Source organism: Dermacentor variabilis, chromosome 6 (genome assembly GCF_050947875.1).
Source record: "Dermacentor variabilis isolate Ectoservices chromosome 6, ASM5094787v1, whole genome shotgun sequence".
Taxonomy (NCBI): Eukaryota; Metazoa; Arthropoda; class Arachnida; order Ixodida; family Ixodidae; genus Dermacentor; species Dermacentor variabilis.
Genome location: NC_134573.1, coordinates 105,066,834 through 105,130,265, shown reverse-complemented (window position 1 = coordinate 105,130,265; position 63,432 = coordinate 105,066,834). Strand labels below are relative to the sequence as shown.

The 63,432-nt window shown below is 45.9% G+C and overlaps 1 protein-coding gene across 1 annotated transcript; it reads left to right on the top strand.

Annotated features, from left to right (window-relative positions):
- The first annotated feature begins 22,680 nt into the window (after positions 1 to 22,680).
- On the top strand, positions 22,681 to 62,834 carry LOC142584996 (cytochrome P450 2F3-like). Its single transcript, XM_075695411.1, has 9 exons — positions 22,681 to 22,804; positions 36,657 to 36,873; positions 39,917 to 40,041; positions 42,170 to 42,276; positions 46,411 to 46,715; positions 49,825 to 49,940; positions 51,406 to 51,664; positions 52,767 to 52,957; positions 62,495 to 62,834. The coding sequence occupies exons 2-9, from the start codon at positions 36,659 to 36,661 to the stop codon at positions 62,674 to 62,676; spliced, it is 1,500 nt and encodes a 499-aa protein (XP_075551526.1). The 5' UTR covers positions 22,681 to 22,804; positions 36,657 to 36,658; the 3' UTR covers positions 62,677 to 62,834.
- The last annotated feature ends 598 nt before the right edge of the window (positions 62,835 to 63,432 follow it).

Genomic DNA, 63,432 nt, shown 5'->3' with positions numbered 1-63,432 from the left:
CATGACGACAATGGTTTGCAGCTACGAGTGTAAGACGACAATGGCGTGACCAAGATGGCGTAGCGAGAGCCGGACGACGAAGGGGAGATATGATGTAATGAGCAATTTAAAAAGTCACGAGCCATACCGCTCTGTGAAGGCGGATGACCAGCGAAGCTGGTTAGCGCACGACACAGAGGTGACGTAGAATTTTGAACAAATGTACGGGCATGTTTATTGTTCTGGTCTGTGGTAATCGTGACATATATAGGCACGCACACACATTTGCGCATCACATCTGTTACTAAATGTACCTGTCACGTAAGGCAATGAAAGGTTAAGCAATGGCTCATGCACCCGTAAATGCGGCCTCCCCATTAGTCGGATCGATGAGCGCTTTCAGGATATGCCACGTCCTAACTCATCGATCCGACTAAAACCAAGGCAGAGAATAACAAAGAAATACACCGGCTAATCCACCAATTCGAGGGAATCGACGAGGAGCTCTTGGACAAAGTGCGTGTCAAATGCTTCGGGGACATGAACCCGGCGGCATATTGGCGGCGAGGAGTTACGGAGTCGCCATCTATCGGAAGCGCCTCGCTGGCGTAGTATGAGGGATCATGTGGCGCGCTCCTCATAGGTTTTGCTGTCAGCGCTCACTGAAAACACCACGCGCGAGCTCTTCCGGACATTTCTATAAGTACTTTCGAAACGAGAGAAGTTTCTTACTCTCTAAATAATAATCTTGGGCAAACTGAAAGCACACAATCGTTTACAGACGCTATCTCCTTACCGAATACGTACAGTGAACGCCACTGCGCACGGTCGCCGCGATGGAGTCTCCCGAACCGGCTTCTTGCGTGAAAGGTAGCCAAACGCTGAGAGCAAACTATGTGAAATATGTTCTTATAGTGTTTGTCTAACTAAATGTAGCGTAATAGAACGAAGCCTCAATGCAGCGATCGTGCAGATTCGCAGCGACCGACTGCGCGTCTGCATGCTTGTCCGCGCACTGTTTCGCTATCTCCGCGCGCGCGTTCTCGCACCGTGCCATGAGCTTTAGGCGGCAGAAAATGAGCATTTCACAGTATACAAACAACCACTGTTGCGTGGGCGCTATCAGAGCTGTTCAAAAATAATTTCATTGTAGAGACTTCGACGCCTACGTGGACTGTGATGTCCCGTCGCGACGATTCAATCTTTTTTTTTCTTCTAAATTCTTTGACCTTTCAATATTGTTTCTCGAGTTGCGTCGCACTGTATGTTTATCGGTGTTCTCAGAGTGCAATTTCCCGCTGCTCCTTTTTTGCAATCCAGTGCAATAATTCATAACACAAACATGACCATATGCCATGCTTTTTTTAAATGTGCTTCTTACCGCTGCCTTTCCACTCCACTGAACTTGCGAGTATCTATAGCATCGACAAGTTCATAGACCAAACCGTCATGAAATTAGTCGGGCAGCGGACTCGGGCGAGGCGTCTCAGTGCGCGTTTTCAGAACATCGCAGACCGGGCGACGTAGCAGAAATCTTCCTCGCGTCTGTGCTTCCTGCATACCCGAGTAGTAGCCGATGACTGTTTTCCGGTTTTATGTTTCGCGAGCCAAGCTTCACGCAGCTTTTTGTCCTGCGGCTTCGTGTGAATAAGGCTGACACCGGCCTCCGTTACGTGCGTCCGGCCCTGCGGAACCGAGCAGTAGCCTACCATGTTGCGCGCCTTCAAAGGCAGCCACTACCTATTGTAGTGCTTTGAAGCGTTGTAAAGGAAACACTCGAAGCGGGAAAATTTCGCCACTAACTGAGGACCGCAGCGTACGAGGAAATTTAAACTCGTTTTCAGCTCGCTTCGGCGCGCCCGAAGCAGCCGACGCGGCCGCTTTGTCCACGTGATCCCTCCTAGCACGTCACGCCGACGGTGGCGCCAGCTTTTCCAGTGGTGGAGCTCGAGGCCAATACAGGCGATTACCGGGGAAGAGAAAATCCAAGCTCAGACAGACCCATCACTCGTGAAGAGGTCTATGCAGCAATCAGAAGCACAATTAGAAACACGGCAACGGGTGCGGACAAAATTAACAACGCACTCATCCGCAATCACAGTGACGAGCTAGCCGCAGAACTAACCGACTTCCTCAATAAGCACTGGGCAGCGGAGACCGTCCCCGAGGATTGGAAACACGCAGAGGTAGTTATGATACCAAAACGGGGCAAAAATCTACAAATCGAAAACCTAACACCCGTCTCCCTCACATCATGCCTTGCAAGTTGTACGAGAGAGTGGTCACGATAAGGCTACAACAATACATAGAGGATCACGAACAATACCCCCACAGTATGTTCGGATTCAGGGCAAAGCTGTAGACCCAAGACGTACTATTGCAGATCAAGGAAGAAGTCTTAAGCAACGTTCTCAGGAACGGAGGGAACTTGATACTGGCATTGGACCATAAAGGAGCCTTTGACAATGTGAGCCACGAAGCCATCCTAGCGGGCCTGGACGACCTAAACTTCGGCAGGAGGGTTTTCGGCTACGTCAAAGCTTTCCTCTCCAACAGAACAGCTACGATAGGGCTAGGAGAACTCCGCTGGGAGAAGTTCTCTACCCCCAACAAAGGAACCCCCCAGGGATTGGTCATTTCACCAACGCTATTTAAAATAGCAATGATCGGCCTAGCGAAACAACTCAAAGAGATCGAGGGCATACACCATGCCATGTACGCCGACAACATAACCATTTGGACCAATACGGTATCCCGTAAAGAAACAGAAGAAGGACTACAAGAGGCTTCGACCAGCGTAGAGAACTACGTGAAGGCAAGAGGGCTAGCCTGCTCCACCGAGAAATCTGAGCTGCTCAGAGTCCGGAGAAGGAAACAGAATCGCATGGCCCCGACTAGCGACGAGCTCAAGCTTGGCGTCTACCTAGAGGGAAAACCAATACCGGAGAAAACGCTCATAAGAATTTTGGACATGTAGATACAGTCGAATCAACGCTGCTCACACATTCTCGCTCTACTCAAGACATCAACTCTACAAATCGCTCGCATGATAACGCGCATCTCCCACAGACGCTCAGGCATGCGAGAGGAAGACATGCTAAAGCTGGTTAGGAGTCTGGTGATCAGCCGGGTTACCTGCAGTCTCCCGTACTACAACCCAATCAAGAGCGAGGTTCAGCAGATAGACGCGATCATACGCAAGGTATACAAAACCGCGCTCCACCTACCACAATGCACATCCACGGAGAAGCTCTTGGCACTAGGACTTCATAACACTTTCGAAGAACTCAGAGAGGCACAGCATGTTGCTCATCTGCGCAGACAACAGACTCCGTCTGGCAGGGAGCTTCTGCAGAAGTTGGGATGCAGCGAACAGATGCAAGAAATCCAAATAACCGTGACTATCCCGGACAAAATACGAAACACAATCAAGGTGGCTCCCATTCCCAAGAACATGAACCCCAACCTACACGAAGAACGCAGGAAGGCGAGAGCCGAATACATCCAAAAGTCACTAGCTTCCCCGGCAACAACGGTATACGTGGACGCAGCCACATACACCAGAAGGGCGAGACAGACCAACCCCAACGCAGTAGCGACGGTGATAAACTCGGATGTGCGAGAAATCGTCAGCGCATCTCTACGGGACTGCACGGTAGTCGAGGCTGAAGAAGCGGCCGTCGCTCTAGCGGCAGCGGAGGGCTATCGGACTAGGCGGTCCGTAACAATAGTAACCGACTCCCAAACAGCATGCCGAAACTACGTGTTAGGTAGGATAGGTCACAGAGCGCTCCGCATACTCCGCTCTGAAGATCACCACACACAAAACCCAGAAAAAGAACAACCAATTCGACACACGATAATGTCGACGCCGGGTCACACGGACGTGGAAGGCAACCGTGAGGTCGACAGGGTAGCTCGATGATAGACTGCATACCGAGCACCCTCTGCCAATGACCTCGAGGAAACTGAGCCGTTCCACAGAGAATACTCGGCTATCCTAAACCACTATAAGGGCAGCAGGAAGCGGTACCCCCCGCCGCATAGCTCTCTCACTAGAGAGGACTCCGTAGCTTGGAGGCTGCTACAGACGGGTGCATATCCGAACTTAAGCACCCAAAGTAAAATACAACCCGCACAGTACACTGACAAATGCCCATCGTGCCAGGAAACACTCACGCTCTGCCATATAACGTGGGCCTGCCAGAAAACAAATGCGGCACCAATAATACCAAACCCGAGTGCGGAGCAATGGGAAGGAATGCTCTGCAGCGACCGTCAGGACGTTCAACTAGGGCTGATCCGATGGGCCCAGCTGGCAGCGGCATCCAGCGGAGCCCTGGACTAGGGGCAGACGGCCATTGCTAAGAAGATGGAAGACACCATCTGACTCCGCGAAATTCATTAAATTTTCTAGAGCTCAATAAACGTTTTTCCTCCTCCTCCTCCTCCTCTTCATTACGACAACAGAAGAGAAGGGAAATTCCAGGCTGGAATGGGGGCGCTATTTGCGCTTATCGCGACGAAAATACCCGGGCCCGACCAAGGGATTAGATAAGTCAGAAGAATGTCATTTATGAAGATTGCAAACCATGTCGTTTAAAAACCCAGTCAAGCTACATGCTATTGAACCACAATCCTTTTCGGCCGAGTGTAAATTCTGCGGGCAGAAAGCGGATTTGTACCATATGGTATGGGCCTGCCAGGCTAATAGTGCCTTAGAAACTATACAACAGCCGACGTGGGAAGCATGGGAGGCCGCCCTGTCAAGCTGAACCCTCGAGGACCAGCGAGACCTTGTCGAAAGAGCAAAGGCGGCGGCCTCAGCGTTTTCATCATCATCATCCAGGCTGGAATGATGCGCGGCAACTGAGCCAGCTGTGCAAGAAGACGACGACGGCGAACGCGCGAGCAGTGGCACGAGCGCGTTCGCGCGGTTGGCACTGCGATTAGCAGTCGAGCAAAGTGGCTATACATACCGTATTGCTCAAGTGACGTTTATATACAAAAAAAAACTCGCCATTCCAGCCCTGCGAAAGTGGATGTCCAGCGAAGCTGTTGAAAACCAGCACTACTAGCTACTGCTGAGAGGGTTTTAAAGGCTTTAGAGTAATGATAGTGGTCCTGTTTTAGAGTAATGGTAAAAATGGTAATTTTGACAGCACGCCACCGCCCATAGCGTGGGTGAAGCAACCTCGAAATCTGTTGCTGGGCTGGTAATTTCATATGCGTAAGGTTAGGGACCTCACACCCCATGTCGCAAGCTGGCGTCACCACGGCAGCTTGCGCAATAATAATGTTTACCGGGAAACGTATGCAGGAAGCGCTACGTGCTTCGCATTGCTATCACGAGCACCTTATCATCAATTATGTGGTTCGGATGCTTGTTTTGAGCTTGTTCTTTATTGAAACGTATGCTGTTCCGTGTGTTGTATGCGTGATGCCAAAGAATGTATGCACCGTTCGTTTCGCTTTGCTGAGTGCTTCTAGCCTCAGGCTTACGGGTCTATCAGCAATCGCAATTTTTTTGCTTGCTTACAGTGATATGGTTGCTTAGTGTTTACTGGGGTATGCGCCATTGATGATGACAGTTTTCTGTCGATAGAAACAAAGACTCGCGGCATCCTAGCCATATGCAGCTTCGCTGTAATATGTATTGGTCAGTCTGAGAATTCCCTTACTTCAGCTATATGCGACACACACTCTCCCGCGTATCGGCCCACTTTGGAATGACATTCACTTGAGAAGGTCTCCCTTGGGCACGATAACACGACAACGACTGTATGATGACGACGCATTGCCGACGATGGAATGATAAATGAATAACTTCAATGGAACCACAAGGGCGGTATGGCGAAGACGGAATGCTGACAACGAAATAAAACGTTGCAGTTTCGCCCGAAAGGCGCAGCATCGATTGTGATAGCAAATTAGTAGACAGCTATAAGAAGTAAGGATAGCAGTTTTATTGGCCGTGTAAGCTTACTAAATTAACAAGAGCATGGTGTCAGCGCCCAAAGGCAACATAAACACATCATGCTCGACGACCGCGGACATAAGCTGGCAGCAAGAGCGAGCGAAGTGACCTTCGTGCTGTTAATCGCTTCAAAGCAAACTGACAGGTGAGAACTCAGTAGACGCAAAGCTACGGGCCGTATGCCCATTAAGACTCTGCCCCCCAAAGCAGACCGCCTTCAAGATAAAGCCCACGCGTTGCTGCCGAAGTACAACGTACCCGCAAAACCCCAATCCCCCCTCTTGTTCCGAACACGCGACGGAAGACGGCGCGCTTCCTGTCCGCTTTCCTCCCACCATTGAGCGCGCGAGATTTAGCCGCGATCGTCGGTTGCCCTTGCGCGCGGTCACGAAATACGTGGTTGTTGCCGGAGAACATCGCCGCCCCCTTCCCTGCAATGACGATGCAATGACGGCGATGGCATGACAGCGACGGCATAATGAGGATTGAATGACGACAGCATGATTACGCCAGAATGGCGGAGAAGAACTGACGTTGATGAAACGATGAAGGCAGTAGACAAAGATGGCTTGATGCTATTGGGATGAGGTTTCTGTTGCGATGACGATGTTAAATGCACAGGGTGACAGCGACGGCATGAAAAAAATAATGTGATGACGACGGTGTGAGTACGATGGCTTGACGACGACAGCTTTGGCAAGTGTGGGGTGAAGAATTTATATTGACACGCAGGGAATGCCAACGATGGCATCATGAGGACGGAATGACAACGGATGCATGACAACGGCGCGATGGCGACGATGACATCCCAAGCCTATGAATACAGGGACACGCCGGTAAGTGCATGTCAACGACAGCGATACGAGCGCTGTATCACGAAAGCTAGGACAGCGATGGTGTGACGACGACCGCGTTACGAAAGTCGGATCGCGACGATGACGTCCACAAAATGAAAAGCACGGCATCCCCACGATGGTGTGACAATAAACGCCCGATGACTCCATGACGACAATAGCTACGATGATGGCGTCACGACGACGGTCTTACAACGAATGCGTGAGCGCGACTATCTGATGGCGACGATGGCATTACAACAGCGGCATCATTGAACGATAACAGCATGAATGCACAAGAATAACGCAGAAGAGATGACGTCGATGGAACGACTAAGGTAGTATGATGACGACAGCATGAGGTGCATGAGAGGATGTTTATGAACTGAGGACGCTGGCATAATAATAAGGGTATAACAGGGACTGCGTGACGACGATAGCGCGACGACGATGGCATGACGAGAGTGGGATGACGAAGGTAAAACGATGACCATGGAACTACTACGACAGTATCACGACGACTGTATGATAGCTAGTGTATGACTACAATCGCGTGACAACTACTGTATCACGAAGAGTGTATGACGACTACGGCTTGATGACGACAGCGTGAGAAGAGCCAGATTACAAAGACATAATTACGATGATGCAACGAACATGATGGCATCACAACCACAAGCACATACACAGTGACCCAAGCTGTTAGACTACTTGGGCCACTGGTTCTGCGTAGATGGCGCAACGAAGAAGTCATGATGAGAATCAGATAACGAAGTTGGACCGACGACAATCAAACTACCATGACGACATTACGGCTGAGAGCATATACGTAGTGGCTCAAACTGGAGAAGGGTCCACTGTAGAAGGGACCAACTCGCCCAAGAACTCGCTTGCCACCGCACAACGCGGGCAGCGTGCGTCGGCGGTAGCAGCTGCAATAGACATGAGTCAGGACGGCGTCATCGACAGCGTCGACATGACTCCGGAAGAGATCCTCGATTGGCGCGAGAAGTTTATTTACTCCAACACCAAGAAGCTTTCGCCCATCTCGCCCAGCACCCTCAAAACTACACCGCAAGTAAGCCACATCCTGCCTCGTCCTCCTCCACTTCCAGCCGCAGAATACAAAATAATTCTTCGTGTACACGGTGGAGTCAACTGCGCCAACATACATCCAGTATCTCTCCGCGATATCGTCATCAAGGCCACTGGTCTCTCCACGGCTGCAGCATTGCTAGATCGACTCTGGGCCAACGAGATTAACAACACAATCGTCATAAGCACTCCCTGCATGGACAGGTCGGATCGCTATTTGAAGATCGCCACCCTCATAATCATGGGCAAGCTCTACGAAGTCTCCACACACGTGGCAGACCCTAAAAATTTGTGTAGGGGTATCACCAAGCTGCCGGCCTCCCTGGTAGAAGGGAACGTGTTGGCTAACCTTCGAGAGTCCAATCCAGCAATCAACATCCTAGCTGCTCGTAAAACGGGCTCTACAGATTCCATCCTGGTCAGTTTCCAAGCCTCAAAGGTCCCCTTATACATTGACTACCTCCGCACACACCTCCGCTGCCGACCATGTCCACAAAAACTGGAGTCGTGTACTATAGGCCGGCTGCTTGGCCATCGCCAAGATATCTGCCCCAATGTGACCATATGTCTCTGCCCAAAATGCGGCACGCCAGATCCTCCTCAGGACCACAGCTGTACTCTCACTTGTATTATCTGCAACGAAAAACACGGGACTGGCTCCTCAGAGTGCAAACTTCGTTAAAAACCACGGACACCGGCCCCGGGACCTCCAAAGTCACTGTACAGGCCCCCAATCAACGCACCGGACAAGAGTAGCCACAAAGCAGCTTTGGCCGCAAGAACACTGCAGCAGTGGCGCAGCTTCCATCATCGAAGCAAGCTTGGCCTTCGCTGACTCCACGGAACGAGGAGAGACCGCCCATCAACCATACAAAGGTGAGTGGGCAGGAATAGTCTCCCACAATAGCAGTTCCTCACTAGCTCTGTCATCAGACACTTCCTAAATCAGAACGAAATGCTTAAAAACGAAATCAAGCAGCTCAACTCAATGACCCCCCGCCCCGTTAGAAATCACTGACGCTCCACCTGCTACTACCAAACCACTGCCACAAACTCTTGCGCCCAAACTCACACATCCTCCGACAGATCAAATGGACACTCTTGCATCTACTGCTACAGCGAAAGCCGCAACTCCAACGCCGCCTTCATCACACACGCAGCCCCCACCCGCAAAAAGGAAGAATGCCGAAATAACAGATACCGCGAACAACGTTGAAAACGCCATATTTGTCCTCACTGACCGCATGGACATCCTGGAAAACAAACTTGATGCGCTTGAAAATTGACTACAGAGCAAGCATGATGCATTTATTGGTGAGGCATATGCACAGTTTTGCCGCTTCCAAGAGCTAATCGACAGCTAGGGAAGACGCTCCGCGACGCCACAAGTTCCCATCCTTCAAAACGACAATACTGATGAAGCCAGCCCGGAACCCCCTGCAGTGGAACTGCAGGGGGTTCCGCAACGAGCGCGCATGTCTAACACTATTTCTACAGAGTCTTAACGAGCTCCCTGACATTATAGCCTTGCAGAAAACACACGCGTAAGTCACGCTACCTGGATACAACACGTTTCAAGACCCTCACATACACAAGCCCAACATTGCCATGCTTGCAATGCGACATCTTTCTCTTAAATGCGTCCATTCAGCAGTACTGAAATCCTTCTTGAATTCATCAAAATTCTACCTTAAAGCTACAAAAAACCCACCCTATGCGTCATCATCATCATCATCAGCCTGGTTACGCCCACTGCAGGGCAAAGGCCTATCCCTTACTTCTCCAACAGCCCCGATCATGTACTAATTGTGGCCATGTCGTCCCTGCAAACTTCTTAATCTCATCCCCCCACCTAATTTTCTGCCGCCCCCTACTACGCTTCCCTTCCCTTGGAATCCAGCCCTTAACCCTTAATGACCATCGGTTATCTTTCATCCTCATTACATGTCCTGCCTATGCCCATTTCTTTTTCTTGATTTCAACTAAGATGTCATTAACTCCCGTTTGTTCCCTCGCACAATCTGCTCTTTTCTTATCCCTTAACGGTAAGAGGAAGCTTTAGCTCAAGTGCTCTTATCTAAATACATGTAAAAGGAGAATTCGTTTTTCTCGGCAACCACTGCACCAAATTTGACGAGGTTTGTTGCATTTAAAAGACAAACTTAAAATCTAGTGACTGTTGGTTTCGAATTTTTGACTTAGATTGTCAATCTTTTGTTAAAAATTGGCAAAAATTGAAAATTTTCAAAAAACGAAACTATCAAGTTTACAACTCTGTAACTTAACCACTAGAAATGATAATACAATTCTGTGAATTGCATCTAATAGTACATCTAAAGCGGACAAAATTGATATGTTACACATGAATATAAAAAAATTTAATAATAGAGAAATACAACTTTTGCAAAACCGTTGTAACCAACGTAACAAATTCACGTAAGATGTAAAATGACATATTCAATTTGTCCGCTTTGAATGATCTAATGGATGCCGTTTACAGAACCGCGATATCGATTCTTTATGCAGAGCTATGAATTTATAAACTTCGTGCTTCTATTTTTTTCAAACGGTCAAATATTTGAAAATCGTTTTAAGAAAATTCAAGCCCTAAATCGAAATTCCGCTTCCAACAGTCACTAGAATTTAACTTTCTCTTTCAAATGCGACAAATTTCATCAAAATCGGTCCAGAGGTTATCTCATAAAAACGTTTTTGCGTTTTACATGTATTTGAATAGGCCGCGTCGGAGGTGGGCCGGAGCTAAAGCTTCCTCTTAACCCCATCATTCTTCTTTCCATAGCTCGTTGCGTCGTCCTCAATTTAAGTACAACCCTTTTCGTAAGCCTCCATGTTTCTGCCCCGTAGATGAGTACTGGTAAGGCACAGCTATTATACACTTTTCTCTTGAGGGGTAATGGCAACCTGCTGTTCATGATCTGAGAATCCCTGCCAAACGCACCCCAGCCCATTCTTATTCTTCTGATTATTTCCGTCTCATGATCCGGATCCGCTATGACTACCTGCCCTAAGTAGATGTACTCCCTTACCAATTCCAGTGCCTCACTGGCTATTGTAAATTGCTGTTCTCTTCCGAGACTGTTAAACATTATTTTTCTGCAGATTCATTTTTAGACTCATTCTCGCGCTTTGCCTCTCCAGGTCAGTGAGCATAGATTGCAATTGTTTCCCTGAGTTACTAAGCAAGGCGATATCATCAGCGAATCACAAGTTACTAAAGTATTCTCCATTACCTTTTACCCCCACCAATTCTTCCCAATCCAAGTCTCTGAATACCTCCTGTAAACACGCTGTGAATAGCATTGGAGAGATCGTACCTCCCTGCCTGACGCCTTTGTTTATTGGTATTTTGTTGCTTTCTTTATGGATGACTACGGTGGCTGTGGAGCGGCTATATATATCTTTCAGTATTCTTACACACGGCTCGTCTACACCCTGATCCCGTTATGCCTCCATGACTGCTGAGCTTTTCTCATAATCAATGAAAGCTATATATAAGGGTTGGTTATATTCCGTACATTTCTCTATCAGCTGATTCAGAGTGTGAATATGGTCTATTGTTGACTAGCCTTTACGGAAACATGCCTGGTCCTTTGCTTAACAGAAGTCTGAGGTGTTCCTAATTCTATTTGCGATTACCTCAGTGAATAGTTTGTAGGCAACTGACAGCAAGCTGATCGGTCTATAATTTTTCAAGTCTTTGGCGTCCGCTTTCTTATGGATTATGATTATGTTAGCGTTCTTCCAAGATTCCGGTACGCTCGAGGTCATGAGGCATTGCGTATACAGGGTGGCCAGTTTCACTAGAACAATCTGCCCACCATCCTTCAACAAATCTTCCGTTACCTGATCCACCCCAGCTGGCTTCCCCCTTTGCATAGCTCCCAATACTTTCTTTACTTCTTCCGGCGTTACCTGTGGGATTTCGAATTCCTCTGGACGAATTTCTCTTCCATTATCGTCGAGGGTGCCACAGGTACTGTATAAGTCTCTACAGAGCTCCTCAGCCACTTGAACTATCTCATCCATATTAGTATTGATATTGCCGGCTTTGTCTCTTAAAGCATACATCTGATTCTTGCCAATTCCTAGTTTCTTCTTCACTGCTTTTAGGCTTCCTCCGTTCCTGAGAGCATGTTCAATTCTGTCCATATTATACTTCCTTATGTCAGCTGTCTTACGCTTGTTGATTAACTTCGAAAGTTCTGCCAGCTCTGTTGTAGCTGTAGGGTTAGAGGCTTTCATACATTGGTGTTTCTTGATCAGATCTTTCGTCTCCTGCGATAGCTTACTGGTATCCTGTCTAACGGAGTTACCAGCGACTTCTATTGCACACACCTTAATGATGCCCACAAGATTGTCGTTCATTGCTTCAACACTAAGGGTCCTCTTCCTGAGTTAAAGCCGCATACCTGTTCTGTAGCTTGATCTGGAAGTCCTCTATTTTCGCTCTTACCGCTAACTCATTGATCGGCTTCTTATGTACCTGTTTCTTCCGTTCCCTCCTCAGGTCTAGGCTAATTCGCGTTCTTACCATCCTATGGTCACTGCAGCGCACCTTGCTGAGCACGTCCACATCTTGTATGATGCCAGGGTTAGCGTAGAGTATGAGGTCTATTTCATTTCTAGCCTCGCCGTTCGGGCTCCTCCACATCCACTTTCGGCTATCCCGCTTGCAGAAGAAGGTATTCATTATCCGCATATTATCTGTTCGACAAACTCTACTAATAACTTTCCCCTGCTATTCCTAGTGCCTATGCCATATTCCCCCACTGCCTTGTCTCCAGCCTGTTCTTGCCTACCTTGGCATTGAAGTCGCCCATCAGTATAGCGTATTTTGTTTTCACTCTACCCATCGCCGATTCCACGTCTTCATAGAAGCTTTCTACTTCGTGGTCATCATGACTGGATGTAGGGGCATAGACTTGTACCACCTTCAATTTGTACCTCTTATTAAGTTTCACAACAAGACCTGGCACCCTCTCGTTAATGCTATAGAATTCCTGTATCTTACCAGCTATATTCTTATTAATCAGGAATCCGACTCCTAGTACTCGTCTCTCTGCTAAGCCCCGGTAGCACAGGACGTGCCCGCTTTTTTGCACTGTATATGCTTATTTTGGCCTCCTAGCTTTACTGAGCCCTATGGTATCCCATTTCCTGAGCTCTAATTCCTCCAATAGTACTGCTAGACTCGCCTCACTAAATAACGTTCTAGCGTTAAACGTTGCCAGGTTCATATACCAATGGCGGCCTGTGCGGAGCCAGGGATTCTTAGCACCCTCTGCTGCATCGCAGGTCTGACCGTCGCCGTGGTCAGTTGCTTCGCAGATGCTGGGGACTGAGGGCCGGGGTTTGATTGTGGTGTTCATATAGGAGGTTGTGGCCTAGTACTGCACCAAGGTGGCCAATCCTGCTCTGGTGAGGGAGTGCGTTACCAGTTCTGGTCGCCGGGATCAGGCCACACTCCAGGCCTGTTTATGCAATTTTATCAACACGCGGATTTTCCTTCTTTAATCCGGTGGGAAATTGCGCCGCACCGGGATTCAAACCATGGACCTCTTGCACGCGAGGCCGGTGTTCTGCCTCTACGCCACCGCTCACCCTATGCGTGTTGAGTGCTTATAGCCCTCCCATTGCTCGACAACACCACTTTGAGCACATCCTTGCTCAGACCAAAGGTAACGCCAAAAAACAACCGCTAGTCGGAACGGGGGACTTTAATGCCCCCCCCCCCCATCAAATTTGCGGCCACTCCACATCCACTCCTAAGGGAAGAGCTCCATGGCAGCACATACAAAGTCAAGGTTTCACCATCTACAATGACTTTACTCTTCCTACCCGGCTAGGAAATAGCGTCAGTAGGGATTCATCCCCCGACATTACCCTAACTCACCGCATCACTCAGGCGACGTAGCGAAACCTCCAAAACAACTTAGGAAGCGACCATTACATCCTAGAACTCCGTGTAGATTTTAAACACAGACAGCTAGCCACGGAAACACTAAGGCTTACCAACTGGACGGAATTCATGAAATCTCGCTGCAACACTAACGAAGAAACCATTACCGACATTGAGCAATGGGCGAACGCCTTGCAGGCAGACGTAGAGGCCCATACCACTACTCTCCCGCTAGACATACCCTTGGCCACAATCGATTCTAAGCTCCTTCACATGTGGGAAGGGAAGCAAGCTCTACTCAGGAAATGGCTAACAGCCCGTTACAATCACAAACTCCGAATCAGAATCGCCAAATTAGACTCTCAGATCCCACAATACGCTATTAAATTGGCGGCACAGCAATGGACTCAGGTTTGCGAAGGAGAGAATGGTAACCTCAGCACTAAAAGACCTGGAAATTGCTCCGGCACCTGCTCGACCCCACCATTTCTAGGACGCACAGTAACCACTTGATGAATAAACTGCTGCATGAACATGCAGCCGACCTGCCGAACATGTTCAGCAACCTGGCCTCCAAATATATGCCCCCTCCTACGCAAATATCCACGCCCGACTATACTGGTGAACCCAATGAGAAGCTTTGCAGTCCCATCACAGAAGCGGAGGTTCGACATGCCCTCAACCAAGTGCGAACCACCACGGCACCAGGCCCAGACTCTGTGACCAATAAAACGCTTCGAAACCTCGATGAGCAATCCATACGCAAACTCACCAAACATTACAACCGGTTTCTTGAAAAGGGGGAGATACCCCAACAATGGAAAGCAGCCAAAGTGATCTTCATTCCAAAGCCGAATAAGCCAATTCGCATTGATAACTTCCGTCCACTTTTTCTCACTTCGGACATAGGGGAGATCTTGGAGCACGTGATCCACCTACGCCTCTCCAAATACATCGAACATAATCACTTGCTCCCTTCGGAAATGACTGGCTTTAGCAAATTTTTTTCTTGTCAGGATTTCATGCTAAGGATTTCATGCTTGTCGAACAACAGTTACGTTAATAGAGATGGGAAGCCCATACTATGAGTCAAAGACTCCGGCAATTCAGCAATGACACTTTATCATTTATGTTTCGGCTACAGCATTGTTTTCGACAGAAACACCGGTCTTCAATCTTGACGACCACACGTGCCGAGTACGAAAGCCATGCGTCATCCAGCTGGTGTTTATTGTTTCCGTTCCGTTCAACTGTTCTCAATAACGAGCTTCTTTCCATAGGCGTCATTCGGGGCCGGGGGGGGGGGGAGTGCACTTGCCACCTCCCCTGATGCCGGAAGCAGAGGGAAACGTCGGCCACTTAGCCCCTCATTTTATTTAGAGCAGCACTGTCAGCTCCCCACTGCCAAATCGAACAGAACAAGAGCCGAGGCCAAGTTTCCTTTCATAGCACCGTGAATGGAATCGACTAACAGCGCCGTGAATATAGCCATCGTGAATCAATACTTCGCAGCACCTTTCAGGTAGATCAAGGAGAGAACCGCAGTGTTTGAATCGCATACGTCGAGTGAACATCGAGAACCGGGAAAATGTGTGTGGGTGCGCTTTCACCCTTTCACACCCTCACAGGTAGTACGCAAAGCTAATTTCCAGAAAAAAAATTCAAGGGGTAACACCGTTCAAGTGGCCAAAAACATTGTATATACGGTCGCCATTCCTCGAATTAGAAAGGAAAGGAGAGTATGTGTGGATGGTGCAGAGTAGAAATCGATTACTTTCAAGTTGTCCTCCTTGCAACATTTAGTAATCTTGCACGAATACAGTAAATATACAAAACGAGCTCTTTGAATGCATTGTATCAGCCATTCACATGTTCTTTAACCTTGCTAAAAACTGTTCGAAATTTTCATCGCTCATCTTCCCTCTCTTCTAAAAACATCAGCAACGACGCTGTAAATTCATTTGATGTGTGCATCGGATATAATGGCGGTGTTGTAGCGTGCGAACATCTTGAGCGCGAGACCCTGGCTCCTCAATTCTGTGATGCTCGTGTCTGGGTCATGTACGAAGCGTAGTGTTTCATTGTTGCTGAAGCTCGGAGAAGACGCTCCTGCTAGGGAAAAGCTGAAAAAAAATCGTCTGCAGGTGATGCGCTGGCAACAGAGAGATAGAGCGAGAGAGGAAAGGCAGGGAGGTTAACCAGAGATGAGTTTCCGGTGTACTACCCTGCACTGAGGTGGGAAATGTAGGGGCTAGAAAGGGGGCAGAGAGAAAGTGAAAAAAACGAAGAAAAAATAAAAAAGAAAAAATAACAGGAACAGGTAACAGAAAAGACGTTCCCACCACAGGCGTTCACACAGGTCGGTTGACCTCAAGAAGAGCAGTAGCGCATGCACGGCAATAGCACTTGCAGTAGATTTTGCAGTAGTGCTTGCAGTCGCATCGATGTTTCAAAATTCTTTCTTCCGACAGACGCTGGCAGTCCAGCTGGATGAGCCCGACGGAAAGCAATCGCCTCTGCGCACAGTACTGCGGGCATTGCCAAAGAACATGCCAAATTGTTAACGTGTCGCCGCAATCGCCACATGCTGCGGTGTCGGCCATCCCTAGGCGGAACGCGCCGGAATTGGTGAACGCGACGCGCAGCCGTAGCCCTGACAACAGGGTCGCGTCTTTTCGGGAAAGTCTTGGTAGAAGTCGGCGGCTTAAAGTTGGATCCAGGCAGTATATACGGGCGTGCATAAAATGTGGTTCCTTCCACTCTGATGTAGTGCATTCGCGTGTAAGTAGGCGGATCATCCCTGCAGCGTCTGTCCTAAACAACGGGATTGATAGGCGGTTGTCTTGAGCCGAACATGAGCTGAAGGAGCAGCTTGATCGGCACGTTCATTGCCGATGATACCACAGTGACTCCGTAGCCATTCAAAAATTATTTAATGTCCTTTCTCAGCCAGGTGGTGTGTGGCCTCTGTGATTTCGAATGCCAACTGTTCATGCCGACCGCGCCGTGAGGCTGACAATAAACACTGTGGTGCCCTCTTCAAGTCGCAGAAAATCGACCATTTGTGTGTTGGTTCGTCATTAATAAAGTGGAGTGTGACTCGAAACGCTGCGAGTTCTGCTGCCGTCGACGTTGTCAAGTGGGCCGTTTTCAACCTGATAGTCGTGGTTTTTTGCTGGAATAACGACAGCTGCGCTATATATAGCCGTTAGGCTGGACGGATCTGCGCTGGCAACAACTTCCGAGGTGGTCATTGGTGTGGAGTCGTATGCTGGTTCAATTAAAAACTACTGGTTTCATTTCTCACCCAACATTTCTCTTGCCAGCCTCCTTTCCTCGTGGCCATATCGACCTAAACCGAAGTATTGCAAGGGACATCTCCAGAAATGCACGTTCTTCTATCAGATGACTAAATCTGTAATGCAAATAAAGATACAACTGTTTATCACTCAGCCTTCAAAATACTGTTTGTGATATAATTGCAAAATTAGTGCATATGAGTCACGTATCCTGCAAACAGACAAGGATATATACGTTTAACGGCCGAAAACCTGTTTATGTGAGTCTTAATAAACTGCGCTTCAGCGAAGAATTGAGTAGCCAGTTTTACTGCCTTACCCGGCGTGGTTGCTCTGTGGCTATGGTGGTGGGCTGCTGAGCAAGAGGTCGTGTTATCGAATCCCGGCAATGCACGGCAGCCGTATTTCGATGGAGGAGAAATGCGATAACACCCTTGTACTTAGATTAAGTGCACGTCAAAGAATCCCAGGTGGTCGAAACTTCCGGAGTCCTCCACTAAGGCCTGCCTCATAATCAGAAAGTGGTTTTGGCACGTAAAACGCAATAATGTCTTCTAGTCTTACTGCCTATGGATGCCGTTCAAAAGCGCCTCCCAGAGAGGTGTGCAAAGCTCGGGTTTGCATGTAGAAACAGGTGCATCTAGGAGGCTTCCCCGTTGGAGGGCCGCGGGCGTCCTACTGCAGTTCTCGCCAAATTCAAGTGGTAAAAGTTGCGTGTCCTGTTCCAGCTTCTTCTCGCAATACAGTAACTCGTTGCATCTAACTGGCTACTGAAATAAAAGTAGCTGAATTACGGTGGCCATAACTGAGTAAAAAAAAAGGAATCCTTAAATTGCAAGAAAAAACAACGAAAAGTAATTGATTACAAGCAATTCATTATATGTCATCCAGTACGTATCACTCTGGTGTAGACGGTCCGCTTATAAACACCACAGTGGGACTTACAGATGCGCTTAGGCGAGATACATACGTGTCACAAGACAGATACAAAATATGTCTTAAGGAGGAAGAGGAAGCGGGAAATGTAAAAGAAAAAAAGATCTCGCAGTTTCATCCGAAAGACGAAGCATCCATAGCGATAGCAAATTAGTAAAAAGCTACACCAAGTAAAGATAGCAGTTTTATCGGCCATACAAAGATGCATACATTCGCTTACTAACCAAATTAACAAGCACGCTGTCACGTGCACACAGATAGACATGAACACACCGCGCTCGATGACTGCGGATGCTCGCTGCCAAATGCTGGAGTATGGAAACGCGGCAGCAGCAGCGATTGATCTGACCTTCGTGTTGTCTCTCACTTCGACGCGCAACTAAGCGTGGAAAGCATAGCGCATGCGAAACTACCACCACGCATCGCATATCGCTTTAAAGATGAGGCTCGCGCGGGCACGCACTTCGTGCGCAGCGCAGATCGCTTTTGATATACGGCGCCCGCGAGACCACACCGTAAGCCGCAGCCGCCGTAGCAGAACGCCCCCACCCCCGTGTGCCTTGCACGCAAAAGGAGATGGTGCGAATACAGCCCGCCTTCCTCCCTCGCGCGTACGAGACTGAGCCGCGATCGTCGAGTGGCCCTGGAAAGCTTTCACTCACACATACAGCTTACGGCTCCCGGCGACAATGTTGTCGCGTTTTGACTTCATACGGAACATTACGACGACGGCGACGGCAGAAATGCCCCAGGAGTGCCCATATACTTGATGTTGCAATAAACGTCAAATCAAGGACAAGACAAGGCCACGGCACCCTGTGCCTGTGACCCGCCCCAGTGGCGCACCACCGCCCTGTTACGAAGTGTTAGTCTTGATTACCGTTGGCAAGAGCACGGCTCTTTATTAGTGTAGGTGCGTGTATCGCTCTCCATTCCGTAAAGACGCCCCTATTTTTCGAGTGAGGAAAAAGCCACAACGACTCCTCCTACTTCTCTCTCTCTCTCTCTCTCTCTCTCTCTCTATATATATATATATATATATATATATATATATATATATATATATATATATATATATATATATATATATATATATATAGATAGATAGATAGATAGATAGATAGATAGATAGATATGCATGCATCACATGTGTGTGTGTGTGTGTGTATGTATGTATGTGTGTGTCACTGTATGCGCTGTTAAGCGCGTATCACTGTATATATCCTGATCGTCACCCACCACTTGGAGTGCCATGTTACTTCAACAGCCAGGCTCACATCTCCAGCATGTCATTAAAGCTTATATATATATATATATATATATATATATATATATATATATATATATATATATATATATATATATATATATATATATATATATATCGCTCATATGAACACTTCGCTCTGATTTGAACTCCTGCTTTCAAAGAAGTTCAGGATTAGAAGCCGGTATATGTGCCCACGATTTACCTAATTCTATTATATTAAATTCTTCCATAAGTGAATTCATCTGTCGAATTTTCAAATTTTGTTTCCTTGAAAAGAAGCGCTCTGTTGCCGCTGAAGGTTGCACGTTGGTGTTGTTGGTACGTCGCACGTCCGAGTACTCGCAAGCGCACTCAACGCACACACACGCAAACACAAACAAAGACGCGACGCACGTACGCACACACCAGTCACTACAATGGCTTCGTGATAAAACAACATAAATTGAGAGACAAGAATACATTTCAAAACAAATAGAAGGGGTTTAAAAATAGAGGCAAGTTGTTTGGTTTTATAGGATCTACCGTTTTAGTCATGAGAACTGCTTGCGGTTGCACGTTTTGACGCGTAAGCGGGCTGCAGAAAGCAACAGCGACCAAAGTGATGCGGCTATAAGGCCAACTGTGCATATTAACCAAGAAAAAATAACCAGAAGGAAGGATGCGATTCTATGAACAAGAAAGGCCGCTAGGCAACAGACGCGAGGCCTTGGGGCCTGAAAACAAAGGCCAACGCGTTGTAGCTGAATACGAGCGCTAGTGACATTCAGTGACATGCTTTGCGTGTCACTAAAACGCAACCGCGCATGCTGCCGCAGTGACCGTCTACTGTGTTTTGTGGGAACTTGGTGCACGCGGTTCTTCACAGTCTTTCCTACAAAAGTTACTGTAGAGGTCATCCTTACGCTAGTGCCTACGGGAACTGCAGGCAAGGCGGTTCAGCCGTCACGTGAATGGTGGTTAGTAGATATGGACTTGCCTAAACCTAGTTCTTCTGGCTTCAAACGACTTTACGAACTTTGCAAATTGGTCACTTTCCACGAGATACTACTTCCCAACCGCAACAGTCCGCAATGATTATGCATTTGCGCGGACACTGCGTTCGGAAAATTGTGGCTGCTTGTAGTTTTACGAAGATAAAACCCAATAAATGCCACCGCAAGAACGCCTGGAGATAAAAGTATGAAGCTTCAATAAATCGAGGTACTAACCATCATTGCCATAGTAGAAAGATAGCAGCGCCACAATATCCTCCAGTAATTTTTGTAAGAAACTATGTTTCTGCAGAAGCCCCACTAAAGCCTTTATTGTCGAGGTTAGGCCACACTCCAATGTATCATTTCAGCAGGAGTAACACCTCTAAAAGTGGAAGAAAGAGATGAGGCACCTGGTCACTTTAGACCTCCCCATCTGTTGTAATGAATATTCGCTTCGCCTTCTCAACCCTCGAAGACCAGCGAGCCCTCGTGGAAAGAGCTAGGGCGGCGGCCTTCGCCAACGGAATTCCGGAATGAGAGCCCGACCACCCTTCTCCTGACTCCCCTTCCATTTTCCTTTAAGTAAAACGTTTTCATCGTCATCAGCAGCAGCAGGGACATATTTAAATCCACGTTACGACGAAGGCCTCTCCCAGGGCCTCTCCCAGGTATGGGTCACTGCAAATTCGGTACGGAGTATGTGCTGCTCTTCAGTGAAACTCTTTGACGCCGGCTTGGAGCACTCGGTCTGTGTTGGTCCTTAACGAACCTATTTGATGCCAACTTGTTTTACTGGGTACGTGCCGGCAGGTGTGTGCCGCTCTACAATGGTGAAAAATAACCGTGAAATTTTATGATAAAAAGATGTGGCCACCATTGCCCAGCTTTGGTCCCGCGCCCTCGCGGTCGGCAGCGCTACGCCGAGGAGGAGGAGGAGGAGAAGGAAATGAAGAGATAATGCAGGGATGTTAACCATAAATGCGTCTGGTTGGCTACCCTGCTCTGGGGGACGGGAAAGACGGAATAGAAAGATTAGATAAATAAGAGAGAGAGAGAGAGAGAGAGAGAGAGGAGAGGGAGAGGAGGGGAGGACAGCTGAGGTGAGCTCGAGCACGCGCGCGGAGGGCCTGAGTGAGTCAAAGGCGTCCACATAGCGAGTAGCCCTCAAGAAGGACAAAAATGCCTTCATAGCTTTGTGGGCCACCACCACCACCACTACCAATACCGAAGGTCGCAGAACAAAATAGTTGCCATTGATGGAACGTAGGGTGTCCAGCTAATGTTAGCCACGCTGTTCGCCGAAAACAAAAGATTTAAAAAACATGGTGCGAGGCACAATCATAAAAGCTAAGGTGTTCATCGTCAGTGGTCTGATAACAGAATAGCGTAAGTCTTTGTATCTTGTACGATGTTTCTTTTTAATATTTCTCTTTCTCTCTGTAAAAAGCTTGGCTAACGTTAGCTGGGACGCACTGTATAAAACACCATATGCCTAGGCTGGAGGTCATTTGGTGGCTTGTTTCATTCGGTAGAGCCAAATGAGAGGTTCGAGCCAATGGCATTTTGCGTATGCGGACAATGCACTGCCATGAAATTGTTAGTGCTTTAGACAATCTTTAGCCGGCGCGTGCCTCAGCATCCGCGTTGATTGAATTCCGCGGCGCAACTGGCACTTTTCTAATACTGTTATGTACCCACTAATGATAGGAGGTCCCCCTGGCAGTTTCTCACTCTGGAACTTCCTGATGATATAACACGTGAGCACGTTTTTTGTACATGCAGTGACAAACAATAAACTTCAAACTATCGCCTTGTGCAGCTGCAACGTACTCGCCTATGCCATTGCCTGCGAAATAAATAGTTGCCATAATACACATAACTGCATTTCCTGTCGTTCTGCATAGGCCTCCAGAGCTTTTAAAAAATTGACGACGGTTTTTGATAAGCACTGGCACATACACCCAAAAGGCGCCTCATTTTCTACGAATTATGACGCAGCAAAGTCATAATTCAAAAGGGATACCGCTCTATCGCCGCCAACGAGCACCCTCAATGCTCACGTCGCAGGATTCGCGGCCTTATAACGAATGAAATAAATGTAGGCGGAAATGTTGGGAATTTTATGCCCAATAGCCCACGTGCATATCCCCCACATGCCCATCGTATTCATCAACCGAAGGAACAATTGCTGTCGTAACGTCGATCATCGAAAAAAAAAGGGAATCGGTCCCTCAATGCATAGTAGGATCCAAAGCTCAATTATTGCGGATGTGCTCCCCATCGCGCAAACCTCACCACGCCGCGCATGCGCTCTGCCTTCATCTCTCTGGCACCGTGTGTTTAGGACCTTGACGCCTCTACGCCGTCCTTGTGCGAACCGCAGTACCGACAGATCGCGGAAAAGCGAAATGGCGGAAGCCGCGTGACATGAAAACACTTGCGGCTGCGGGAACAGGCCCACTGCAGTCTGTCAATCGCTGCCGTGCGGCTGCCACAGGACTTTGAATCTGAAAGTTCGCAGGTAAGCGCCGAACTGCTGCGGGCCATTACAATGCACGTTCATGGTTTCCGTATAAATGACAACCATTACCTGTCATGAGAGGCTAGGAAGCATCGATTGGTGTCACTGGCGCCCGTCGCCATTTGTTTCAGCCACCGCATATTAGGTGCATTGTTTGTAACGCATGCAGCGACTCACGCACACAAGCAGCGTAACTGACTACCTAATGCATTCGTGCCAACCACTGTTTACTTCAGTTACTGGATTGCCGCAGTCGTTTTGGTTGACAAAACGTTGCCCCCAATACTCGTTCGTCCTTTAAGTGCAAACTATTCTCCTTGTTGCCTGCACCGAACAGCGCGGTCTCTTCACGTGTTACATCCAACTCTGAATCAACAGTTTGTTTCATATCGCCCAAAAGAAGGCTCATTGTCTTCATTCGCCACCTCTCTTTCTTAGTCTCGCCCGCCGTCTACACCAGATCCTTCCCATTCCAAGAACCTCTGTCGTTAGCGAGCAGTCTTTTTATGTGCTTACTACGCATTCACATTTGATCTATCCAGGCACACCAGGCGCAGTACGTCTCTTTCACTTAAAGTGTATACTTTATGGTGCTTGGCAAAAGCAAACTACGTCGTATTCACAAAAAATGTCTTACTCTGGAATTGTTCGTAAGAGCGCATACCAGTTAATCTTGATACTGAACACATTATTAGCAAATGCCACCAGCCAATGACACAGAGGACTTACCAATGTAAAGCTTTGTGGATTCGGGCTCTGTTCTTCTTTTTTAATTTTGCCTTACCGTTCTTTCTTTTCTTCGTTTTCTTTTTCTCCTATGAACAGCCTATAACATGTCAGCCTTGATATGCCTGCGAAAACGACAGCCTGTGATACGAGTACACAATTAGTAAATGTGGCTTTGACCCCCAAAATGTCTCTATCGAGAAATTCACTCGCTCCCGAAGAGCTGGCTTTAATTCGGGCTTATTCAGATTATTCGTACTATAAGTTTGGGACGACCCAGTCCGCATACGTGCCAGGCACGTCCCGCAGAGAAGCGTAACCCTGCCAGGTTCCGAAGGGGAGCTCGTGTTAAGCAGCTGTTTCATTTTGTTGACTCAAACGATGTCTCGATCGCTTCCTTTCTTTTTTAATTCTATCCGCGCCGCACTAGTGTTTCTGTAGCTCAATAATATGCCAACATGACGTCGGTGCCGATTTACACCTCAAACGACTCCGCACGGCGCAGCGCCAGCGCACGCTGTAGGGATCGTGCTACCACTAAGTACTCAAGACACCGTTGAATAACCACCTCAAAAATCGCTTCAGGTAGAGCAGTTGGAAACTTATGATTGGAGACGTGTGCTACCGTCAACAAAATCCACAAAAGCATGGGTATGTATAGAGGTGCGAGTTAGCGCTGCGGCACTGATGCCATTCAGCTTCGTACGTCGAAGAACTGCCCTTCCCGATAGTGTTTTCTCAATTGGAATTTCTCGTGCATAGTGTCATCCGTTCGAACGTGCAAAGCTTACCAACTGGTGATTGGTCTCTTTTTTCGATTGTTGCTGGGAAGAAAAGCCACGCACTATATATATATATATATATATATATATATATATATATATATATATATATATATATATATATATATATATATATATAAACGAGAAGAAAGGGGGTTAACCCTGGGGCCCGATTTTTTATTTGTAATAGTCATATCAGAAGAAGCCAACGAACACTGGCGCCAAGGACAACATAGAGGAAATTACTTGTGCGTAATAAATGACACAAAGAAAGCATAAATTAATGGAAATGAAAGTGGATAAAAAACAAATTGCCGCAGGTGGGGACCGAACCCACAACCTTCGCATTTCGCGTGCGATGCTCTACCAATTGCGCAACTGCGACGCCGTTTCCCCATCCACTTTCTTGGGTATTCATGTTTCCTAGCAGAACCCTTGGAGTATTATTAGCCAGCGCCACCACTCACAGACCTCAGCGGCGGATGCGGAACATCATTTCTGTCGCAGACGTCACGAGAACGTGATCTTTTTGGGTGAAGGAAACTGGTCAGTAAACCCACAAATGCTACCCTGAAGGCATCAATGTTGCCCGATTGGAGACCCTCGTTATGTAACAAACGAGAATGTATATATAAAGGCAGAGCAACGCCGGTCAACGTCGATGCGCGCTGGCGGCAACGGTGGGTTTAGTCGTTGTCGGCGGAATAATTGTAATTTTTTTTCTTATCGTTTCAGACATAAACACTGAACTCATATGCTGCAAAAAAACATAATTTTAAAATATAAGGTTCTTACAAAACGCACACTAAAACAGATTTCAGCTTGCATTCAAACAAAGCACTCTGCATGGTCAATATGCTCAAACCGCAGCAAGCTTTAATGACTTCACAAATGGGACGCCAATTCAGCGAGAATCCAACAAAAAATACCTTATGCAGGAGCGAACAGCATTCTTCACTCTGAACTGCCTCTTTTCTGAAAAAAAAATTCAGTAACCACGATATCGAAGATGCCTTCGGGCGAAAACAAAAAAAAAAGCACTTCTTCGCAGTCATTCTGATAAAACTCAGCGTGTTTAATCCTTCTACAAACGAGGTTAGGCAAAAGCAAAATAGACGACAATTCTGCGTGAAGCAACTGTAGCAATAGCTCAACATTGGCCAAAGCTGTGCATAAATTGATCCAATAGCATGAACAGCGTGACAGCCGATTGGACGATTTAACGGGCCGCATAAAACCACAAACATCAGTGCTTGCAAGTCGAAGCAGTTTTAGCGAAACAATGCGATGCAGTCGTGCATCCTAGCTAGAGCAACATAATAAAGAAGCGACAAACGGTAGAAGTGCATGGCAAGCGGCATTTAGAACCTAAGTTCTGAGCATAACATATTTAAGTGGTTTCACTGACCATAAATTAATGCGAGCCCCGTCCCGTTTCGCTCGTGCCAGAACAAATAGAATCCAAGATTATAACAAAGGAAAATACAATATTATCAATGCTGAACTTGAAACACTTCTTGGCAGCGTATCATTTCCTTCTTTCCCTAACCGATCTGTTCATGATAACTGGGCTTCGTTCAGAAACAAGTTATTAATACTGGTTAATGAACACGTTCCGTTAATTAAAATGATAAATGATAAAAGCAACCCGTCGTTCACTAAGTCACTTAAAAGAGTGAGAAATAATAATTAGCGATTGTGCGTGGCCGCGAAATTCACATGCACTCTAACATCTTGGAAAAAAATACAGTGACTCCTTGAAGACCTACTGATCGGCAGCACGCGCTGCCTGAGGTACGCATTTTTCCCATGATTTGTCATCACTGCTCACAACTAACGGCAAAAAAATTTGGGGAAGCCGCGAGTCCGGATCGACACGACAGCAAGATCACCTTGCCGGATGACGACCAGATTCCTATTCAAGACCAGAACTATACTAACGCGCTCAATGCACTATTTTCATCAATATATACACCAAGGAAGGTCATTACAATGAACCTGAGGTAGGTGATCTTGGCTACCACTTTTTGCAACCCATCGAGATCACTGTCCACGGCATCACATTCGCTATAAATCATCAAAAAGTGACCACATCAGCAAGCGTTGACGAGATTAACTCAAAAGATACTAAAAAAACACGATATCAGTCCCATGTAAATTATCATATCATATATTCGGACAATCGCTATCACCAGGAAAGCTTGCCCATCACTGGAAAATCGCGAGGGTCGTTCCCAGCTTTAAGTGCGGCAATAGATATACGCCCCCTGAATTAAAGACCCATTTCACTAACTTCCACCTGCTATAAGATGCTAGAGGATATCATCGTCTCTCATATTTACAGTCATCTATAGCCTAATCACTTCTTCTTTCTAAATTAACATGTGTTTGGTAATTATTTATCGTGCGACATTCAACTATTTGAGTTCACGACTGAATTACATTTTAGCCTGGACAAAAGCTTGCAAAGTGAGTGCGTATTTCTAGATTTTTCAATAGCATTTCAACGTGTTGCTTAACTGCCGACTAATTTCTAAACTATCTTCTTTTTGCTTAGATTTACGAAAGCTATCTCGGATCCGGGACTTTCGTACCAATTGGCAGCACTTCACCGTTGTTAATAATTTTTCCTCCCTCTCTCTTACGTTCCCTCTGGTGTGCCGCAGGGCAGTGTCCTTGGCCCACTACTCTTTCCGATATATATTAACGTCTTTTCGAACAGCAAATCTTCTCATGTGCTGATTTTTGCTGATGATTGTATAACTTACCGGGTGATTACTAGTACTGAAGACCATGTAAAAACTCAAAGTGACCTTGACCTTAATTGCAATTGGTGTAGCACGTGGTCAATGTGAATGTGTCCAAATAAATGCAAAGTAATGCCTCTCACACGCAAACATTTAAAATCAAACTTTTCATACAATATGAATAACAACCGTGTGCATGAAGTCACATCTTTCAAATATCTAGGCGTAACCCTGACATCAAACCTTTCCTCAACGACACAAAGCAACAACATCTGCGGCAACGCGTCCCAGCCCATGGTCTATTTATGTCTAAACCTGCGTAAGATGCCGAATTATGTATGCATATTAGCCTATCTAACAGTTGTTCGCCCTAAACTTGGATTTGCTCCTTCAGTATCGTCCCCTCATTACATTTATTTGACCGCTATGCTAGAATAAGTTCAGCATAGAGTCGCTGGATTGAGCTCACCAAGTTACAGCTACGACGTAAGCATAACGCCAATTAAAAACAGTTTATAAATTCTTTCTTTGAACCCTCGTCGTGATGTAGCCCTCTTATGGCTGTTTCACTATACGTTCACGGATCAAGGCCATCACCAATAAATATGCAGGACTCCCTATTCCCGCCCGGAAGATTGCATAATCATCTTCCCTTCAAGCACATGTATGGTCAAACGGACTCTTTTAACTCATGTGCCCTTGCACGTGTCATCCACTTGTGGAACGACCTGCCCGATATCCTGGTAGCTGAAGCTAAGAAAGCAAAATTCCGTGACCGCATGAAGGCGCATTTCTCACTTTAACTAGCTTCTTGTCTGCTATCCATCTTGCACTGAGGATTTTCGACTTCGCGTAAACTCGTTTCTCCATTGTATCATTATTAAGAAAGCGTTGTTATGATCTGCATGCTCCTTATACCATGTAAGCTCCCCTTACCCAATGCTCATTCTTCGGGCCAGTAAAGTATCTTGAACAAGTAAATAAATAAGTGAAATTGGAAATCACTGGGTATCGTTCTCCCGCCAAAAATTTATTTAATATTCATTTTTTTAGATGCTAGCTGTTTCTTGAGCGCATCCACGACCCTAATTATAGCAAGCGAAGAAGACACAAAATACAATACTCTCGAGAGCTCCTTCTTTTTCTTTTCGAAATGTTGTTTCACTCGCAAACGTCACCTCCAAATATCCCTCTAATGCCTAAAGCTAAAAGCACTCCACTTTCCTGCAAATACATGGTTATGATGGCGAAGTGGCTCTATATGGTGCACCGCGGCACGACCGAAGAAGAACAGCCGTCCCCACGCCCCCAGCGGCTCCACCACAGCCACGTAAAGGCCTTCGGACGCCCCCAAACACACCGCGCGAGCGCGAGTGCGTCCCAAAGGGCTGCAATGGTTGGCCTTCGGTGGTGAACGCACCACGCGAATCGGTTGCGCGAGCGCGCATGGCCTTTCTACCAAGCTACACACCGTTCGATAAAGTTTCACAGAGCCAGTTTCCTCTCAGCTACGGTACATTTCGTGGTTACCAACTCCGCAAAGGGTTACGTACGCCAGGTACTCAGTATTTCGGGGTGATTTTCGATCGAGAATTAGGTTCCCGCTATGCCGGATGGCGAACCTCCAATGATGAAATTGGCGTCGCAGTATCCCGTCCTTGCTTAAGGCTGCCAGTCTCAATAGACGAAAGGCGCCAGGGAAGAAAGCAGCTGCTATCCGCAGCAGTTGTGAAAAACAGGCACTTCCGGCCGACGTGAACGGAAATTTCATCCTGTACGTCGCACGAATGTCGCTGCGCCAGCAGCGTTTCATCCTCGCAGTGACCTTGCCTCGCGATCAAGAATCCACAAATGGTGCAGCGGATGCATTTGCGCAGCTGTGCCATTTTGAGCGCTTCCAGAGACATTACAGTCGCCTGTTCTGCTCTATATATGGCCCGAAAGATCGTTGCACTACTTTTCAACAAGCTGCTTGTGAGGTTTGCTTAGCGGGGGGAAAAAAAAAGAAGAAACCTAGTGCTCGACGTTTCAGAGTATCTACTATAAATGCCATGATAGCAATTTCTGTTTCCGCTGCAGCACATGGGTATATAGCTCTCATACATTGAGAGGGGACATTTTAATAGAGCATTAGACGCACTTAAACTGATCATTAAAATTGTAAGTTTGCATTTTTTTTTTTTTGCAAAGGTCGATAGTGCGCTTCATCAGCGGATGCTTCGTATCTAGTATTTTTGTCATCCACCGAAAGACATTGCACAAAGAGAGCCTCGGCATGGCGTTACCACTTGGATTGATTAACGAGCCGATGTTGTAATAAAAAAGGGCTGTTTCACTGAACCGTCCTGGCGGTGGTGGGCCGCCCCTTCTAACAAAAAAAAGAAGAAAATCTGCCGAATGCCACACTGAATGAAACTGGCACAATATACCCGGCTCGAAGAATCACATTCGCGAATATCCCGTCACATTAAGCTGGCTAGATGACTAAGCTGGCCGAAGCGGTTGCGGCGAACCAAATGCTCATCTTGAACTACGAAAGAAAATACGGCAGAACCCGTCTCACTAATGACTGTCAGCGGCAGTGCGTTTAAAATTTAATTTATACAGCGCCACAGCATGCTGCCGCTGCCGAAATGAGTTGTGCATGACGCGCGTATTGCAGCGCTACGCAGCTAAGCCATTACCGCCCTGGGAGTGGCAGGTGATTGACTCTGACGTGTCCTTTGTAGAGGTCACAAAGCACGCACCTGATCTCGAAATCGCTATGCATTTCCGTGAACTTCAATCGACGTACTTGTGCTCAGAATTCTACACAGATGCGTCAAAATCGCATGCTGGTGTATCTTATGCTGCTGTTGGTCCCTCTTTTTCTAAATCTAACGTATTGAACCCGCTAACAAGTATCTTCACTGCAGAAGCCTATGCAGTACTGTCTGCAGTAAACCATATAAATAAATTAAAACTCGACAGAGCAATAGTATTTACAGAATCGTTAAGTCTTGTAAAAGCACTCATTTCTTTGCAAAAGCATACGAATCCTGTCTTCAATGAACTCTACTCACTCTTACGTATCATCTACTTATCACAGAGACATTTTGTAATATGCTGAGTTCCTGGTCATAGAGGAATCGAGGGAAATGTGCCTGCCGTCGAGACGGCCAAATCAATAGCATCGCAGTGCATTCGTTCTGCTGCAGTCCCTGCCACAAACATGAGGCCTTTCCTAAGAAACAAACTGCGAAGCCACTGGTAACGCTTGTGGGACGCAGAAACGAGTAATAAGCTTCACCTAAATAAGCCCAAGTTAGGTCCCTGGCACCCAACTACGAAAACACGAAGAACAGACGTCCTATTCACTAGACTAAGAATCGGACACACATTCGGCGCTCATAATTTTCTCCTTACTGGCAACGAGCCTCCAACCTGTGGTAGATGTGGCGAAAGCCTGACCGTCCTCCATGTCTTCCTGGAGTGCCGGGAAGCCGAAAGAGACAGAAGGAAACATTTCCCTTTTGCATACGGCCATTGTATTCCCCTGCATCGGCTGTGTTTCTTGGTGAAAAACCGCTTTTTAAGACCAAAGTAGTCCTCACTTTCTTGAAAAATGTTTTGCTACATGTTACAAGCCCATTCATTTCGTAGCGCATCCTCTTTTCAGAGGATATCGCTATGATAGCTTTCTTTGTATAGCACACGCCTCTGGGCCCTTGGGTTTCAAGGGCTCTAGTGAGGCAGTAGTGCTCTAGACAATTTTAGCATCTCACGTATTTTATATATTGCATCATTCTTTCTCAATGCATTCAAATGTTCATAGTACACGTCAATAGTCATTCCCATAAGTTTATGACACGTAGATTTTATGGAATTTACACCAACTCTTTTAGGCCCCTTTACAGCCACGTCACATTAAGATCACAGTAAGCATCAGTCCACTGCGAACTCATTAACACTAGCATGGCGCTCTTTGGCCACACCTGGCCCTTGCGCCATTAAACATCAAATATTCATTCTACTCCTCTTTCGCGCTTCTATGATGATGATGATGATGATGATGATGATGATGATGATTTATTCGCATCCCCTTTGAAACGGGCCGCTGACAAATAGTAACTTAGCCTGCTTGAATTAATCAGGTACACCATACATGCTTTGCATTCTACCATTTTTGTGCACATCTCCATAATGTTTCTTCTTTCCTCAAAACTTCTCTATCTACCTTGGCATCGCTACTTATGCCTGTAACTGATCTCGTCGTGTCAATTTCTTCCCTGCTTCATTTTTTTCACCAATACTCTAAATGTCTCTTGCTTATCTCGGCAGCTGACTGGTTGGTGCTACCGTTCACTTTAAATCCAAGCGCTTCTGAAAGGTGTCCGTTACCTCCGGGTCTCACGGGATGAATCCCTTCGCATTGCATAAGGATGTGCTCAGTGGTCTCGGGAGTTTTGCTGCAGCATAGACGTGCCTCAACTTGTTCTGGATATTTCCTCCTGTGTGTGTGTGTTTCTTTTTTTTATCCTTAGGCAACCAGCTCGAGCCTCAAATAGCAAAACGCTGCCCTTTGTGTCATGCTACAGATTTTCCCTTCATATTTTTCTTTCTTCCCATTCTTGTAATTCTTCATGGTGTTCTTTGTTTTCATTCTTTGCATCCAGTTCGCTGTCCTCTTTTCTCTCGCTTTCCTTCTGATGATTCCTGGTTGTCTATTTACACTTGCTTTTACCCTGTACTTGGTTGCCAACTTTCTTGACCTCTTCCTTCATTCTGTATCTACGCATTTCAAGTACAGATACTTGTGCACTTTAGACACCCATTTATTTTGATCCATGTTGCTGAGTTTCTCTTATAAACTAATTTTGCTCTGCACTTCCCTGACTTCAAAAGAAGCCTAACCCATGTCATCCTGCACTTCCTCATTTTTGGTACTACCGTGGCCCCCCTAAACGAACCGGCCTACCGTTCTTTGGTTAACTTCCAACCCTCGAAAAGATATCCAATTTTAAGCGCAGAATGATATTTACGAACGTTAGCACTGGTGCCATTACGCCTGCCCTTTCCCATTGTTTCTTCTGCCTTTCAAGTTCTGACACCGCGCACCACTGCGTTTTGTATTTTCTTTTAGACATTGCGCAAATCGGTAACCCCCGTTGGCTATTTGCTTCACGATACATGTCCTCCGTCCTTGCAGTATGTCAATCACTCCGCCCATTATCATTACTAGGAGCCTCTCCTCCATTGTGTCCCACATGTGTTCCTTGGTTTTCACTACACTTGCCTATTCGGCTTTCCCGGGAGCATACTAACCTGGATTTGCTTGTCTGCACTGACCCTCTCTATTAACACCGGTTCGACTTTGCACATGTTTGAATCCCCAACAAAGACAACTCGGCGCCTTTCCTCCACCTGGCCGCCGAAAGCTGCACCTCAGGCCGCGATGTCCTCCCCTCCCGTCTTAATGTCAGCCTTCGCTTTGTTCTCTTCCTCCGCGGCCGGTACATCAGTGGTAGCCCCTTCGTAACCATCCTTGACGTGTACGGCACTGCTTTCCAACGTGGTGGTTTCGGCTTCCTTACTGTTCTCGCTTCGGAGCCAGGCCCGTTCGTGGTACTCGCATCAAAGAATTCGCCATTTCTTTGTGGAATGGTGGCCTTCGGCTTAATTTCTACGTTGACTTGCTTATCTTCTACCGCATTCCTTTGAGTCTGCTCGCTCCCGAGTTTCTTTTCCAGCTTACAAACCCGCTTAGCTAGCTTATCGTCCTGTTCTAGACGGTCCAGTCGCGACCCTCGCACACACACACATCCTACAGATAAAAACTGCCCTGTTTGCATCGTGTCCTGACTCAAATCTTTTTTTTTCCCAACGTGTAAGAACGTTGCCTCCGTATTTAATTGATTAGTTACCTACTTATATCTAGCCCAAGCATCCAAAAAGCATGAAAAGTTATATATATATATATATATGTATAGAGAGAGAGAGAGGGAGAGAGAGAGAGATTGCTCGTTTAACCTAACGCTTCTAGCAACCACATGAGTGAAAAACCACTTAATAAAAACATCGCTTTGGCCTGGCGCTCCAGCTACGCTGAAAAGGGACTTCCAATCGTCACGTCTGTTTCTTTCGGCGTCACTCGCGAGAGTAACGCCATCACGAAACCTGCGCGCGACCTTCGAAATGTATGGCGCGCCAATGCGTGCGAACGCTGAGAAATGCGTCATGCGGCAGCCGCGCTCCTCTCTCGCGGTTCTCTCTGTGCACGCTGCGCCATCTAGTGGCGCTGCCGAGAAGTCCGCGCGTTGCCTCCGAGACTACCTGGTGCGCTGGAGCATGCGAACGCTCAGAATTGTTCCCTCGCTTGCCTTACACCAGTGGTACATACTCAGTGACCCAAGTTGGCGAGAGGTTCGTTGAACAGCGGCACACACCCAGTGCATACGTAACGCAGCTCGCTAAAGCATTGGCGTGAAAAACGTTCAGTGAAGTGCAACCCATACCCAGTGCATTTGTGGCACATCTTGCTAAAGCGTCGGGTTTCTGTCTTTGAAGAAACCGTGTGACGTGGGCATGATTCCGCCAAGGATCAAAGAAATTTAAAGAATATTTTTGGCATTGTAGAGTGGCACATTCAGAATGCCGCATACCTAGTTAACCAAGCTAGCGTCAAAGACGTTCATTGATGAGCGGCACAGACCGAGTGGCAAATATCCAGTGTTCAAAGTCTGCGTCGAAGAGTCACTTCAAGCATTGGTAGCTGCCGAGTCCCGCATCTACAGTGACGTATGCCGGCGTGAAAGAAGTTTTTTGAAGAGCGGCACATATTGCCACATATTCAGTAGTCCCCGCTGGTCCCACTGTTGATTTCGAGCCCTGTTCCCTCAGCACTGCAGCCCGACGCGCTACCCGTTCGACCATGAACTACCCAGTGACTGAGGTAGGCGGGAAAGAAGTTAGATACGTAGATATATACGCAAACAGCTTGCCCCCGGAATGTGCGTGAAGTACGATAAGAATGCTAGTGCATTAAAGCTCTGGCAGAACCGTCCTTGGGTTGATGTGACTGTAAGCGACAGCTTGCTTTCTTGTGCCACTCGGAACTGGACAAGCTTCGCTTCATCTCTACGCATTCTCAGCAGTTTCTGCTAGACCCCTTAGCCAGTAGTAAGGGCGGACGCCTTTATAGATGTTAACCTGCGGCGCACTGTCTGCTCGGTGTCTATTTCGCATTCGCTCACCACCGTCCTCACGTACCATACTAGAGTGGAGTACTAAATTTGTGATACAGTGCACAATCAGGCCTTTCAAGCGTTCAAGATCATCAACTCATCACTAGTTCTAATGCTCTGGCGCCATCTGCGAATTGTAAATTAAACCCCATTTGCCGCTTGGCGTCGTCTCTGCACACTTAGCAGCATCAAAACAAACAGCCGATCTCAGTATTAACAACAAAATATAGCTAATAATTTTGCCCTCAGCATGAAATGACACTAAGCGATGACAGATTTTACCATTTGTTTGTTGCTGTGAAGTTTAGGCTGGCTATTACGGTAATCTGTAGTAACCGCCTCAATTCATCGCGGTATAGGACGCGCATGCTCAAAGGGCCTAAGAAGTTACGTATCGCTGCAGCGTATTATGTGCCAAGCAAAAATAAAACGCTCTAATCCCTGTAGTATTCAGACAGTTACGTCAGGAACTATATTCTTCTGTGCAAAGGTATTGCCTCCGTCGTGCATCTCGTACCTTTGGCAGTGGTGCACGTTAGTCGTGCAATGGAGTATAGTGGCCCACGTTGATTCTCTTCGCATAAACGGCAAGGAGCATGCAAACTGTAAAATGGGGGAAACAGCCAAAGAAAGCAATCGCCTTAAAACATAGAAGACCACCAAATCGGGATTTTATAGATCCAAGTCACTACAGGCGTCAATGCACTTAGCCTTCTTTCGGAACTTTACACCCTTTGCGGTGTGTATTCATATGGCCTCGTCCACCCAGTGACCCAATTCGTCTAGTAGGCTTGGCAATTAGGTCTGTGCTTGCTGCGTTCCCGCCTAGCAAATAGCATTTGCCACTGGATATGTGGCCCATTATTGGCCAGTTCCCCAGAAATGACGTTCTAAGTTGACGCAAGGGCGGTGGAACCTTACGTATGTTAAAAGCGATAGCACCCATCCGCAACAAACATCCCCACGTCGAATGCGGCCGCTTGATGGAGAGCTATTGCAACCAAGTTGGAGCCAGGATACTAAGGACACCATGGAGTTTAAACTGGCGCACCCGTTGACAAAAATCATGTACGCAAAGTACGTGTCCTTTAATAGAGCACATTTTATTGTGAGAAGGGCATACCTCCGAAGTATAGCTAACGCATTGTCCTCCGGAGTGCATGGTGTCGGGTTCGAATGCATGCAGCGACTGCTCCGCAATGTGGCGGCAAATTAAATGAGCCAGCAGATTCAATGAACCCAGGTAATTGAAATTCGGAAAAGTCAACCGCTTGGTCTGTGCTACTTTGGGATGCTAAACTCATCAACACAGATAGCTGCAACAGAAGATATGGAGCACGCTTAGCAAACTATAGGGACGTTTTACACCGGCGGCGGTTGTGGATGGCGCGGCTGAGCGCGACCAAGAGAGCACTATCTTGAAAGCGATCCGAGATGAGTAGAGTCTAGCCGCGGGCAGGGCTGATGGCTTCGTACGTGCTGTGCTCTCGCCGCTTTGTTCGCGTTGAAGTGAGAGGCAGCGTGAAGGTCAATTCACTGCTGCTCCCGCTCTTCCTCACCCCAGCGTTTTGACAGCGAGTGTCCGCGGTCATCGAGTGCGATGCGTGCGTGCTTACCTGTGCGCGCGCGACACCATGCTTCTTAATGTAGTTAATAAGCGAATGTTTTCAAATTTATACGGCAGATAAATCTACTATCCTTACTTCGGATAGGTGTCTAATTATTTGCTATAGCAATCGCTGCTTCGTATTCCTGGCGAAACTGCGACTTTTTTCGTATATAATGCAGATTCCACGTACCAATTTAGCTCGGCTGACAATGATTCTGACGGCGCTGTCGGTTCAACTGTGCCCACTAAAAGTGAACTATATACCGCAAATATAAAGTATTGTTGGTTTTTGGTCGTCATATGCGACTACAGGGGTATAGTTAAAACTCTTGAGGAGTTTATTGATCCTAGTACATAGTGAGGCGTAAAGTGCGTATGAGTTTTGTGTGCCCAAACTTCTCACTAGCTTCATGAGACGTTCTTTTTTAAATGTTGTAAACCAATTTTTTTAAAATATATAAGTACGTGAGGCCTGATGTCCAAATACTTGTATTGACTAGGCGCAATGACAGCGACAGGACAAGCGCTTGTCTTGTGACATTTACTTACGTCCTGTCTCTTGCTACACATCAGAATACACTCCCGATAATTTCGATGTTTATCATGGCGAAAACTACCTACTTTAGCCGCCAATCTTGTTATCAGCGAACAGGTGACATTTGTTGTTGTTCTGCGCGTGTTCATGGTTCCCCACCTTTAAGCACTCTTGTTAAACCCTAGACATGTCTGTCTATAACCGTTTGGTGTGTCCGCGCTTTGTTTCAGAAATGGAGTGGCCTGACCTAATAATTCCAAGTTTAGTTAGCCTCGTGCTGTATTTTCTCTGGTACTCCCAACTCGGCAAGAAGCGCATTCCACCTGGTTCCCGGCTGCCCCCTTCTCCGCCAGCCAAACCGCTGATCGGTCACGTCGAGTACAACCGGCCACACTTCTGCGCTACTACGGCAATCGAATGGGCTCGAATCTACGGTTCTACCTACAGGTGAACTCACTATGACCAACCGCGGTAGCTCAATGGCCATGGCGTTGGCTGCAGAGCACGAGATCGCAGTTTTAATCCCGGCCACGGCAGCCGCATTCCAATAGAGGCAGAACGCGAAAACGCTCGTGTACCGTAATCGAGACTTACCCACTACGGAACGCCTCAAAAAATTAGGTCGTAGTTATGGCACGCCAAGCCCAAGAATTCAATTTTTAATTAGTACTTACTAGAACTTACAAGTTCATGAGGAGAAGGAAAAGAGGAGGGAGGTTATGTGAAGGTGAATTCTTTATTGTACCGCCGTGGAGATGAAGTGGTGAATTGGTCTTGTACACCAGGAACTACATAATTATTAATTATTCAGTTAAATTACATTCGCTAATCGACTTCTAAATTACCTGCCGAAGATCACAATGTGCACCTCTAATGGCCGATTCAAGCTGATCACCGAACAAGCCATAAATAATCCGAAATTCGTTTACGTGTCTTGTGTATTGCCCTGACATGGAGCCTTTGAGGCAACAAAGAAATTAAAAATTAAATCAGGGGGCTTTACGTGGCAAAACCACGATCTGTTATAAGGCACGCAGTAGTGGGCAGACTCCGGATTAATTTTGACCACCTGGGGTTCCTTAACGTGCCTCTAAATGTAAGTACACGGGTGTTGTTGCATTTCGCCCCCATCGAAATGCGGCCGCCGGGGCCGGGATTCGATGCTTAGCAGCCATAGCATCACCATAGCCACTAAGCAACCACGGAGGGTAAGAAACAAATGACGGGAGGAATCATGCTTAAAATGCAGATTTGTTGCCAGGACGTGTTCAAAGCAAGTCTGATTTCTTGTAACACTGAGAATACAAACGCTGTTGGGGCGCCGGAATCCTAAGGGTGCCAAAAGATACATCGGCACTACACATTCACCCTGTAGTGCGTAAATGTAATCAATCAAGAAAATGATGAGCAGAACACCGATGCGCTTCGCAGCAATCTTGCACGAAAGTATTTCAAATCTAGCGCTCTTTTCGTGATGCCTATCACATGCACACAAAGCCACTTACTTCTATTGCACATTTGCGGCAAGTTTCTCAAGTAAACAATTATAAAATTAGCTAACTTCAGTCAAATAAGCTAGTAATCAGTGATTTTTGAATCGAATCGAATATGAATATCCGAGAAAAGTGACCTCCAAAGGTCGAATCGAATATTTAATACTTTCAAGTTCTAAACAAAGTGAACTTTAAAGGTTTCATGGAGTCTGCCAAAAGAAAAAGGCCTATTTAGATTATTTCATACATGTATAATGCAGTTAACAGCTGGCTTTCAGTTCAGTTAAGAAGCTTCAAAACAACAAGCAAAGGAAGGTTGCCGCATCTGGTGCACCATGACAATGACAGTACTAAGATAAAGAAGCAGCACGCAACTAGACGAGCGTAGAAGAGTGTAGTGCTTATTGAAAGGAGCTATGCGCAATATTACAGCTCCACGCATCGTTTTAGAGAAATCCGCACATGGTGACACTGGCCAAACGATAAACTGACTTCACTAAATCGAGACGGCGGGTCTGTAGGCTGCCTGAGGTGATACACGCATGTTTAACAAGAGTAAACTATTGTGCATACACGCATATAAGGTTTGTTGAAGAAGTGGTGCGTGTACACAACAACCGTGTCTCTCCTAGAGTATTTCTACCTGTAGACTGCAGTAACTGTTGTCTTTCCTTTATAGTGCTCGAACGAAACGGATATTCGAAAACTTCGCATAACGAGTTATCGAATAACGAGTCATCGCTTTTCGATTCGTATATTCGCCAACTTCTTGAGACTATCGGAAAATATTTTTAGTGTTGGCCATTGCAAATTACAAGCTGCCGTAGAAAATCACATATTTTTATTTCTACCGCACTGTTGTTTTACGAAATACTTAAAGCCTTCGCGCAAGCATTTAGTATTTTGATAAAACTCTCCAGATGAAAGCGTCTTGATGATTTCAATTCTAGGGAAGCCCGTGTTTAAGCCTGCACTCATAATTCTGCGAGAATCATTTAGGGCCCGAAATTGTATCTTTATGACTACTCGAGCGGGTACGATGGTTTCATGCCATGTCTTGTGCCCTATATTGCACCGGTTCGTTTTTGCCATGGCAGTGTCATGCACCAAGAAAAGCTAACATTTTTTTTTCTACTTATAACGTCCTCATGCGGTTCGAACTGCGACTAGGCCATAGCTTTCAGCTATGTGATAGAGTCAGACATCAGCCGCACCAACCTATGAAGTAGCCAAGAGAATGATTGACTTCACTCATTCTGGTATTTTTACCCGCTCCTCATTTTATATGATCATTTCTTCAAAGTTTATTGCAGTTTCTTGCACATAAATTTATGTGGGACGTGTAATATCGCAAAACTTTCGTGTATGTTGCTGATGAATATTTTCAGTCATATTGGGGCCTTCAAGCTGTAGTAAAGATAAGATACTACGGGAAGCATTGCCTTTTAAGATGGCTTAGAGACAGAGAGATGCTTTCTCTCCACCCCGTCTATGCAGAGAAGTATGAAGATTGGCTTAAGAGGTGTGCCTGTAACCAGCTGTTCCACGTTCCGGATGACGTTAGGGACGAACTTAAGAAACATGGAAAAAAGTGATTTGAGCACATTCTGCATGGCAGCTGTGTTTGCCTACATGATTTCCAGATCCGCAACATTAACATAAACAAATTTCGGACGAGAGTGTCTACTGTGACAAAAAGAAAATACAAAGCTCCACTTACTGCACAATGTTCACGAAGGCAATTCAGCATGCAATAACGCTGTGATTACAATGATGTGCTGATCTTCGTATTGGCGCTGCCAAGCAATATCTACTCACAGAAACGATTAGTATTATTCTGCGACGTACTACCTGACGATTAGAAAAACGCTTTTGAATATAATTCCCGAAATGAGTTAAAGGCGCAGTAGCAGGTATATTATTAGCTGGTTTAGGCTTACCAGTGGACGATGCCTGAACACAGAAGCAATAACGCTGTCGCCTTCTCCATCTTTCAGGATCAGAACGGGATTGACCGAGATGGTCATCGTGAACGACTTTGATGCCATAGAGAAACTGTTTACTAAGGATGAGCTCCTGTGTCGCTCGAAGAACTGGCGCCTTTACGGACTTTCTGTCGGATGTAAGTAAACACAAATTACTTCTACACAAAAATTTATTTTCACTTGCACAGCTTCAATTCTTCGGAAATCCGCAAGGGGGGAGGGGTGGGGGAGTTTTCAGAAGCGGACAATTCTAATGCACCCGAAAGTAGCTCACAGCTACCAAGAAAATCTCGGGTTTCTCAGAAACTCGTTTGGGTTGGCATTCACGTGACTGCATAATAACAGAGCTCCGAGGACCAGATGACATCAAAGATAGGTAACGTGACATCATTCAACATACCTGGTGGCGGTGGCGGTGGTGGTGGTGGTAGTGGTGGTAACATCGTGAATATTGGCCTCCTGTAGATCGATGCAAGAACTGGGAAGTTCAAAACGAAGTAAGAAATACGAAACGTAAGAAATATGAAAACTCCGCCGACAAAATACTTGTTTTGCCTTAGTAAACATGGGTGACGAAACGCATGACTGGTACTTTTCTGGGGTCACGAGCACAACGCTGCCACAGCGCGGATAAATCGGGTCTATATGATAAAAACGCTTGAAATCGCTGACGTCACAGTCATGTACCTGCGTTGAAGCTTGCGCGTAAAATTCAAGTGGATCTCACCGGTGGTAATCAGCCTGTTGTTCGTCATATGAGTGAAACAAGAACTACGAAAGAATATTCTAACAATCTAACCTGACTTAACGTTTATTTTTACTGTCCCTTTAACGTATGGAATCATGGGACACAACGCACGTGAATGGTGGCGATATTTTACAGGCGGCCAAGCAATAATTATTGAACCGCATTTCGTATCACTTCTTCTGTGCATGTAATCTTTGTAATCGCATATTATTGGCAGTGTTGTCTCTGTTTTGCAGAATCATTTTAATGCGTTAGCGCACATGATTTCACTTGCGTGTACTTGCCCTCCATAATTCTTTCTTTCTATTTTCTCCTAAGAAGGACGAGGGTAGCTTCTTCTATATTTGCTGTTTTGTCGTGACTAATAATCAAGGGTCTCGTAACACTTGCTGACTTCGCGACCTATTGTATAGATACAATCTGAAGATACAATTCGTTAATCGCAGATTATATACATCACCTGTAGTTAACGGATTGTATTATGAACGAACAATAAACTCAAAGTGTAACTAACAAGGAATCTTTTTTGCATTCGATTCACGCGGAACATTTGCGATTCAGTGCCTTCTCAACATTATCATGAGCATGCAGGCTAGACTTAAATTGCCCTGTTTTTGAGCAGCGGTTCTTATTTTTGTTTCACGGTTTCAGCTTTGACGCAACGGTCAGTGCGTGATATACCATTGTAATAACTTGTTATTGAGAAAACATATATATATATATATATATATATATATATATATATATATATATATATATATATATATATATATATATATATATATATATATATATATATATATATATATATATATATATATATATATATATATAAGAGAAAGAGCATGGCAACTTTAACAACACTTTTTGTGAGTTGTCTTCTGTTTTCTGCTCCCCTCTTTTCCTGCTGTTTCACCAAAGCAATCTGCTGATTTCATTTGTTCTTTTACAAAAAGGATGTTTTCAACAAAGTTAGTTCCCTTACGGGAGTGTACACCGCTACGACGCTCTCACTACAATTTTCTCATTGACGCTTTTCATCTCGTTATAATATTTGAGAAGTGGACTGGTTAATTAATACCAATTATGCAATTAGGCGGAATACAAAATATTATCTGAGTATCTCCAAGCAACGGCAAGCAACATTACCTTGATTCTATCAAGCTACGTGGCAAATGTATATTTTTAAATCTTGGTGCGTGGTAGTTAGGACACCTTGTATATATATTGAACGAGGAGAAGTGTAGGGGCCCGATTTTCTTTTGTTAGTGACAATTGTATGAAACAAACGGCTAGACAACGAAACCAAGGAAAGCATATGATGATTTCTTTCTTTTTTTGCAATTGAAATGTAAACATGATGAAGCAAGGAAAATTAAAGTTGAGAAGAAAGAAACTAACCGGAGGCGGGATCCGAATCCACCTCCTCGCGGTATATTTTGCATCGTTTTGCTTCGTTGGGCCAGCGTTCGCTGTGGACCAATGCACAAGGCTCCCGTCACTCGTATCCCACACAGATCCGATGTCGCTGGAGGGAGACGAGTGGGTTGCAAACCGCAGGTTCTGCATCCAGGCGCTCAGAGATATTGGCTTCGCGAAGCCCACCATACAGAACGACATTCTGGTAAGGATGCGCCCTTGCTCACGCTGATTTCGAATCGATAGGAAGATTACGGTAGGAACTCCCTACTGGACAATTGTCATAAAGTGCGCAGCAGTCTTTGTAATTACTTATGAAGCCTATATTGTACCCTTGAAATCAAGACTGCCGTATTTTTTTTTCAGAAATAAACAACTGCAAAGAATACCACGCACACTGTGACGATCTCCCCAGTAAACTCATCTTTACTGCCAATATTGTGTTTTGTAAATGAAAGAAATGTTGCTGCAGTGGTTGTTTTTCTCGCATAATTTTCCCGCTGAAACGCTCGCCTTCATTCCAACGCGTCCTCTCGAGAAGCTTCTCCCCGTTCTGGTGGCTTGAGTTATTCGCGCGTTCCTCGTCTACGCAAGCTCTCGCCTGCGTTCTAACTGCGCCTCGCTTAAGGCCAAATCAAAGCGCGCCTAGATGGCGGTACGGTATTTTTACAGCGTAGCTCTTAGGCGGCCCGTTCCTGCGGGTAGCGTCGGCGTCGTACCTCGTAACCAAGCGAACGAGCACAGCCAAGGATGAAAGCGAACGCGGAGCGCAGCGGGAGATGAAAGACGGCGACAGCGAAAGGAGCGCGAGGAGGAACGCGGAGAAGGAACGTACAGCGGAATTATGAGGCGGACAGCGGAGGAAGACGGACTCTGCGGTGGGGATGGCTACGACATTGGCCGTGCTCGTCCTCTTTTTCTCGGCGCTGACCCAATCTGCTCACGGCATTAGCGCACGGGACACATCGCATATACGAGTGTTTTACAAAACGAGTAGAATCCTTGCCCATGGATCCCGCAACGAAGAACGGAGAATGGCACCGACGTTATATTTGATGGAAATAGGGCTCACGTGGACGCAAAACTTGGAATGTGTCCACTAATTACGTCTTATGTGGTTCGTAATTATTGCGCCACTCGCAGGCGTTATATACACGTTACGCAGATGAAACACGCGCGTTTCCCCCCTTGTACCGGGAGAACGATATGTGATACTAAGTTGAACACTGAGGAGATCTTGAGCAACATCGTGGTGTATGTGCCGGCACTGTTGTTTAAGTGTGTCATATATTTATAGGCAGTTAAAGGTAGGAATGCAGCTCTTAACTGAAGCAAATAAATAAGAGAACAATAATTACACCTGGGTAGCGCTACTCGCAAAACGTTAGCTATTTTTGTGGAACCGAATGCTGCAAGGTGTAGACATTTATTTACCCAAGAAAATGCGCGCCACTAATTGCGAAGCTACCGTGCAATACAGTTAAACTTATGGTAATAGCATAATTTGCAAAAGGACATAACGTTGGGCGAGTTTGTACTGTAAGAAATTCTTGGATTGTAGCGCGAAGTTACACACACAGAGACTTGTTCCAACATAGATATGTTTCAACAGGAACATGTCTGTTGGTACTACTCGCCCAGGGCAAAGAAACCACTGCTTGAATTTTCTTCTTGCAATTCCAAACTTGTTAAACCGGGGATAGCGTACTCAGCTCTTAGGTCTGCCATTGCTAAGTCATGTCCACACTGCACACAACAGAGTTTTTAGCAGATAGATAGGCTCTAGAAGGTTGGTTATCCTGTTCATTTGTGATCATTAACCTGTTAAAAGCTTTAGAAATGGGTAAAACGTGCTGCTAAGAAACAAGAAAAACAGAAAAAGGAAAAAAAAGGTTTGCTGTGGTGCCCTATGTAAGTAGGTTGTCACACGGTTTACGGAGCGTGGCCAATAGATATGAAGTCAATACAGTTTTCTCAGCCCCCCGCAAATTGTCTATGATGTGCCCTATGATAAATAAGAAACTTTAACAGGGGCACAAAAGAAGAAAGAAATGATTGCGGCGTTATGCATGTGCCCCCTTTAGTTCCTTCTAACCCTGGTATAGATTACCAGATTCTACTCAAGTGCGGGAAAACTTACACTGGACAGAGCGGCAGGTGCCTCAATGTCAGACTAAAAGAACACAAACAATCACTTAACAACCCTAATGCTTCACATCTAGCGTCGCATTGTTTCAATTGCGGTCGTAAACTTTTGTTTGAAGACACACAAGTCCTTTCAAGACACAAATGCCAAACCACGCGAGAAATAATTTAGACATTTAACATTAAAAGATTAGGAGAGACTTGTATTAGCCACGCATCAATATCTCTGTTAGAAAGCGAATTTCAATATCTTTTCAGCAGGTGTGTTAATCTCAGATAGTGCCTTCTGTTGTTTGGTTTTTTTTTTCGGCTCCCCTACCTCTTGATATGTTTAACTGATAGTCTTTAGACCTTGTCATGTTCGTATGCTGCGTTATTTTCATTCACTTGTATATATCTTAATAGTTTCAATAAATATTTAGTTGAGAGTTAGCGTTTGTACTATCTTCTCCTAGTCTCCATGTGTGTGTGTTACTTCGCGCTACAATCCAAGCATGACTTGCAATGCACGTTCACAACAAGCCCATGCCAAACAGTACCAAAACTTGTGCACTAGAATATGATTCCCGTTGCAGCAACGAATCACCCTCGAAGTTTTGTCAAGGCATTATTTGCCTTATACCGGGCACTTTGCGATACTAGCGCTATTTCGCGAGTGACGTGAAGGCGAGGAGGATACCGTTCGCTTGGCTGCTGCGCGCGCTCGTCCACACGCGCATGCGCGTAGTATTGAGGCCGCCAGCGTAGATCCTGAAAAATGTTTCGGCACTTTTTTGTTGACACGCCTAAACTTCAGTTTGCTGTTCGAAACCGCGTCACTCGCGACAATTTACAAGCTTGGACATTGGAAGGTATGTATGGCAGAAGGAGTCTGCGGCTCTTCCAACGCGGAGGTGTACCGTGTCTGTCCATAAACGTTGCCGCGAAAGAATGCTTGAAAATTAAGCGTGCGAAAGTTTGTGCGCTGTTTCGCTCCAAACATAAGGCATACCCGTATTACTTATTTGTGGCAGACACTGCATTTTATACAGAACAGCCATCTTGCTATTTAGTGTCAACATTACAAACTAGTATGTAACACGAATAGTGCATGCGAACTTTTAATCAATCATCATGTTGCTTTGATGACTTGTTTTAGTCAAAGGGAGGCATTGAAATAATGCGCAAAAAGGAGGCTATGCGCACATTTCGTATGAACGAATTTGCTCACTTTCACCGCTCTCCCTGACAGGCAATCACATAAACATTGTTCATGGCAATTAGCACGGCTTCGTGTCATGTATAATATAGACTTCACCAATTCCTTAAAAGTAATCATAGTGGCCTGTAGCAGCCTTCAGTCGATGATATGGCCCACCCGTGCCGCTACGGAGCCAAGTGATTGTCCTTACACTAGCGAAATCCATCCGTAAACTACAACGCTGCAACTTCGAATTGAAACCGCGAAACGGCCTTTCACACACGCCAATTGGACTGCCTAGAATTTATTCGAGGCACAATTGCGCAGCTTATGCTGCCTTGGCCAGTAAACTAAGTTATCCTGTGCAGGAAATGTGCCTCGAACCTCCGTGGCTTGAATGCAAAGCTACAGCTATTCGCTACGACAGTATAGTACGTCCAATCAAAGCATGCAGTGCCGTGCCTCACTTTTCTTTCTCGTTTATTTATTTATACATTTAGTGCTGCCCTCGGCTCACGAATTCGCTGTCGAGGTCACACAGACAGTCACGGCTGTGCGGCCTCGTTCAAGCATACTGCACATGCAAAGGGCCTCACCTAAGACCATGTCCACAGCCTGTCAAACTTTGAGAGTGTCATTATTGCATCAACATGACTGAAACAACGCTCAGTCGCCCATTTCTGGTAGCTCAGCGCGTCGAGTGCACGTCGATGTTGTGATTAATGTGACCCTTCTGACGCATCGCTGTGTTCTTCATCGGTAGTCTGAAGGGACAGTCCAATTATAACAAATTACTTGCATAGCGGACACGTTGCGTGCAATGAAGGTGCTCGTTATATGCGGGCTCCGCTGTAGTTCATTAGCGTCCAGTTTCACTCTACTCGACTCAATTGCTCATTCCTCAGCGACGTCAGGGCGATTTAATTGTAGCGTATCTTTATTATTGCGATGTTGAACAAGTCAAGGCAAATTGTTGGAAACAATTTGCCACATTTGCTCTCTCGATCTAACCAGGACGAGTGTCATCGCCTCATTGAGCGCATATCGGAATCGGACGGCCGTCCGATCGCCATCGAAGAGCTGATGCTGCCCAGCGTTTCCAACACCGCCGTCGCGCCCGTCTTTGGAGAGAGTTACCCCTTCGACCACCCGAAGCGCAAGTGGCTAGACGACACGCTGCGGAACCTCGCTGTGGCCGTCAACACGACCCGCCGAATGACGCCCTTGGGCTTCCTCAAGGGCCCGTTCCTGAACACGCTCGCGTTCCCCGGAAGACAGAACATCGAGAAGCACTTTCGAGCCTTGGGCGACTTTACAAGGTGCGTGTGTCGGTTGGAAACCATCTTTAAACGCTGTCGCAACTGCCCAGAAACATAGGCGACAATGGTATATCCTATTAGACTGTCCGGCCTATCGAATTGAAAATGGAACTCAAATGTACAAAATTTTGCCTTGTACCACGTTAGGGTCCCGTGCGTTATTCCGCTGTGCAGCGTCAGCCTTTAAACTTATCACTTGTTTGACAAGCAGAGAGGCTTCAAGCACATCACAATAACTGAGTTATACCGCCTCTTTCTTCCCTCCTTTATTTCTGCCGTCTTTTCTTTCTCCGACCCTCTCTCTCTCTCTATCTCTCGTGAATTTTTAGTTCCTCATCCCTTTTCTCACGCACAGTAACATGTAGGTTATGTCGGCACACAGGCATGCAGAAATTTCTGTTTTAATAAAATGCATATTTGATTCACTCGAACGCATGAACACGTTGCTTGCTCTCCAACACATTATTTGTGTTGTCAGAAATATATTATTATTATTATTATTATTATTATTATTATTATTATTATTATTATTATTATTATTATTATTATTATTATTATTATTATTATTATTATTATTATTATTATTATCCTCATTAAAGAATGGCGTCGGTGCAAGCCCTCAGCCCAGAACCTCGATGGTGCAATTTTTCAGCACCGCGCGGGTGAATCGATACGATACAGAGATGAAGAGATAAGGCAGAAGAATGTGGAGTAACAGGCGAGATGAGGCACTGTCATAGGATGAGCTGGTAGTTGGGCTAGGACGGGGGCGGGGAGGGGGGGGGGGAGGTTGCGCGCCTCAGGCGGCCAGATAGTCCTACACTGAGAGGTATAAAGGATAAGTGTACGGACTTCTTTCCGACATCTAGGCAGCCGGGCGTAACGTTTCATAGGCGAGATAATTAGCTCGTTACTTCCCTGCAAGAAAAGCAGAGCACACGACGGCCCTCTCAGAGAGATAGACACAGTATCTAAAATTATTATATTTCGTGCAAGGAGTAAAGTAGTTCCACAGTTAAGTCCTATTGTATATGAAGGTCAGAATATCGCTGTAGTAAACGAACGCAAGATACTCGGCGTTACGTTTTCTGCTCACCTTAGTTGGAACTCGCATGTGGAACAGCTGTGTAAGAAACTGTCAACTACTGGAGCATTATCACGATGTCAACGCGTGCTCCCCTCGAAGGTAAAACTTCAACTGTATTGCGCACTATTCGCATCCTACATTAACTACTGTAGTCTAGTCTGGGCTACCACAACTAAACAGAACCTAAATAAAATCTTCCTTTTGCAAAAAAAAAAGATTATTCGCCATGTTGCAAACATTTACAACCTGGCTTCAACTGAAACGTTGTTTCAGGAATACAGTATCATACGGGTGCAGCACTTATACAAATTTCGAATTTGCGATCCTTCTTCTTTTCCAACACTTATAAAGAATTCCTTGTAACTATATCAAACCTAACACCAAATTACCCTAATAGGCGTACGCGACATACTTCAACATGGTCTGTTCCTCGTTACCGGACCACCTACAACTCACAGGCGCTCCACTTCAATTTACCCCCCCCCCCCCCATTCTAAATGAATTTCCTGAACTAACTACTGCTAGACAACGGCAGCTATGTCAGTTCTTCACATCTATGTTGTAAATAGCTGTCGTTTAGTTATCTCTGGAATGGCGTGCATGGGTCTAGTTTGCGTGGCTTTTGCCTATCCTGTACTTATTGCATTCTGTTTCGGTCTTGTCATCGTCGCGCGATGTCTGTTATCATTGCTACTTTTTACTCTTTATTATTTGCGAAACCTGTTAAATTAACTTAATTTTATTTTTATTTACTTTTATTTATTTTTTGCAGTCAAAAGTCTTTATACGATGATGTTTATGCTGTATTAAACATCTGATGAGAATCCTACTGTAACTCTGTATGTTAAATTCAAGTGATCCTTACGTGAACTTTGTTACAGTATTACTGCCATGTGTTATAGTTATGATCTGATATGCTTGCATGTGCTGTGAACGTCGTATGCTGCCGATGTAAGGGTCTTCAGGAACTCAGTCAAGCTGCCTAGAGCAGCTTTTAGCCCTGAGGACTATCCAGAATTTTCTGGTGAAATCAACTTTGATTGATTGATTGATTGATTGATTGATTGATTGATTGATTGATTGATTGATTGATTGATTGATTGATTGATTGATTGATTGATTGATTGATTGATTGATTGATTGATTGATTGATTGACCTGTGCTCGTGTGTCGCGTTTTCTATTGTTGCCGTTTTTGTTGTAAAGCTGGAAACCGTTTTCATGTACATCCTTTCCTGGAGTTACCAGATCCTTGAAATGCACGAGACTGAACAACTATGAAGGTTGCAGCAATTTCTAGTGAATAGATAGATGTACGGTGTGTACAAAAATGCACAAGCCACTGCAGCTCTTAAAGAAGCGAATTTGTCATCTTGTAATCTTTCTAATGTTGCCGCTAGCAGCCTTTCTGGTACTACATAAGCTCACATGCAGCCGCAGACCTCTCAATTCGATAGACAAGCTGCAGAGCGTGACGTCACGAAGATGTGATGGTTGAACCGCCGCATCCGTGCAGGCAAGAAAAAAAAAGAAGGTTGCTCGTAATTTATTAGCGTGAACTTTCTCTGAAGGGAAGATTAACATGCGTGGCTACGTTATGGATAGTTTCTTGGCAAATATTACTCTTCCAATCGACGAGCAATGAAGAAGCACACCCCTGTCAACGTATATACTAGTAAGTTAATCATTTTTTCCTATGATGCCTGTTTGTTTACAAGCTCTGCAGCTTGTCTATTCAGGCACGTCAATGCTGGACGCCTTCGCTTCGACACAAAGCCTTAACTACACTTCGCTCGTCACCAAACTATGCCTCTCTCTCTCTATCTCTTATCCCCCTCCATTTCCTGCATCCTTTCTCTCTTTTTTTCTGTTATCTCTTTTTTAACAGATCAACACGATAGCTAACGCTTAGCAGGTGCTGTCATAAGCAAAAAGTTACCCATGCAGGCCTGCCTTGCTGCACCCATGTATTTATTTCTGGAATAAAAAAGAAGCATTAACTGTTCCGCTTTTCTTTCCTTAGAAATGAGATCAATGCTCGAAAAGATTGCATTAATAAATCACCGTCCAAGACGCTTATCGACGCATACCTGACGAAGATGGAAGAACGGAAGAGTGATCCGGAATCTAAGTTCAGCGGTAAGTGGCGAGGATCATTTGAGTGTAGCCATGTGCGAGCTATCGAGTTAATGTGCGGTGTCGTACATTAGTGTGTCGACGTTTCTGCATGTCGTACAGAAAATTGGTCACCGACTGCAGTTTTCCTTTTTAGTTCGGCGACACCATTCTCGTGAATCGGCATTATGACAGGAACACTCTCCTAATACACTCACCTCTATTGTGTGCTTTTATTGTGTGTGTTCGTATCTTAGAATACGAATTCTTTTCTTATCAACATTTCGGAATGCAAAGGCATTTGCGAACAGTCCTAAATGAGGCCACTGCGTCGAGAAATACGAAGGTATTTGCATCAGCTACACTCGTTAGAAAACCCTGAAGCAATTACTAACGTAAGTTAGTATCTGTAAAACATACACGTAGCTGGGGCCCGTATTCACAAAAATCTGTTACGCTACTTTTTCTCGTAAGAACGTTTCGCTGTCAATCCTGATGTATTATAAGCGAAGGCGATCAGCCAATATGGATCACTTAGGAACGAAAAGTTTTATGGGGAATTCAGTCCTATAGGTTCTTAGTAAGGTTCAAACAATAACGGTAAGGTTGGTTAAAACACTAGGTTGGCAAGCCCGTCGCACAAACAAGGAGCGGCTTCGCTAAACCTCGTAGCAAGTAGGGTGTGCATACCGCGCTCAAAGTGTAAGCAAATCACGCATGAGCGCAAAAAATACCATGTACGTCGTCGCAATACATCATTGTAGGTCACCGAAGGAACAACAGAAACAGTTATTGGAATAGTGTATATATTGTAGTGTACTTAGCCCGCGCATTATATCTGTCGTACCAATTATGTACATTTCTGTGTTAACGAAAACAGCCTAAAGCTTTCCAACTCCGCATCACTAACGAAATAGTACGTTATAAAAAGCGCCCTAAAATTGTCATTATACGAAATAACCAACCCTATCGGCTAGTTCGATTCACGAACTGAACAACCAAATTGATTATGGGTCTCTTGTGTATTCCAGGGGGTTATTCTAAAGTTAGTTGGATATAAAGAGTTCTAAAACAAAAAAGTTTCTCCGTTTTGATTACCCTTCTTTTACAAGTGCATGCGCTTCAATACCCTCCCCTCTCCTCTCTCTCCTAGCATACGAAAACTATCTTACATTGTTTAATTCCAGTGCACAAACGCAAGGACATGCGTTTCGCGCATGTTAGTAGAAGTAACGCTGAGTAATTTCTTTATTGCTTTTTTTTAAATTTCTACATGAAATTTTTTGCATTTATTAGTTTCGATAACCACGAACCATACGAAAACATGTAGTATTTATTAAGCGCAATAATTCTTAGTTGTGAATCCTTATTAGCAGTCCTAGTAACACTGTAGTGTCCATGTGCTCACACTGTGCTTTAATTTACGCAGCTACTGCTTAAGCAACATGTTTTCTAACCCTTTTGCGTTGATTCTTTCGGCTCGGTGCAGTGGAGAACCTGATGAGCACCGCCATCGGCTTCTTCCAGGCCGGATCGGCGGGCGTCCCAACGTACATGCACTGGCACATGATCAATTTCGCTCTGCGAGCCGACACACTACAGGCGCAGGTGCAGGCCGAGATCGATCACGTGGTCGGTTCGCTCAGGCGCCCCACGTGGGAAGATACGCACAAGATGCCGCTCACCATGGCCGTCGTGTGGGAGATGCTGCGTTGGAAGGCCATCACGCCGCTCAGCGCACCTAGGAGGTAAAGCGAGTGCGCCCTGCTTGCATCTATGCTGAATTCGAATACATGATTCGGAGCACGTCCGGGTCAGTATACTCGGCTCATTTTTGGAGCTAGTACGTTCCAATGGTAGATCGAGAGCCAGTCTCGAGCTGAAACTGCCCGGCAGAACAGCCCAGAGCCCTACGCCGAGATCGGTGTACACGACCGGGAGTACGCTTGGTAATTCCGTCAGCGGGTGTTGACTGATACGGTCCCTGTAGCGTAGAGTAAGATGTCTGTAGCAGACGATATCAGACAGCACACGAGCGCTTCTTCGTTTTGTTACAGTGATGGATAATCATTGACGTCACAACATTTCTATACTGAAGTCGCGAATCGCGAAGAAGCCTAGTTAATGTAAACATTTAGGCATGTCGTTTTGTAACACAAGCTGTGTGTGTGTGTGTTGTGTGTTTCAAAACAGCGTGTTTGAGCATTTACATGGCCGGTAACAAAATGTGAGTTGGGCGAATTGGTAAGAATGCACGACTTCAAAAGGACTGAAAAGAAAACAAAGACGTGAGAACGTAAGTAGGTCACCAGAGCTCAGCGTGCCCCACTAAAGGATTACAGCGGGGAAAAAAGTGCTATGCAACGCACACACAAACGTTAGCTCAGGAAAAATTACTATTCGTAGGTCGACGTCAACCAGTTACATATGCTGTGCAGATGTTGTTGCAGTGAAAATGTTTCGAACGAGTGAGAGCGACGCTTGTGTGAAGCAGCAAGTCAAGATGGTTTTCAAAGTCGTTGAAGGGTACAGTCAGAATGCGCGTAGTACGTTGAAACTCCTACCTTGGGATTTGTGATGAAAATTATGTTAGCGTTGGACAATACAATAGCTTGCGTTTGAAAAGTTTACAATTGTAGAGACAATGGCCAAAGTTTTCTTTAGGTGTGTGTGCGTGCGTGTGTGTGTGTGTGTACGCGCATTCTTAGGCTTCCTTAAGGACGTCATTTTCGAAATCCCATATACACAGGCAAAATGAAGGCAGAAAAACTACAGCATTTCTATAGCAGTTGTTGTTTAAGTGCGCTTTGTGTCTAACTGTTGGCTTAGTAAATTTAATTTCTTGCACAGGGCCAAAGTGGATTTCACCTGCGATGGTTTTTTCTATCCTGCCGGAATCACGGTGATGGCAAACTACTGGGCCGTTCACAACGATCCCGGCGTGTGGCCTAATCCGGAGAAATTTGACCCGAGTCGCTTCATGAACGACGACGGTTCAGCGACTTGCGAGCGGCCTAAGCGCATTCTCTCATTTTCGTTGGGTACGTATCACTTGAGCGCAGAAATGTATTAAGTACGTTTCACAGGAAGAGAAAAAAAATTGGAGGATGGTTCATGTTCGTCTGTAAGAGTGGAACGCGATAGCAAAGATCCCTGAATGCTTTTCACGCTTCCCTGCAACTGCAGCTTCATCATCATCATCATCAGCCTGGCGACGCCCACTGCAGGGCAAAGGCCTCTCCCATACTTTTCCAACTACCCCGGTCATGTACTAATTGTGGCCATGTTGTCACTGCAAACTTCTTAATCTCATCCGCCCACCTAACTTTATGCCGTCCCCAGCATGCTGCGCTTCCCTTCCCTTGGAATCCAGTCCGTAACCCTTAATGACCATCGGTTATCTTCCCTCCTCATTACATGCCCTGCCCATGCCCATTTCTTTTTCTTGATTTCCACTAAGATATCATTAACTCGCATTTGTTCCCTCACTCAATCTGCTCTTTTCTTATCCCTTAACGTTACACCTATCATTCTTCTTTCCATAGCTCGTTGCGTCGTCCTCAATTTAAGTAGAACTCTTTTCGTAAGCTTCCAGGTTTCTGCCCCGTACGTGAGTACTGGTAACACACAGCTGTTATATACTTTTCTCTTGAGGGATAATGGCAACCTGCTGTTCATGATCTGAGAATGCCTGCCAAACGCACCCCTGCCCATTCTTATTCTTCTGATTATTTCAGTCTCATGATCCAGATACGCAGTCACTACACATCCACTTCCAGTGCATCACTACCTATCGTAAACTGCTGCTCTCTTCCGAGACTTTTAAATATTACTTTAGTTTTCTGCAGACTAATCTTTAGACCCACCCTTCGGCTTTGCCTCTCCAGGTCAGTGAGCATGCATTGTAGTTGGTCCCCTCAGTTACTAAGCAAGGCAATATCATCAGCGAATCGCAAGTTACTAAGGGTTTCTCCATTAACGCTTATCCACAATTCTTCCCAATCCAGGTCTCTGAATACATCCTGTAAACACGCTGTGAATAGCATTGGAGAGATCGTATCTCCCTGCCAGACGCCTTTCTTTATTGGGATTTTGTTGCTTTCTTTATGGAGGACTACGGTGGCTGGAGTGGAGTGGAGTGGATGGCGGTGGTTATGGAGGACTACGGAGGCTTACGAAAAGGGTTCTGCTGAAATTGAGGACGACGCAACGAGCTATGGAAAGAAGAATGATGGGTGTAACGTTAAGGGATAAGAAAAGAGCAGATTGGGTGAGGCAACAAACGCGGGTAAACGACATCTTAGTTGAAATCAAGAAAAAGGAATGGGCATGGGCAGGACAGGTAATGAGGAGGGGAGATAACCGATGGTCATTAAGGGTTACGGACTAGATTCCAAGGGAAGGGAAGCGTAGCAGGGGGCGGCAGAAAGTTAGGTGGGCGGATGAAATTAAGACGTTTGCAGGGACAACATGGCCACAATTAGTACATGACCGGGCTAGTTGGAGAAGTATGGGAGAGGCCTTTGCCCTGCAGTGGGCGTAACTAGGCTGATGATGATGATGATGATGATGACGGTGGCTGTGGAGACGCTATAGATATATTTCAGTATTTTTTCAATACGGCTCGTCTACACCCTGATTCCGCAATGCCTCCATGACTGCTGAGGTTTCGACTGAATCAAGCGCTTTCTCGTAATCACTTCTCTATCAATCATTTCTCTATCAATCAGCTTCTATCACCTGATTGATACTGTGAATGTGGTCTATTGTTGAGTAGCCTTTACGGAATCCAGCCTGGTCCTTTGGTTGACAGAAGTCTAAGGTGTTTATGATTCTATTTGCGATTACCTTCGTAAATACTTTGTAGGCAACTGACAGTAAGCTGATCGGTCTATAATTTTTCAAGTCTTTGGCGTCCCCTTTCTTATGGATTAGGATTGTGTTAGCGTTCCTCCAAGATTCCGGTACGCTCGAGGTCATGAGGCATTGCGTATACAGGGTGGCCAGTTTCTCTAGAAGAATCTGCCCACCATCCTTCAACAAATCTGCTGTTACCTGATCCTCCTCAGCTGTAAAGGGGGAACCCTTTACATAGCTCCCAAGGCTTTCTTTACTTCTGCTGGCGTTACTTGTGGGATTACACAGTCCTCTAGACTATTCTCTCTTCCATTATCGTAGTGGGTGCAACTGGTACTGTACAAATCTCTATGAACTCCTCAGCCACTTAAAATATCTCATCCATATTAGTAATGATATTGCTGGCTTTGTCTTTAACGCATACATCTGATTCTTGCCTATTCCTAGTTTCTTCACTGTTTTTATAGGCTTCCCCGTTCCCGAGAGCATGTTCAATTCTATCCATATTATAGTTCCTTATGCCAGCTGTCTTACGCTTGTTGAATAACTTCGAAAGTTCTGCCAGTTCTGTTCTAGCTGTAGGGTTAGAGGCTTTCATACACTGGCGTTTCTTCATCAGATCTTTCGTATCCTGCGATAGCTTACTGGTATCCTGTCTAACGCAGTTGCCACCGACTTCTATTTCAGACTCCTTAATGACGCCCATTAGATTGTCGTTCTATGCTTCAACACTAAGGTGCTCTTCCTATGTTAAAGCCGAATACCTCTTCTGTAGCTTGATTCGGAATTCCTCTATTTTCCCTCTTACCGTTAACTCATTGATCGGCTTCTTATGTACCAGTTTCTTCCGTTCTAGGCTAGGCTAATTGCTAGGCTGTTTGACGGAAGCCTAAGGTGTTCCTGTTTCTATTTGCGATTACCTTAGTAAATTGATTGTAGGCGACTGACAGCAAGCTGATCGGTCTATAATTTTTCAAGTCTTTAGCGTCCCCTTTCTTATGGATTAGGATTATGTTAGCGTTTTTCCAAGATTCCGGTACGCTTGAAGTCATGAGGCATTGCGTATACAGGGTGGCCAGTTTTTCTAGAACAATCTGCCCACCATCCTTCAACAAATCTGCTGTTACCTGATCCTTCCCAGCTGCCTTCCCCCTTTACATAGCTCCCAAGGCTTTATTTACTTCTGCCGGCGTTACCTGTGGCATTTCAAATTCATCCACACTATTCTCTCTTCCATTATCGTAGTGGGTGCCACTGGTACTGTATAAATCTCTATAGAACTCCTCAGCCACTTGAACGATCTCATCCATATTAGTAATGATATTGCCGGCTTTGTCCCTTAACGCATACATCTGATTCTTGCCTGTTCCTAGTTTCTTCTTCACTGCTTTTAGGCTTCCTCCGTTCCTGAGAGCATGTTCAATTTTATCGATATTATACTTCCTTATACCAGCTGTCTTACGCTTGTTGATTAACTTCGAAAGTTCTGCCAGTTCTATTCTAGCTGTAGGGTTAGAGGCTTTCATACATTGGCGTCTCTTCATCAGATCTTTCGTCTCCTGCGATAGCTTACTGGTATCCTGTCTAACGCAGTTGCCACCGACTTCTATTTCAGACTCCTTAATGACGCCCATTAGATTGTCGTTCATTGCTTAAACACTAAGGTCCTCTTCCTGTGTTAAAGCCGGATACCTGCTCTGTAGCTTCATCCGGAATTCCTCTATTTTCCCTCTTACCGTTAACTCATTGATCGGCTTCTTATGTACCAGTTTCTTCCGTTCTAGGCTAGGCTAATTCGAGCTCTTACCATCCTATGGTCACTGCAGCGCACCTTGCCGAGCACGTCCACATCTTGTATGATGCCAGGGTAAGCGCAGAGTATAAAGCCTATTTCATTTCTAGTCTCATCATTCGGGCTCCTCCACGTCCGTTTTCGGCTATCCCGCTATGCCATGCCTATGCCTATGCCTATGCCTATGCCATATTCCCCCTTCTTCCGCAAGCGGGATAGTCGAAAGTGGACGTGGAGGAGCCCGAACGGCGAGACTAGAAATGAAATAGACTTCATACTCTGCGCTAACCCTGGCATCATACAAGATGTGGACGGGCTCGGCAAGGTGCGCTGCAGTGACCACAGGATGGTAAGAACTCGAATTAGCCTAGACCTGAGGAGGGAACGGATGAAACTGGTACATAAGAAGCCGATCAATGAGTTAGCGGTAAGAGGTAAAATAGAGGAATTCCAGATCAAGCTACAGAACAGGTATTCAGCTTTAACTCAGGAAGAGGACCTTAGTGTTGAAGCAATAAACGACAATCTTGTGGGCATCATTAAGGAGTGTGCAATGGAAGTCGGTGGTAACTCCGTTAGGCAGGATACCAGCAAACTATCGCAGGAGACGAAAGATCTGATCAAGAAACGTCAATGTATGAAAGCATCTAACCCTACAGCTAGAATAGAACTTGCAGAACTTTCGAAGTTAATCAACAAGCGTAAGACAGCTGACATAAGGAAGTATAATATGGATAGAATTGAACATGCTCTCAGGAACGGAGGAAGCCTAAAAACAGTGAAGAAGAAACTAGGAATTGGCAAGAATCAGATGTATGCGTATGCGATATATGGATAAGATAGTTCAAGTGGCTGAGTTCTATAGAGATTTATACAGTACCAGTGGCACCCACGATGATAATAGAAGAGAGAGTAGTCTAGAGGAATTCGAAATCCCACAGGTAACGCCGGAAGAAGTAAAGAAAGCCTTGGGAGCTGTGCAAAGGGGGAAGGCAGCTGCGGAGGATCAGGTAACAGCAAATTTGTTGAAGGATGGTGGACAGATTGTTCTAGAGAAACTGGCCACCCTGTATACGCAATGCCTCATGACCTCGAGCGTACCGGAATCTTGGAAGAACGCTAACATAATCCTAATCCATAAGAAAGGGGACGCCAAAGACTTGAAAAATTATAGACCGATCAGCTTACTGTCCGTTGCCTACAAAGTATTTACTAAGGTAATTGCAAATAGTATCAGGAACACCTTAGACTTCTGTCAACCAAAGGACCAGGCAGGATTCCGTAAAGGCTACTCAACAATAGACCATATTCACACTATCAATCAAGTGATAGAGAAATGTGCAGAATATAACCAACCCTTATATATAGCTTTCATTGATTACGAGAAAGCGTTTGATTCAGTAGAAACCTCAGCAGTCATGGAGGCATTACGGAATCAGGGTGTAGATGAGCCATATGTAAAAATACTGGAAGATATCTATAGCGGCTCTACAGCCACCGTAGTCCTCCATAAAGCAAGCAACAAAATCCCAATAAAGAAAGGCGTCAGGCAGGGAGATACGATATCTCCAATGCTATTCACAGCGTGTTTACAGGAGGTATTCAGAGACCTGGATTGGGAAGAATTGGGGATAAAAGTTAATGGAGAATACCTTAGTAACTTGCGATTCGCTGATGATATTGCCTTGCTTAGTAACTCAGGGGACCAATTGCAATGCATGCTCACTGACCTGGAGAGGCAAAGCAGAAGAGTGGGTCTAAAAATTAATCTGCAGAAAACTAAAGTAATGCTTAACAGTCTCGGGAGAGAACAGCAATTTACAATAGGCAGCGAGGCACTGGAAGTCGTAAGGGAATACATCTACTTAGGGCAGGTAGTGACGGCGGATCCGGATCATGAGACGGAAATAATCCGAAGAATAAGAATGGGCTGGGGTGCGTTTGGCAGGCATTCCCAAATCATGAACAGCAGGTTGCCATTATCCCTCAAGAGAAAAGTATATAATAGCTGTGTCTTACCAGTACTCACCTACGGGGCAGAAACCTGGAGGCTTACTAAAAGGGTTCTACTCAAATTGAGGACGACACAACGAGCTATGGAAAGAAGAATGATAGGTGTAACGTTAAGAGATAAGAAAAGAGCAGATTGGGTGAGGGAACAAACGCGAGTTAATGACATCTTAGTTGAAATCAAGAAAAAGAAATGGGCATGGGCAGGACATGTAATGAGGAGGGAAGATAATCGATGGTCGTTAAGGTTTACGGACTGGATCCCAAGGGAAGGGAAGCGTAGCAGGGGGCGGCAGAAAGTTAGGTGGACGGATGAGATTAAGAAGTTTGCAGGGACGGCATGGCCACAATTAGTACATGACCGGGGTTGTTGGAGAAGTATGGGAGAGGCCTTTGCCCTGCAGTGGGCGTAACCAGGCTGATGATGATGATGATGATGGTGATTCCCCCACTGACTTGTCTCCAGCCTGCTTCTTGCCTACCTTGGCATTCAAGTCGCCCATCAGTACAGTGTATTTTGTTTTGACCTTACCCATCGCCGATTCCACGTCTTTATAGAAGCTTTCGACTTCCTGGTCATCATGATTAGATGTAGCGGCGTACACCTACCTCTTACTAAGGTTCACAACAAGACCTGCCACCCTCTCGTTAATGCTACAGAATTCCTGTACGTTACCAGCTATATTCTTTTTACTCAGGAATCCGACTCCTATTTCTGGCCTCTCCGCTAAGCCCCAGTAGGACGTGCCCGCTTTTTAGCACTGTATATGCTTCATTTGTCCTCCTAACTTTACTGAGCCCTATTATATCCCATTTACTGCCCTCTAATTCCTCCAATAGCACTGCTAGACTCGCCTCACTATATAACGTTCTAGGGTTAAAGGTTGCCAGGTTCGGATTCCAATGGCGGCCTGTCCGGATCCAGGGATTCTTAGCACCCTCTGCTGCGTCGCAGGTCTGACCGCCGCCGTGGTCAGTTGCGGCACAGCTGCTGGGGTGTGAGGGCCGGGATTTGATTGCAGTGTTCATATGGGAAGTTGTGGCCAAGTACTGCACCGGGGTGATCAATCCTGATCTGGTGAGGGAGTGCGCGTTACCGGTTCTGGTCACCGGGATCAGGCCGCACTCCATGCCTGTTTGTGCAATTTTATTAACACACGCACCATTTTTTTAATTCGGTGGAAAATTGCGCTGCACCGGGATTCGAACCACGGTCCTCTTGCACGCGAAGCGGATGCTCTACTCCTACGCCACCGCTGCACTTCGCGGTTACGCTACTTTGCGGTCTCAAATTGAGATTCATTGATTTCCACAAACGTATAGCAAAGTAAGGGCTACCGAACAGTGCTTTATACGTGCGCCGTTGAAAAGGTCTATAAACTCTAAAGATTTCAATGTGCGATAACCTTAGCTATTTATCGAACTCGAGAATACAAAAAGGAGTGCGCAACGCCCAATGGAACGAATGTTGATAGTGTAACGTTAAGAGACAGGTAGGTGGTATTATGCACTACGGAGCGAACGGGTGTTGCTGATATTGCATTTAAGATAAAAAGAAAAAGTGTAGCTGGGGTGGCCGTATGATGCACAGAGAACATAACTGGGCACTTATTACAGCAATGGGTGCCAATGAAACGGTAACGCAGCCGATGACAGCAGGGAATTAAGTGGCAAGATAATATCAGTGATATCATAAGATGCCGCGGTAGCTCAACTGGTAGAGCATCTCACGCGAAATGCGAAGGTTGTGAAATCATTCCCCACTGGCGGCAAGTTGTTTTTTCATCCACTTTCATTTCCATTAATTTATCGTTTCTTTATTAAGCACAAGTTTTTCCCCCTATGTTGTCCTTGGTGTCAGTGTTTGTTGGCCTCTTATGATATGACTAATAAATATCGGGCCCCTCGGTTAACCCCCTTTCTTCTCATTTATTACATAACAAGGGTCTCGAATCCGGCAACATTGATTCCTTTAGGCAGCATGTGTGGGTTTATTGACCGGTTGCCTTCACCCTAAAAAGATCACGTTCACTTGACGCTTGCGGCAGAACGGATGTTCCACATCCGCCGCCAAGGTTTGTGAGTGGTGGTGCTGGCTAACACTCCCAGGGTTCTACTAGGAAAACATAAATACCCAAGGAAGTGGATGAGGAAACGGCGCCGCGGTAGCTTAATTGGTAGAGCCCCGCACGCGAAATGCGAAAGTTGAGATCGTTCCCCACTTGTGGCAAGTTGTTCTTTCATCCACTTTCATTTCCATTAATTTATAGTTTCTTTATTAAGCACAAACTTTTTCCCCTATGTTCTCCTTGGTGTCAGTGTTTGTTTGGCTTCTTATGATATGACTAATAAAATTCGGACCCCTTGCTTAACCCCCTGTCTTCAAGATAATATTAGGAAATTTGCAGGCGCCGCATATATCCGGCTGACGCACGACAGCGGTAACGGAGACCACTGCAGGAGCATTTGCCCTGCAATGAACACAAAACGTGATGACGATGATGATAATAATTTAAAGTTATAATGCATGTTAGCAGCCGTTCCACGCTATTTCAATGTACTACACAGGCTAAATCAGCTGTTACATGTCATTATCTTATCACTGTATCTATTAGCTGCAATCTCTTGCTTTGTTTAGACGTTGCAAATTCACAGTCCCTTCTTAACGAAAAGGCGCGTGAAAAAGACGGAGACGGGAAAGAGAGAAACGACAAACATGGACGCTCGTGTTTGTCGTTTCTCTCTTTCTCGTCTACGTCTTTTCCGCGCACTTTTTCGTTAAGATGGAATTTTAGGTTTTTAACTCCATTTTCTCAACACATAAGCAAAGTCTGCCCGACCCTTGGCCAATCCCCGCGAGTGGGTAAGCGCCAAACTCATCAAGGACATCATCATCATCAACCACGCCAACTCGCCCAGCTCTCAGTTTTGATGAATTCACAGTCCCTGAATGGTGAGAACAAGAGTTGTACGAGGCTTGGATTCCTAAATTACCTTAGTGGTTGTTCTACGGTAAGATATTTCCTATTTTATGTGCACGGCTCCCTTACCATATTCCCACTGGCGCATCGCTACGTCTTTCCGGTGCCCTTCAATAGGCCTTGCTTCCAACAGTTATAACACCGGCTTCAAAATCGGCGTCGTGACATTTTCCTTGTTCCTATGGGTTACTACTGAAAATACGCTGTACAATCTATTTAAAAAAATGACCGTCCAAGCACTCAGTACAGCTGGTTAATCAGCGAAGCTGAAACGTGCAGCTCCGGTGTTTATCACTGGGTTAATCCCGACGGTTCACTAAACGACGGCTTGGTAGGCTGTCGGATTCTCGGTACGCAGTTGCTGCTTGCGCTCGGCTGCACGATCTTGTTCTTGCGTCCGGGCTGCAGCATCGCTACGCCATAGCCGAGTTCATTCCCGGTTCTGCTGGCAGCGTAGCTGATCGAAAGCTGCCTGCTCCTCAGGAGTACATATGACGGGTCGCCTACATATATCGGAGCCTGTGGAAAACTGCTGCGGGCGTGCTCGGCTGCGACGGAGAACAAAGACGTCACTACTGGCACAGCCAATCGCGCGCCTCTGTTTCTTTATTTTTTCGCGCATGCGCATTGGGTTCCGCTGGAGGAGTTTTCGGCGTACAGGCGACAGACGCACGGACGAAGCGATTGGCCATATGCACCTTCGCTGTAAAATCGCTTACCATGACCATACGCTAAAGACAAATTCACATTTTCCACGGGGTTATGGTCCTTTTCGCACCTTTGCTGGCACGCTGTTGGCATTTCAACTTCTGCTTATGTTTTCATTACACGCTTTTATAAAAATAAATATTTTTTGTGTGTCTGCTGCTATATTTCTTTCATTCAGCGTAGGAGTTTAATAGGCCAACAATGTCTTTTAAATGTTCTTTATCTTCCAGGAAAGCGCAAGTGTCCAGCGGAGACGCAAGCCATCATGGTGATATTCCTTTACATCACTACCATACTTCAGCGCTTCCGAGTGCTTCCCGAAGAAGGAGTCACTATTGACCTTGGCGATGCAAACGATCGCCTTCCTACCAAGAATAAGTACCGGCTCCGATTCATTCCCAGGAGAAAATAACGCACCGGGACAGAAAAAGAAAATGAGCCAGGTCTATCCATCTGGTGCTCCTGAATGGTTGTGCAGCACCGTTACACGTTGCCGGCAAACTTCACACGCCCTTATAAGCAGTCGCGTGCGTTTACTGATAATAAACAAGCTTGTGTGACTTATTGTAAGTGCGTTGTATTCATGGGAGCTTTAAAGCGAAGCTTTCTTTGCCTCTTACCTCCAGTTTGCGGGTGAGAATGTTGCTGCTCCGCCGAGTATGCAGCGACTTGGGGCCCTGCAGAATGCGGGTTTGGCGCTGGGTAGACACGCCCTAATAGACGTGCTGTAAAAGAGGGAAAAAGGGAAAAAGTCGGCAAAAGAACTAGGGGCACCCGCCGTGGTTGCTCAGTGGCTATGGTGTTGGGCTGCTGAGCACGAGGTCGCGGGATTGAATCCCGGCCACGGCGGCCGCATTTCGATGGGGGCGAAGTGCGAAAACACCCGTGTGCTTAGATTTAGGTGCACGTTAAAGAACCCCAGGTGGTCGAAATTTCCGGAGCCCTCCACTACGGCGTGCCTCATAATCAGAAAGTGGTTTTGGCACGTAAAACCCCACAATGAAATTTAAATTAAAAAGAAGTAGCCAAGTGCAGGAAAAAGAAGCTAAGCGAACGAAGTGGAAACAACAGGAATCAACATCAATCGGAGCGCGCATTGAGCGAGAAGCGTTAAGGCACACAGAAGCGAAAAAGAAGGACACGTGAAAACATTTCAGTAAACATAAAA

What these genes read in the sequence shown, in the direction of transcription:
- LOC142584996 (XM_075695411.1), top strand. Translation starts at nt 36,659, where the DNA reads ATGGAGTGGCCTGACCTAATAATTCCAAGTTTAGTTAGCCTCGTGCTG. An exon ending in GCCTTGGGCGACTTTACAAG is followed by an intron (nt 46,716 to 49,824) that starts GTGCGTGTGTCG and finishes TTCTTTCCTTAG; the next exon opens with AAATGAGATCAATGCTCGAA. An exon ending in TCCGGAATCTAAGTTCAGCG is followed by an intron (nt 49,941 to 51,405) that starts GTAAGTGGCGAG and finishes GGCTCGGTGCAG; the next exon opens with TGGAGAACCTGATGAGCACC.